We start from the raw sequence: 72,089 nt of genomic DNA on the forward strand, positions 1-72,089 counted from the left end.
AAGCTGAATTCATAAAAACAGAAAGTATCACGGTGGTTACCAAGGGATGGGGGTAGGGTGAGGGGGAGAACTGGGGAGATGCTGTTTAAGTGTACAAACTTGGAAATAGTAGATAAATAAGTCCTGGAGAGCTAATATAGCGTAGAATGATTATAGTTAACAATACTGTATTATAATCTTCAAAGTTGCTAAGAAACTAGATCTTAGTTGTCCCCACTGCAAAAATAGAAATGATATTTGTGTGACATGAAAGAGGTATTAGCTGAGGCTTTGGTGGTAATCAGACTGCAATATATACACATATCAAATCATCATTTTATATACCTTAAACTTGCACAAAGTTTTATGTCAATTATATTACAATTTAAAAACATTTAATAAAGATGATTATTTGAGGAAATAAAACTGTTTGGAATTCTTTTTCCCTCACTCTTTCTTTAAGCTCTTGGTGACAGGGTGACTTAAGGCTTTCTGTGTAACTGGAGAGGCAGAGTTCACACTTCCACCTACCCGGGCAGAATTACAGATCCTTTCTAGACCCAGCAGAGGCATAAAAAGGCAATATTCATACAATAACTGGACAGGTTATGGTTGCTTATTAATTCAGTAAATATCTCAGTAAATACCGTTCTCTTGGTAAACGTAACAGGGTGATCACAGAGACGCAAAAGAATCGACACACGCCAGCTCTTAAGAAGGAGCATGAAACGAATCTTTAGTCTGGGAGGTCGGTCACGTTCTACTCTTTCTCGCTTGCACTTTCCTAAAGAACTGTTTGTATCTGATCACATGTTTGTTTAATGAAGTGTCTGGCTTTAAATGAGTTAATGAACCTTTATTTGCGGAGCAAAATAGGCAGTGCTGGTTATTATGTGAATAGCAAGCTGATCATTGCTTCATTTCTCCTTAATTGTACTATCGTTGGAAAGCTTTATGCCACTAATATATTAGAAGTGATTTTGAGAGAATATTAAGATAATTAATATTAAGAAAATTTTGAAAGCAGATCAAATCAAAGCTGCTCTGTTTGAAAGGAGAGAAGAGGAGTCCAAAGTCTCTCTGCCCAGCCTCACATACACCCCTGGCTGCACTCTGCACCCACCACACCATGCCCCTCACTCTCAGAAGCCCCTGAGGCCTGCTCTTGGAACGTGAGGATTTCCCGAGACATAGTCAGAAATTCATTGATTTAGTCTATTACCTTCTCACATTCCTTTCCTCTCCTAACTGGTTATTTTATGACTCATAATCACCTTCTACTGTAGAGCAATCAAAGAACGTTACTGGAACCGAATTTTGTAAAAAACATACACAGCACTTGTAAAACAGAGAGAAAATTACTCGCCTTATCAATTTACTGTGATTAACTAAATTAAATTAAATATATTTAATTTCTCTCATAGCATCTGATACAAAGATGATAAGGGTATAAAAATTAACAAACAAAAACCTCAGTTAAATAGAGGGGCAGCTCTCATGCTCTTGCATGATAGCAGAGCCCAGCAGGAAAAAGAAAGACCCTCTTGCCTGGCAAGAAGCTCAGTCAGTGAGAGATAGTCACAAATCAGAGTATGAAAAGCCATGGACTCTTTGTTTACTGTAGCCCTCCCAACCTCCTTTTTCCTCTATAAAAGAGCAGTCCTTTCCATTCATGCTAGGGACTTACTTCCACATGGCTCACCATCGTTTCAGACCCCAAACTGCAATTCTTTGCTGATCCTGAATAAACTCTTTTTCTGCTGGAAAAATAACTGGCAGTCTATTTGTTTTAGGTTAACAAGACCATGTGAATTTCCTTCCTTCCCCTTACCTCCTTCAAGTATTCCCTTTTTAAAAAAAAAAAAAATATTTATTTATTTTTGGCTGCGTTGGGTCTTTGTTTCTATGCGAGGGCTTTCTCTAGTTGTGGTGAGCGGGGTCCTGGCTCACCATCGTTTCAGACCCCAAACTGCAATTCTTTGCTGATCCTGAATAAACTCTTTTTCTGCTGGAAAAATAACTGGCAGTCTATTTGTTTTAGGTTAACAAGACCATGTGAATTTCCTTCCTTCCCCTTACCTCCTTCGAGTATTCCCTTTTTTAAAAAAAAAAAAATTATTTATTTTTGGCTGCGTTGGGTCTTTGTTTCTATGCGAGGGTTTTCTCTAGTTGCGGTGAGCGGGGTCCACTCTTCATCGCGGTGCGCGGGCCTCTCACTATCGCGGCCACTCTTGTTGCAGAGCACAGGCTTCAGACGCGCAGGCTCAGTAGTTGTGGCTCACGGGCCCAGGTGCTCCGCGGCATGTGGGATCTTCCCGGACCAGGGCTCGAGCCCGTGTCCCCTGCATTGGCAGGTGGATTCCCAACCACTGCGCCACCAGGGAAGCCCCCCTTTTTAAATGAACCAAGGACTCTAATGATGCCCCAGATGTTTTAAAAGAAGAAATTTTATTTAAAGTCATGATTTCTGCAGTGAAAATCATTTTCTCTGTGTGTTTCTCCAAACAGGGTAATAAGTATTCTAAATAAGGGCTATAGAAAATGGAATTCAAAGGAATTCTCTGATGGTGGACCTGAAGCATCTTGATGGGGACAGCTCACACCTGTTGAATTCCATCAGTGTGTCCTTAGTGATGCAATGAAATTTAAATTCATAGTAGCTCCCTTTTAGGGGTTAGTGTTGCATTATTAACAAAAGATACCAATACTGGAGTCATTTTACTCAAACAGAAGGCAGCAACCCATGGCTTAGCAGGTGGTACAGTGCACAGTGTTGCCATATCTAACGAAGGCCATACATATTATAGATATGGCAGATTTGTATATTGATTACAACAATTTTTCTGACAGAGGAGAGTAAAATCCCAGTTCTAACAAAATCACAAAAGGGTCTCAAGGTAGGGGTTTCATGGCAGATATTTCCCTTTTGTCCCTAAAAATCCATTCTCTATCCATCTCCACCTATCCCTACCTTGCTCTCTACTCAGAAAAACTGATTTCCTTGTTCTACGAAATAGAACCCCCTGTCTTCTTGTTGGAGTTTAGCCAGAGACGAGCCAGGAGATGGGAAGGTCAAGGGAGGGAGAAGTCAGAGTAGCTATTTTCCTTTTACATACCTCTCAAGTCAGCCAACCCCACCCACCTCTGTCTTTCTGGGTTCTTGTTGTAAGTCACACACTTGTCCCTTTGGGGCTGACTAGTAGACTGAGGGGTATTCGTCCTAGGTCACCACACCTACAAATTTAGAAATAATGGCTTTGTAAATAAATAAATATTTCTGACCATGTTCTATTTTGAAGGTGCTTCTGTTTCCTCTTGGTACCCTGACCGCTGCAGGTCCCTTCCTCATTCATATACAAGCAGTGCATGTGTTGGCCCTTCTTTGTCCTCATGCTCCAAATTCAGGGCCTCGGGTCCACTGATACGTGCCTCTGTACTTTCTCCCTAAGAGAAAAAAGGAAATAAAGGGAAAATCTCAAAAGAAGAGAAATGTTTATGGGGAAAATGACCCTCCTAGAGAATCTAGGGCATGCGCTTATATTCAAATTCAATTTGGAGAGATAAAAAAATTCGTACACATTCCTTTTTACTGTGAAAAACACCATTCCAAAATTCAGAACAACAAAAATCTCGATTTGCTATTTATTTAAAATGCTTAGTGCTTAAAACATAAATGTCAAACCATATAAAAGTTTTAAAATATGAGTCTTATAAACTAAATTCCAACTCCTGGTTCCATTTTCTTTTTAACAATTTACATTTTTTTCAAGATGGATATCAGAAGAGATGCTTAAAATATTCTAGAAACATTCAAATATCTAAATATTAATATATGAAAATATTTATAAAATTATTCTAAAATATGCTTATGCTTTAGCTTCCTGATTTATACATTTAAATAGTACCTCTTGAGTCAACAATATTAGGTTAGCTATTTAATAAAATCACACTTGCTTTCACCAAACATTATATGGATAAATGGATCCAATTGCTTTTATGTTTTCAAGGTTTCTAAAATTTACCCTCTGTTATTTATCTATAACCATGTCCTCTGTGTTTTATCCATAGGTTGATTATACAAACTGACCAATAATAGCATTTATCATATGGCATACAATACTGCAGAATCAAGTTATATTGGGGAAAAACGGATACAAGTAACCTTAAGCTGCTAAATATGTGCCAAAGGGAAGATATTCTCAGAGTCAAGGTCAAATTAATTTTCTTTTCAGATACTCAATGTATTGCTCAAAACATTGTCACGTGACTGTGCTTGTTCCTCCATCTTGAACCATAAATTCAGTTACATATAATTTTAAATGAGAATTAAAAATAATCATACTCAAATCCATAAATTATGTACAAATACAGTATTATTTATGTTCAACTTTCAATAGATTTATTAATCCTAAGAAAAATTGTTAATGAGAGTGAAATCATAGCTTCAGGAAGGTTACCTTGGTAACAGTTTGGCTTGGTTTCCATGGTTACAAAGAGTACAGCTGAGAGGCTCAAAGAATCACAATTTCCTTTGATTGGTAGAGTCTCAAAAATGATGATTTGGAAAGTGACAGGGGATTAAAAAAAAAGAAAGAAAAAGGTTTCCCTCATGAGGAAAGAGACATTAAGTGTAATAATAGCACACTGATGCTCAGACACAAGACAGGCCTTTGAAATTTAATGAAATCTCCCTTTGCCTCTTCATAAAAAAATTGGACAGACTATCTCAATTTATAACAGCATGAATCTGCAAACCCAAATTCCTGCTCCTGATTAACTGGTCAAAATATGTTAGACGGTTTATGAAGAACTTTTGAAAAATTAGTTTAAAAATTTACTAATTGAGTTAAAAATGTAAATGATTCAAAAGACTGAAATAAATATTTTTGATTTCTCTTTATTGTTTTCTGGGTTTGAGTAGGAAAAAATAATATGGTATAATAGAAGTATAGTGAGTGATAAGGGCATTAAGAAATCAGAGTCAGGGATATCTCTGTAGCTAGTTGCATGTACTTAGGCATATCATTTTATTTGTAATTATCAGTACTTACTATAAAAAATAACACAGAAACTGAAAACTACCTAAGCTACTCATTGGAAAATACTATAATACATGATTTTAAGATCTCTTTCTGTGCCTTGAGTCCTTTGATTTTAAAATATTTCCTCCCAATTGAAAAGCACACTGAAGAGATGTGTGGGCAGGCTAGGAAAAATGTGGACAAAAGCTCTAGACACTTAGCCCCTCCCTACTGTGTCAGAGCCTCATAAGAAGAAGAAAAAATGTCTAAGACTCTTCATTTAGATTTTCCCAGCAGGAAGGATGTTTAAAGGAAAGACAGAATGAACAATCTTTCCCAGAGTTAATTGTCTCCAGCCGGAAGGCAAAGCAGTCAAAGACAAAGAACTTAAAAAGCAAGGCAGATCCACTGAGAGAGGAGTGAGGCCCATAGAAATGGATGCACTAAAGGCCATGGGTCTAGACACCTTGACTGCGGTCTCCTAGTCCCCTTTACCAGGCAATGCCCCAACCCCTCAAACTCTAACCCGCCAGTTTGTATACTAGCCATTCTGGAAATTCTGTGGGCAAAAGCAACAGTTTCCAATTGTGCTTCTGTTCCCCTTCTTGGTGAGAATGTAGAAATGGCAGCTGGAAGAAGTGACAAAAGAATCACCCAGCCAAACCTTTCCAGAAGCAGAGGAGGGCTCCAGGATCCCACTTGACTTTGGATACAAGGGTATCCACCACAAAACAGAAACAGGATGCACAGCCAATTTAGGACATTGAAATGGATACAAAATCTTTCACAAAAAAATGGAAAAAGGAGTACAGAGATCAAATCTTGCAAATAAGATAACACAGAGTCCAGGTTGAATTCTACTCTTGATTTTCATGGTCTTGGGCTACATAACAGTAATAGATTGTGAAAAAACAAGATGTTAAACTGGAGCTCTGTGAATTTTATATCAGGTCAGAAAAGAAAATCATGGAGGATTTATCCACACTACCTCAAATAGATTAGAAGATCTTGGCAGAGCTGGATGAAAGATAAAAGCATTTTAATACTGCAAAGATGCTATTGGAAGGAAAAAGGAAGGAAAGAATGAGAGAAGAGAGAGAATGAAAGAAAGGGAAGAGGGAAAAAAGAATTTGGCTGAAAGGGAAGTTGGATGAAATGATGGCATACAAAAGTGAAGTAAAAAATTAACTCCCGAAGGAAAAATTATCTAAGAAAAAAAATAAAAATTTCTTACTGTTCCTTGACAAAAAATAATATAAAGAAAACACAAACCCAAAATGTCAAAATCCTAAGTTTACAGTGATAAAATAGCTGAATAAAATGCAAATGCAGAACTAAGGACCAAATTGAAGGGGCAAAACCAGCATTACAGAACTAAGAAATAATCTGAAAATAACAGGTACTTCCAGTAACTAGATTATACTAGATAATATAGGTAAAATGCATAACATAAAAGATAATATAGGAAACTCTTGAGATAATAATGTGAATGCAGATGAACAAAGTTATGAAAGCAATTAGAAAAAAAAAGTAGACACAGAGCAGGTAATAACGATGGAACCTAGGATAACCCTTGAAGTAGAGAGCACAACTAATGGAAGAGAGAGAAATACTTTTAAAAGAAAAATTTTCTTATATAAAAGAATAAATGGATGCATGGATCAAAAGATTATGTGTTTCTTTTTCTTTCTTCTTTTTTTTTTTCTTTTGGCCACACCACGTGGCTTGCAGGATCTTAGTTGCCCCACCCGGGCCCTCAGCAGTGAAAGCGTGGAGTCCTAACCACTGGACTGACAGGGAATTCCCAAGATTATGTGTTTCTAAAAGAAGTGGTGGCGCAGTGGTTAAGAATCCACCTGCTAATGCAGGGGACACGGGTTCAATCCCTGGTCCAGGAAGATCCCACATACCACGGAGCAACTGAGCCCGCACGCCACAACTACTGAAGCCCGTGTGCCTAGAGCCCATGCTCCGCAACAAGAGAAGCCACCGAAATGAGAGAAGCCTGCACACTGCCACGAAGAGTAGCCCTTGCTTGCCGCAACTAGAAAAAAAAAAAGTACTAAAAAAAAAAGTGTTACAATACAATTAGCTTCTAACATGATAGTCAACTTCTTGAACTTCAAGGCTAAAGAAAGTATTCTTCATTCATCTAGGTAAGGAAAGCAAGTCACTTACAAAGTGGGAAATGTCATTGTCCTCAGACAACCACATAAATATTGAAAAAGCCATAGGAGCAGAGTCTACAAAGTTCCAAGAGGAAATCAAGTATAATCCAGGAATGTTATACACAACCAATCTGTAAAGCAAGTGTAAAGACAACAGAAAGACATTTTCAGATATGCATGGTTTCAGGAAACATGAGCCCACAAGCCCTTTTTGAAAACACAACATCATGACAAATGTAGCCCTAAATAATATACTGACCTGTGGTAAAGAGTTAATGGTAAACATTGAAAACTTTATGTATAGAACTAAGACCAAACATTAAGATATGGTATAGAAAATAACTTTAGACTTTATTACATACATGTGATCAATGTATAAGTTTAGCCTTTATAGAATAGAAAAAGAATCTATAAATTTCAAGCCAAGAAGGTGAAGAAAGGGGGGTTGTGTAGGAATATTAAAGGGGGTGATTAAGAGAGACTGCATATAAAAGGTGATATTTAGGCAAAAATGTAAATGATATGAAGGAGTTTATTTGCAAATATCTTGCAAAAGAACATTCCAGATAGATGTTACTCAGCAAGGGCTCTCTGCCGTATTTGCATAGAAGCCAGTACTATGGCACCAGCTTTTGAGAAAAGAAAGAATTTTATATAGAGGTTGACCAGCAAAGAGACAGGAGGAAAGCCTCTCAAATCTGTTTGCCGATCCAAGGTTAGGGGTAAAATTTAAGGGGCTGGGGCAATCTCAAACTTGGAAGCTGATTGGCTAATATTGAATTAGTACATACAAGTTACTCATGCTGCTGGAAGCTAGATTTTCCTTATGGAAGGACTTTTCGCTTTGTAAAGGGCTCCAGTGGCAACATTTCTATTCTTTGATTTCCATAGACTGAAGATTCTTGGCTCTGGGGTCATGCTGGAGACAGGGGTTCCTGTCCTGTACCTCCACAGTGCTGTCTCTGTAAAACAACTCAAGGTTTGATTTATCAACAACCTATTTGAGGAGGCAAAGTCAGTTTAAGGTGGTGCTGTTTCAATTTGATTTTTCAACAGCCTATTTTAGGAGGCAAAAACAGTTTAAACTGATGCTATTTCATAGAGAGAATAGTTAGAGCAAGTTGTAAAGTGGAAGAATCCCAGGCATGTTCTAGGAATAGCAAGAAGGCCAGTGTGACCAAAATAGACTAAGGGGAAGAGTATCAGAAGATGGGATAATAGAGACCAGATACTATAGGGTCTATCGAGCTCATTCCAAAGTTTGAGGAGCAGGATGATATGATCTAACTTACATTTTCAAAGAGTCATTCTTGCTGTTGCACTTGAGAATTAACTGTAGGGGGCAAGAGTAGAAACAGGGAGTCTATTTCCGAGACTACTGCAATAATCCAGGCATGGAATTATCATGGCTGGGCTAAGATGGAAGCAGTGAAAATAATAAGAACTGGTGGGATTATTGATGTATTTTGAAGAAAGAGCCGAAGAACTTCCTGTGTGAAATATAAGGTACGAGATAAAGAGGGGAATCAAGAATGACCCACAAGATTTGACCTGACTGGGAAGACAGGGTTACCAATGACTAGACGGGTAAAGCAGATGAGGAGTTCAGTTTGAACTTGCTGAGTTTGAGATGTTATTACATAAGTAGAGAGTTCAAAACAGCAGCCTGAGCTAGAGATATATTTTGGGGTAATCAACATTTTTTAAAGCCATGAGACTAGACAAGATCACCAAGGAAGTGAATGTATAGGAAAAAATGATTAAGGATTGAGCATTGGAGTATTCCAAAATAAACATTTGAAAGAAGAAGTGTCTCCAGCAAAACAGACTAAGAATGATCAGTAAAAACAAACAAACAAAAAAGGGATGTGCTAAAGCCTATTAAGAAAAGTATGTCAGCAAATGAACTTATCTACAAAACAGACTCACAACATAGAGAAGAGACATGTGGTTTCTAAGGGGGAGGTGGGTGAGGGAGGGATGGACTGGGAGTTTGGGATAAGCAGATGCAAACTATTTTATATAGGATGGGTAAACAATGAGGTCCTACTGTATAGCAAAGGGAACTATATTCAAATCCTAGGATAAACCATAATGGAAAAGAATATAAAAAAGAATGAATATATATGTATAACTGAGTCACTTTGCTGTACAGCAGAAATTAACACAACACTGTACATAAACCATACTTGAATAAAATTTTTTTAAAAAAAGAAAAATGTGTCAGGAGGAGCACATGATCAACAGTGTCAAGTGTTGTCAGTAGATCAAGCAAAAGGAAACAAAATTGACCACTGGATTTAAGAACATGGAAATTATCATTAACCTTAACAAAACTATAGTTTTTTTGTGGAATGGTTAAGGTAAAAGTCCATGTAGAGCAAGTGAAGAGAACACAGAAGGAGAGAAGTCAGAGGCTGCAAATACAGAAATCTCTTTTGAGGAGTCTTGTTACTAAAAGGAGCAAAAAAATGGTCTGTAGCTGATAGGAGAGGGGGTCAAAAGAAGTTCAGATGGAAGTTATAACAGCAGTTTTGTACACTGATGGACGTGATCCTGCAGAGAGTGAAACTTGATGTAGGAGAGAAAGGAGAGAATTGCTGGTACAATGTCCTTAAGTGTGCCTGAGAGGAGGAGATGCAGTGCGCACAAGAAGTGACCAGCATGGACAAACCATGTATGGATACACAGGGGAAAGCAGGCTATGTGCATATATAGTTGCTGACAAGTGGATGATATGGTGGTAGGAGTTTCTGAAAGTCATGTTCAGATTGCTTTATTTTCTCAGTGAAGTAGGATGCAAAGTCATAAGCTGAGAAGAAGGATAGGATAGGAGGTGTTGATGCTTGTTTAGAGAGAAGGCATGAAATTGTTGTCCAGATTAGTGGATGAAATGGTAATCTGGCAGCATTGAGGAACCACTTGATTGTGAGGTCATGAATATAAAACTGAGACTGATATGCATTGTTTTGTGTCCTTCGTTCATGGTAAGGTACAGACCTGTAGTAAAAGTGTTGCAATTAACCAGGATTTTTTTTTTTTTTTTTTTTGCTGGTTGGTTGGTTTTTGCTAAATAAGTACTACAACATAGGAAATATGTATATTTGGGGGTGAGATTATAACAACTCTCCATAGAATTTAGGCTGAATAAACAAGCAAATGAAGACATCAAGGGGGGGCAAATGATAGGCAGGATGGGAGGCCTTGGTGCATCAAAAGATTGTTTCATTGAAAGTCTCAGAGAGAGCAGGCCAGAAATAGAGGAAGGAAATAGAGGATAAGATACATGAATTTGATATTGTGGAAGGACTGCATTCACTAGTCACCAAAAATATCTAAGATACACCTATAAAGAGTATATCTTTGGGCTTCCCTGGTGGCGCAGTAGTTGAGAATCTGCTTGACGATGCAGGGGACACGGGTTCGTGCCCCGGTCCCGGAAAATCCCACATGCCGCGGAGCGGCTGGGCCCGTGAGCCATGGCCGCTGGGCCTGCGCGTCCGGAGCCTGTGCTCCGCAACGCGAGAGGCCACAACAGTGAGAGGCCCGCGTACCGCAAAAAAAAAAAAAAAAAAAAAAAGAGTATATCTTTTTAAAAAGTAGGCTGAGGTTGAATAGGAAACAAAATCATCAGAGGAAAGTAAAAGGGCAGGCATTGTTGAGATCATTTATGTGTATATTGTATTTTCCAAGTGTCAAGATAAAAGTAGTATTGGAACAGGTGACAGAGAGTCAGGGTCTAAAATCACTGAGAAGCAGAAAGCAATGTCAGCAGATACCAGCAAGAGAGTAAACTTTGTTCTGTTCCTCTTTAATAAACATTTTTACCACTGTCTCTTCAGGTTAATCTGTGTACATCTAGTTCATTATTCCTAATAGCTGGATGCTATTCCACAGTGAGTATCCACCACACTTTGTTTATTCATTGTCTCAGTTATGGACAATCTAAGTTGCTTACAAATCTTCACTACCACTAGCTATCATGAGTGTCCCTTATGGTCCCAACAGAAGAAGTTCACTGAGATACCTGCCCTCGGTATCTACCCCAATACTGCCAGATTACTCTCTAGAGTGGAAACACCTATCCACACATCACACCAGTTAAAAATTAGAATGTTGCCACGACTTAAGGATCTACTTGTAGGTCTCTCCCCTTCACATATCTTCCTTACCTCTCTAAAGGTAACTAACAATCTGATATTCACTTTATTTTTCTAAAAATGTATACTTTTAGTATTTATGTATGCATTTGGTTTATAGCCCATTTCAAACTTTACAGAAATGGAATCACTCTATACAAGCACTTTTGGATGACTCACTTCTTTCATTCAATATCATGATTGTAAGAAATAACCATATTGCATGCAAGTAGCTGTAGTTTATTCATCTTCATTTATGTGGAGCATTTCATTATATGAGTATGCAACTATTCGTTACATTTTTTGTGAATAGAAATTTTGGTTGTGTTGGAGAAGGTAATCAAGTAACCGAGAGGACGTGACCACCAATTCACCCTCGAGCTGGACCCAGGCAATCAGAGGCTCCTCAATCCCTCCCCTGTCCTTGGAATGTGTGTTCTTCTTGCCTTCCCTAAGCTAGAAGTTGCCCCATGGACACAGCCTTGAGATACAAGGTGTTGCTGAGAACATCTGGACCGTATACATGACTGAATCCAGTTCAAAGCCTTATATAAGTTTTAAGATTCTAGTGAGCAGTTGTGGAGATCTATTCATTTTGCAGCCTCCCAAGACAAGCTGCCTAAGTTCCCTTGCTTATTAAAACTACCACCTACCAATCTGAAGTGGTCTGCCTCTTTCTTTGGTCTCTCTTTGTCCTCCATGTACAAGGGCCAGTTTGCAAACCAACAGGTTATTTCCCATTTGGGGTTATAATGATCAATGCTTCTAATGAGCAGTCTTCCATATTTCTCATGTGGGAGATGTGCAAGGGTTTCTTTGTATATACTTTCAAACATACAGTTGACCCTTGACCAACACAGGTTTGAACTGCCTGGGGCCACTTATACATGGATTTTTTTTCAATAATATACAGTCACCCCTCTGTATTTGAGAATTTCACATCCAATGATTCAACCAATGACAGATTACAATTTCCATCTGCTGTTTGTTGAATCCATGAATGCAGAACCCATGGAAATGGAGGGCTAACTGTATTCACTATACTACACCATGTTAAAAAAGGGACTTGAGCATCTGTGGATTTTGGTTTACTTGGGGCCTCCTGGAACCAAGCCCCTCTGATACCAAAGGATGACTGTACTAAATAATGCCAAACTGTTTTCTACATCATTGTGGCAATACACACACTTACCAGCAGTGCATAAGAGCTAACATGCTCCATGTCCTGTCAACACTTAGTATTGTCAGTACTTTTAATTTCTGCCATTTTAGTAAGTGTGTCATGGTATCTTATTTCATTTTTCTCTGTTTACTACAGAAGCTGAGCAAAGTACAGGTCTGTTTGTATAAGATTTCATATGTTTAGAAATTCTTTATATTCCCATATTTTAAGTATAAGCATTTTTTTACCTAAAAATATACACATAAAAGTTAACAGCAATGATTTGGGGAGGAAAGGAACTGGTATCAGGGGAGAAGATAATCTTTTACTTTTCATTTATCATTTTCAGTATAATTTCAATTTGTTTGCCCTATCAATATGTTACTTTTATTTAAAAACTATAAATTAAAAATTGAAGTTCAAAATTATCTTAAAGCACATATATATTTAAACAAACACATAAGATTAACACACAACTTTTAATCTGTCACCAGCCAAGCTGTTTTCTGGATAAATATGCTAGAATTTCCATGTCCAATACAGTAGCCACTATCCACATGTAGTTACTGAGCACTTGAAAACTGACTAATGCCACATGTTGAAATTATATGTTTGAAATAGTTGGTGAAATAAATAATTTAATTTCACCTGTTTCTTGTAAGTTTTTTTATTGTTTTTAAAAAATATTTATTTATTTTTATTTATTTTTATTTTTTGGCTGTGTTGGGTCTTCGTTGCTGTGTGCAGGCTTTCTCTAGTTCCGGCGAGCGGGGGCTACTCTTTGTTGTGGTGCACGGGCTTCTCATTGCGGTGGCTTCTCTTGTTGCAGAGCACAGCCTCTAGGCGTGTGGGCTTCGTAGTTGTGGCATGTGGGCTCAGTAGCTGTGGCTTGTGGGCTCTAGAGTGCAGGCTCAGCAGTTGTGGTGCATGGGCTTAGTTGCCCCGTGGCATATGGGATCTTCCCAGACTGGGGATCTAACCCGTGACCCCTGCACTGTCAGGCGGATTCTTTTTTCTTTTAAGATGTTGGGGGTAGGAGTTTATTAATTAATTTATTTATTTTTTCTGTGTTGGGTCTTCGTTTCTGTGTGAGGGCTTTCTCTAGTTGTGGCAAGCGAGGGCCGCTCCTCATCGCGGTGAGCGGGCCTCTCACTATCGCGGCCTCTCTTGCTGCGGAGCACAGGCTCCAGACACGCAGGCCGGTGCGCGGGCCTCTCACTATCGCGGCCTCTCTTGTTGCGGAGCACAGGCTCCAGACACGCAGGCACAGTAGTTGTGGCTCACGGGCCTAGTTGCTCCGCGGCATGTGGGATCCTCCCAGACCAGGGCTCGAACCCGTGTCCCCTGCATTAGCAGGCAGATTCTCAACCACTGCGCCACCATGGAAGCCCTGTCAGGTGGATTCTTAACCACTGCACCACCAGGCAAGTCCCTCTTTTAAGTTTTCAATGTGGCTCCTAGAAAACTTTAAGTTACATACGTGGCTCAAAATATATCTCTATTGACAACATTGCACTCGAATCTATTTAGTAACTAGAGAAAAACATGACTAAGGAGATTGCCAAAGAAAAAATATAACTATGTAAAACATAAATATACTTTGCTTTAAGCCAGCCCAGAATTATTTCTAGTTATGCCAAAAACACAAAGCATACTTGTATACATCTTATTCAAATCACGACTGACTACAATTTGAGGTCAGGAGCAAGGTCATAATTCTCATCAGTTTTCACAGCTCATACATTTGCTTGTAGATAAAATAAGGAAAGAAGTCCCAAACCACAAACAATGCTTTTGGTAACATCTACTCCCTCATTCTTGGAGTTAACATTTCATGAATGCCTATAATGGGTCAGGACCTGCATTAGACAACAAGAAAAAGGATGTTCACTAATAAACACAGGCCTTCCTTTTCCAACCCCATTCAGCGAAGCAACATTCTCTGGGGCTTATAGGACACATCTCACACTTTTAGCCACCACTTCGCAAAGCATGCATTTAAATGCAGTAACATTTTCAGGATGATCTAGCCTATAAATAGCACCAGAAGAAAACACTAAATATGCACCGTTAAGCATAAATTAACTCTAATGTATGTTGTCTATGCATTTAATGTATATTTGTTATAATAATTATCTCAATTTCTTGGGAACTTTGCTCTTGGGGGGGATCCAAGCTTGGGGAAGCTTATTTTCGAGGCTGGAAATGTGAAGGGAATGTATTGCAGAAAAGAATTGGTGTCCTCTGGCTGGCACTGAGTTGCAGCTGCACTGGCTGTGCGTGATATGGCTACCGTCAATGAAGGCAATTGCATGCAGAGCACTGCTGGGCTGTCGGCTGCAGCCACGGAAGGGCTTGTTGCAGTATTTTGGTGATGTCTGAAGATGCAGGCAAATGTTGGGAGGACAAAGCAACCACACTGAGCAAGGCACAAGAACCCAGGCACAAGGTAAGTATATTTAAAATAATGGTAGAAATTAAGAGATTTTCAAAACGGTAAAGCAGTTCTTGATGGGGAGCACTGGGGTTTCTGAAGATTTTAAATGTCTTCTTAATTCTCCCTGTCAATCTACTTGGTAGTTCCAATTCCCTTTCATTCTCTCTTTCTCTCTCTCCTCCTCTCTCTCTCAGAGACACAAACATACACCCAGAAGGACATCTAAATAAATAATTATTGATATGTCTGTAAGTTTTCTGCTTGTAATGCTCTTCTAGTAATATAGCTTGCAATGAGCCAGAACCTCTCAGATTCCCACTACTTTTAGACTCTTTAAAGAAAAAATGCCATTATGAACTGTTAAAAGTTTACATTATGCATAAGAGGTCAGAAAAATGCCAGAAGACAAAGTACGGTAAAGACAGATTATTTCAAATAACTCCATTCAGCTTAACTTCATCTGACCTGAAGAAAACGTACAAGGCAGAAAATTTTAAAAAGAACTTCTATGGACAATCTAAACTATTGCTTCTGCCTTGGGCTTTACAATCTACTGATTATGGGATATCCTTTGTCCCAGGGAGTCTGTGAGCAGGACTCTAAATTAGGAGTCTTTTTTTATGTCATCTTGGCGAGTGGGGACCCCTCTAGATACGTTTGTTCCAGAACCAGTTTCTCTTAGTTTCAGACAGATTCTGCTCTGTATCTAGGATTCTTTTCCATTTTTTTTCCTAGTCCTTTAAATCAATATCTTTTTAAGTAGGCAGAAAGAGAGAATGCAAGAAATCTATCCCTTCATTAGCAACCAAGAAGCATGATCCAGTATGCTATTCTTTCATTATTTAAGAAATAATATCTTAATAGTTATTATTTTTCTGTTTTAAAGTAACAGAGGAAAGGAAAATTAGACATGTACATGTGAAACAAAGAATTGCTCATTTGAATGATACATTGCTTATTCTGATTAGCTTTGTTTTTCAGAGAGAGGATGAGTTGTATCATTTTATTTTCAGGAGGTGGTAACTGACTCTTACTTTTAAAAAACAAAAGGAGTATTGCATCTCTATGTTGTGATCCTCCACTAGAGTGGAAGCCATATCACGACAGTCAGTAGGCTCCAAGATGATATGTCCACAGTAAAAAGTTAATAAATAATTATTGAAAGAATGAATGAAGCATTGTATCAAAAGGGGAGGTCTGAATAAGATAGCAAAGAAATGCACTTTGATAGGTTTGCAACATGTGGACAGATGGTTGCTGAAATAGGAGTTGTACTTTCCCAGGGAAGAAACATCCAAGTTCGCAGTAAAAGACTGGATATCTTACATCCACTGTGTAGTTGCAAATCAAATAACTCTGGAAAAACATTTATACTAATGATATTTCTTCCCATGATTGCGTTAACTAATTAATTAATTAATACCCACCCTGAACTGTTTCACAATGAATTTTAGTATGGGAAATGACATATCCAGAGATAAGATTTATGCATAGAAATGCATGCCTTAAGTGCTGCAAGTTTGCTAAAAGTGGATTCACAGTTTAGCAGAGCATACCATGAGCCTCAGTGAATGAAAGGAGTTATTTTATCACGAAATTGCAGTCCATTACCATACCATTCCTCACCCTGTAGCAGTTACTTGTATGATGAGCTGTTCGTAAAATTTGCTATTAATTATTCTTGCACGATATAGTAAGATAGGGACAACTGAAAACATAAATACATGCAATCATGTTTACATATATCAGATTATAATGTAATTAAGACTTCTAGATGGTGCCTTCTCATAAATTAATACTTAGGAGCCCACTAGATATTCCCCGCTATGGTGACCAAGCCAGTGTTGAAAGGGATATGTGGAAATGGGAACTCTTATCCCTCACTGTTGGGAATGTAAATTGGTACAAGACCATTGAAGATCAATTCAGTGATACCTAGTAAAGATGAAGATATTCATATCCCATAAGCCAGCATTTTTATTTCTGGACATATAGCTTCAAAAGGACTGCTATACATGTGCATAAGAACCATTGCCTTACACAATGGAAACAACTAAACATCCGTTAAAATGGCAATGAGCAAAAATTGTATTCATTATACTCATAAAATGCAATAACATGCAGTGGCTGAAAACAATGTAACGCTATGCATTATCATAAATTTTTAAAAACATAATTTTAAGTGACTAAAATGTGTTTGAGTTATACCTAAAATAATATTTATATAAATCAAGAAAAACAAGTAATTCTCTCTCACTGCATGTATATGTGTAGTTATATATTTACATATATATGTTTATGTATGTATATAATTTCTAGGAACACATACTTTTATAGTAAAAGCAGAGGCAGAATAACCATTAAGCTGATGAAACAGGCTAAAAGTCCGTTCATCCTAGTCCTGGTCCTTGGTCCTGCCCCAGACCTGTAGGCTTACATCTTAATCCACTCCATACTCTTTCCTCAAAGGATGTCACCGGGAGCATATTGCTGATTTTGTTTCGTTTCGTTGTATAACAGGTAGCACTTACTTGTCACTATATAGGCTTAAATAAATAGGCAGTCTCTCCCTTTGTACTGAGAGAAACTATTCTGGTGAGCCTTTTCAATCATGAAAAGTTAAGTCAAACATCTAACAGCTAAATAATTAAATAATGGGGAAGTTCTGAACAGCGATGTAACATTGAATGGATGGACCTTCCAAAATAGCTTTCACAGGTCCTGGGAAAAGGCCACGGGCAGGCGTGATTGTGTCAAGATTATGATGGAATTTTTTTTCATTTCCTTTTGGCTGAAACTGAAGATGGAGGCTATAGAGTCTTTTCTTTCAGGGGGAGACAAGGACAGGCAAGGCAGGACATCCTGAGTAGATAAGCACGCCCAAACAACAGAGCAGCAGAGCTGAGGCTCACGAGAGAGGGACCGGTAGGGAGTTTCCTGGGAAGGGGCAGGCCCACTGACACTAGATTTCCTGATATTCATTTTCACGTCTCCTTTTGTGTACTGCAATCCCACTATGTTATCATCAAGCCCTGGGTTATGTCTGTTGGACATGCCCAACTTGTACTGTCTATATTTCATGGAATCAAGGGAGCAGACTAAAATACTGTAGCCTGCTGGCAAAATAAAACTTAAGCTGCTTGCAAAAGCCCAGGGCTTCATAGCACAGGGGCAGGAGGATTGTGTGACCATCTGGAGTACCGAGAGTGGTCCCGGTTCTTCCACGGAGGCGGCAGGTGTTAGCGGAGTTGGAATGAGAGCACTGTGAAGGTGAATGGCGTCAGGAAAGCAGTAGGATGGAGGTTGAGGCCAACTTGTGGGGCAACATCTCCTGTCTGCGGGAGCACTCAGTGACAGGACACTTGAACCTCAGGGAGGTCCCTTAAGGAGGGTTTGCAAGCCTCTCCTTGAGAAAGGCTGGGAAACCGAAAGGAATGGAGGGAAGGGGAGATCTCAGGTTGGTATCTGCTGGGCCTTTTTTAAAAAGAAAAAATGACGTTGGTGCTGTCTTTGGCAGGACAGAGGAAGAAAGTATAAAGGAAGAAATAGGCAGTACCTACACGTCATCAAGTTAGATGGCCTGGAAAGTCTTTGCTGCAGGTCAAATATTGAAAGATTCAGTGAGTCAAATGGCCATGTCCAAATGCACAGATGGTTGGCCTTATATACATATGTTTAATTCACTTAGGTTTTTATATTTTGTTTCAGAATTGGTGCTCTGTTGAAAGTCAAAATTAACTGGTCTGTTATGACCATAATTTAAAATACCATGTTTTTTAAATTAACTTTTATTGGAGTATGGTTGCTTTACCATGTTGTGTTAGCCTCCACTGCAAAACAAAGTGAATCAGCCATATACATACAGATATCCCCTCCCTTTTGGACTTCCCTCCCATTTAGGTTACCACAGTGCATTAGGTAGAGTTCCCTGTGCTCTACAGCATAAAATACCATGTTTGATAGCGCTAATAACAACTTAGTTCTTTTGGATCAAAGTTTTTCCAAATGCCCGTGGCAAACATTAAGAAATTTAGGAAACATATAATTTAATTTTAAAATACTAATCATATTTATACACATTTCCTGCAAAATGATAACTCAAATAATGGCAGCTCATTTTAACCTCGAACATTTCAAAACAACAACAAAAAGAAACATCTCTTTGCCAAATAAAAAGAACTCAAACTTTTGCCTGTCTACAGCCTGTGAGCTGACTTCATAATTTTTCATCACTATCCATGCCTTCTCAGGCCACTTAACTATTTTTAGAAGCAGACAGTGTTGCTGATAACGTAGCATATCCTACAAGTTCAACCTCTGCAAATCATGCCATCCAGGGCAACTGGCTTGGTGAGCAAAATCTCCATGGTTATTTAGAAATATGAACTGTCTAGTCAAGTTTACAGTGCTTTTTTGTTTCCCCTCAGTGTGCAATGCAGTTAAATATTACCTGTATGTTTCATTTAACTTTATGAGATTATTGAAGGTTTCTATTTTCAAATTCCTGATTAATCAAATTCAACTAAAAATAAAAATTCATTTATGTATGTAAAAAGTAGGAAATAATCCTTTTCTTGTTTGTTACGGGGAGAGAAAGTGGGGAGAAATCCAGAGTAAACATAAAAATATTGCTGTTCAAACATTTTCAAAATCTTTAAAAAATTATTTATAACTGTCAGAAACTTACATGTGATAGAATGTTTTATCACAGACTCTGGTACAGGAGATTTCTAGAAATTAGAAAAGTAGAATATTTCTAATGTAGTAGTGAGGGCAAAAAAGTATATTCCAAGAAGTAATTTTTAAACACTAAATGGAAATAAGGCCCATAAAAATGAGTGTTGTATGTTGTATATTTTCCTTCCTGGTTTTTATTATTTTGAAATTGGTCCTTCAGCCACCAAGTGGGATGATGGTTTCTGAAGTGTTTACTGTTGATGATAGCTTTGTCTCCCCCTGTTGTTCAAAATGATAAAATACAGCACTCTGGAAACAGCAAGGCTCTCCGTTCCTCCAGTATTTGTAAGCTGACAAGAAGTAGACAGATACCCTCTGAAGTTTTATGCCTGCTGTGTTTCTCTCTTTGCTGCAAAAGGAGCCTTTTCTTTTAACCTGCATGCCTTTGAAGAAGTGACTCAGCATATTCATGGCCTCCAAAGGTAAGAGTAAATATAGGCAGCTAATAAATTTTTCCTTATATTATGACTGAAAATACACAGTTCTAAGGGTGTTAAAATCGGTGAGATTGATACTTTAAAACCTGTCATTTAGTGCTTTTCAACGTTGGAATTTTTAACTTTGAACTCCAAGGAGCATGTTGCATTAAATTTTTAAAAAAACCCTCTATCTGATAGAATGTAAAAGTTAAGATGCAAACAGTGTTTTCGTTATCATAAATATAAACCTAGTGACTTGATGTGAAAAGCTGCAGAATAAAATTTAGAATGGGAATATTTAATGCCAAACACAAAGACAAGTTGATATTCCCAGTTTAAAGGGATTTGTAGAAAACTTTTCACACATAAGTTAAAAAGTGTTAAAGTACAGTTCAATATTTTAAAATTTCCCATTTGTTGTTTAAAATATGTGATACAGCCATTTATTATAGAGAATTAAACATGTGTTTTCAGGAAGTCCTAGTAAATTTAATGGACTAGAAGTAAACATGTCTGAACTATGAAGCAAAAACCTTTCAAAATTTCTTTGATGGTAAATTATATCTAAAAAGCAAACAGAAACTAAGCAAGCAGATTAAATAAAGACTTTGGGAGGGGGAACTGGTAAGTTTTCCTCAAATCCCTAAAACTGTAAATATCACTACTGTTGTCTCACTTAAAGAACTTCTCAGAAGACAAGGGATGTGCTTGTTTTAGGTAAAGGGTTGCAATCTCACAAAAAATACTTGTGAAATGATATAAAAATGAAATTATAATGTGTTTTCATTCCATTATCAGAAGAAACCATTAAACACTAGGCTATAATGAAAGTGAAGAATTATGATTAGTATAATTGGTGGAAACCTTTTAACCTAATTACAAATAGGATAATAGAGTCAACAATTTAAAATATCCTAAATTAAATTAATTATCCATTCAGAGAAATGTGTAGGCTTATTTGCTTCCTTTATCAAAATAGACTTTGGATGCTATTTAATTTGGAACAAAGGAAGTAATCTTTTCACTTTTTGTCAACATGTAGCATACACCAGTCCCTGAGTATCACCGGGAAAGCTCCAATTGTAAAATATAGACGTGAAACATCAAAATTATGAATTTTAATACATGTGTACTTCATTTTTATATTTGAAGAGAGACAAACAAAATCTTGGCAAGTTCTTTCTTTCATTTAAGACTGACACTAAGACTTAGTCCGAAACACTTCATCACTTTATCAAGTAAGAGTTACAGCAACAACTGCAGCCTGTAAGGTAAAGAGTTGCAGAGTATGTGAAATATTTATAAGCTAGTTATACATTTTTAAAAGAGTAGATAGAAATTCAAAGCCGGATAGAAATTCAAAGGAGTTCCTTCTTCATTTGGTGGTGAGTCTCTGAAGAAACTTGTGACTAGAAAGCAATATTATGATCAAAATATGATTAATCTACCAAAAAAAGCAGTGATGTTCAAGATAGGGGCTCAAGACTAAACTTAGAGGTAAAACTTATGGTAGAAAACTAACACTCTTGCTGCATCCCACCCAAAATATTTAACAGATGAAGTGGGTAAAACATCTGTGAGAGACCCTATACTACTTAAAAGAAGTGAAAAATGAAGTTTCCTTTTGAATTAGAAATCTGGTTTTAGGGGGCAAGTTGGTTTATCATCATTATTTATCTAAAATATTTTTGCGGAGTTTTATTCAAATATATTTAAAGACATTATTTATAATGTCATGATGTTTTCTGGCCCATGGAACTGTATTGGCAGTTAGCATTTTCCCAGGGAATACAGGCTAATTAGACATTTCACACATTTTGTAGGAAGTTCAATCAGCACCACTAAATCAAAGGACAGTCTGGATACTGGATGCCATTAGAACTGAGGAAATATTTATATGGTCTGGAGTCCCCTGGTTTAGTATAAATAAACACAATTTAAGAACAGGTTGGTCTCAGACCTTAAGTTTGAGAAAAACAGGAGTTTCCAGGATGATCTAAACTGAACAGAAGCTTCAGTTTAGGTCTTCAAAGGCTGTGCTGCACCAATGTGAGCTGAAATCCCAGAAGAGCAAGTAAGTGATCTCAGAATGGTGGTCCCAGCAGTCTCTGACTGAGCCTCTACTCCCCAGTAAAGACTTTGGACATGATCTGCTCTGGGCCCCAGTGCATTAACATCTCTTAATGCCATGAAATCTAAGGACCTACAGACCTGGGTCAGAAATGTAGAGCCACTTGCCAGACACTCAAGAATCTACCGCATTTTGTCACAGCAAAATAGTCTACAAGATAAAACTGGAGTAATTTGCTAATCTTGTCAACAATAAAATTGGCAATGAGAGAGAATCTAATAGTCTTCTATCAGTTATTGTTAGAAATTAATCCCTACACATTTTTTTTAATTGAAGGATAACATGTGTACAGTTAAGTGCATAAAGGCACCAAACTTAAACTCCATGATTTTTAAAAGCAGGATGCACTTGTGTAACCACCACCAAGATCAAGATACAGAACATTTCTGGCACCTCATAAAGTTCCCTTTCTGGTCAATAGCCATGCACCTCCACTCCCAAGATGAACCACTATTCTGAATTTTATCATTATGAACTAGTTTTCCCCAGATCACAATTTTGCCTCTGCTTCTCTGAAAGTCAATGACAACAGTGCTTTTGGCACTAATGCCAAAGAAAGGATGTTTGTTGCCTTTTATTATTTTCTAGTTGTTATTGCGGTAGTGGCCATTTGCTCCTCTCCCAGATTTGACATGGTGTTACCTAGTCTTCCTCTCAGTTTACTAAGTTAGTAGCTCTCGAGAAGGGCTAAGAGCAAGAGGAATTTTTATTTTCTTTCTTTCTTTTTTTTTTTTTTGCGGTACGCGGGCCTCTCACTGTTGAGGCCTCTCCCGCTGCGGAGCACAGGCTCCGGACGCGCAGGCTCGGCGGCCATGGCCCACGGGCCCAGCCGCTCCGCGGCACGTGGGATCCTCCCGGACCGGGGCACGAACCCGCCTCCCCTAATCGGCAGGCGGACTCTCAACCACTGCGCCACCAGGGAAGCCCTATCAAGAGGAATTCTAAAGTCTATATCCTTTGTGTCTGCCCCAAATCTGAGAGAAGTTCAGGATGGGGGCCTTTGGGGAAGCAAATTCAGTGTGAGCTCTCTTTTCATGGGGCCAAATGACAAGTTTGCTTCCATTCAGTCCTACCCCTAAAGCGTGTCCAAATTCTAAATGTCACAGACCAGTATAATCTTAGAAATCCATATTGGTCTCTTCCCACAACCTTATTGTTAAATGAATAAATGAATCATTTGGCAATTAATGTCCCTCATTAACACCCAATGTACACATGACTTTAATGAACCAATTGTTACTAGAAACAGTTTATGTCAGTGTCCAAAGGACCACTTAGGTGGTCTGTGTTCCTTCACCAGGTTTGTTTGGTTTTTTTTAATCCCTCTCAGATGCTCACCCAGGCTATGCTTGGGAAGCAATGAATGAAGAGGAATTTATAATCTCCAAAGGAAAATCAGTCCTTTCTTCAGATTTATTTTTTAGAGGTTTAAAAGATTCAGAAGAATACCTCCCCCACCTCACACACACATATTACATGGACCTGGGTGTCAGTGCTGAAGAGAGAACATTCTAATCTGTGAATTGTATAGCTGTCACTCCAATTTTAGTATATGTACAATGAGTGCTTATCCAAATCTTTGTGCATCTGTTATAAATTTCTTCCTCCTATTAATCCAGAACCAGTTTCCTTGTCCTTCCCATTCATAGGTTTTTAAAATAGTCTAAATTACTTTTCTTCATAATGGCCTCTCTGATATTTGAAAACACCCGTCATGAACCTTGTTTACTCCATGGACCTACACTCAATCTAAAACAGCAAAGTGTAAACGAAATGAATGCACATGTGAGAACTCTGACAATTTGGCTTAATAAAGATGAGAAGTAAAAACACTGATAGTCTTTGAAAAAAGTAATGGTATCTAATGAGGGAGATAGCCAAACGGCAGTCATGTGAGAAGAAAAGGGAAAAATAATAGTAGAAAGGTAATAAAGTATATTTTTAACAAAGAAGAAAAATTTTGCATGCACCACTTACAGGTCTTATGCATAATATTAGGCTCCAGACTAAGGCAGTATAAATAGCAAATCTCCGAATTTCAATCTAAGAGATAATTGAAATAGTAACAATTTTACCTGGCAATAATATAGAAAACAGGTGATAAAAAAATCAAAGCCAAACGTTTTAGAATTCTGTAACTCTTTTATCCTTTGTGATGTTGGGTGAGCTACAAAGGGATTCATACTGTCAAAATTTTTTCAGATGCTTTTATACCAAACACTGAGAAATCAAAGCTAAATTAAATATTACACTTTCCTTAAGAAGCTCATAAATTAGTTACAAATATTCCCATTAGTTCTCAAAGTATATATCGTCAGACCAGCAGCATTAGTTTACCTGGGAACTAGTTAGAAATGCAAAATTCTCAAGCTCCACACCCACTTCAACCACAGAATTAGAAAGTCTGGAGTGTGGCCCAGCAATGGGTGTTTTAATAAGCCCCCCAGCTGGTTCTGGTGCAGGCTAAAGTATAAGGACCCTGAATTAAATCTAGCCATAGCAGTATGATCGATAAAAAGAGACAAAATATCCTTGGAAATTATGAGGTGCCTTCATAATATTTGAGGAAGGGAGAATATGCTTGAAAGTCATAATTATGATTTAAAACCTATGTCTAAGGTTATCCTTTTATGAGTAGAGAACATCTAGTTTCTTTTGCCATTGATTTTCTTTTTGTAGTGTATAATCTTTTATATCTTTGAATAGAAGTTTCACTTGCCTTCAAAAAATATACTTTCTAAAATCATTGATTTTGCCCAAATTATCCAACTTTTCTCACAACTACCTCTGGTAGTCTTCCACAGTCCTTTATCTCTGGCTACGGGGTCAAGTGGTGCTAACAGTGAGTAGGAAAAATGAAGGAAAGGGCACTGTAGTGAGAGGCTACTGTGGAAGATACTCTACCCTCTGAATTAAGAGGAAGCAAATATTATAAAACAAACTAAATAAAATGGCCTACATTTAAATATGGACTGGGATGGTCATTCTCTTGCAGATGCACAGAACCAAAGAAGCAGAAGTCTACCTGGTTTTCTTCCGGGATCTTCAGACCCAGACCACGGCCATCACATCTCGTCTTCCAATCCAGGGAACCAAGTGTGGCAGCGGGGTCCCCCTCCACCAGGGAGTCTCCCTCCTGGTCTAGAATATTTAAGCCAGGTGCTTTTATCTCTCTATTTCTACTAAGTGTTTGCCCTTAAAATGAATATAAAGTTGATTTCTTGCCTTTCAATCAAGGCTGAAGAACTTCAACAAATAACTTACTGAAGTGAGAAAAGCATTATAAATCGTGAAATTATAAAATCTTTTATTTATTTCTATTATTTGGGAAGAAACTTTTTTCTTTTATGGTCACTTCTAATTTCCTTATTTATTTGTCAGAGGAAGAAGACTAAACATTTTCGAGTGAGCTGTTTAGCACATTTATCCTTTTACTGCTTATTGCCCAAGGTGTCAGCAAACCTAGCCTGGAGAAACTGTCTAATATGTCTAGTCACCTCCAGCTATTTAATTAAGGACATTGAGTACCTGTCTTAATCAAGGCACATAAATGGTATAAAACCTAGTCCCTCTCACCCAAACATTCTGCAACCTCACTGGCAAAGACAAAAAATGATGACAAAAAATGCAAGGCTGGGTACTAGAGCCAGATAAGCACACAATTTTAATTTGCGCAGGTGTACAGAGAAGAGAAACGTTACTAAAGATCAAAGTACTCAGGAGATACTTCTGCAATGAGCTGAGAGTTCAACATTTTCAACTGAATCTCAAAAAGGTGGACGGAAATCCAAGAGAAAATCAGCCTATCAAGTTAGCATTGTCTTCTGATACTCTTGCATCTCCAGGCCAATTTGCTTGAAAGATCATATTATCATTAGGTATAGCCACTGTTCTAGTCATTGGAGGGTAAGCAATGATTCAAGCCTTATAATAAAATCAATCAAGAAATATTATCACCTGAATTCTATGGCACATAAATAGCAATTGATATTTATGCATATTATTGTTGCTTTTGTATTTATCCTACAAAAGATTAGAAATACACTTGCACTAATATTGAGATGTCAGCACATCTGCTGCAATTTTCAGCTTGTTTGGCACTCTTTCAAACTATAAAGTCTATCTCCTTTATCAAAATCAAATCTCTGTGTTAATTCCCTTAAGGTGCAAGAGATTTCTGTTATGCCTGATAGGGTTTAAGCTGCATGCAGCATATGTTCCTGGGAAAATGTTTATAATTGCAGATGCCTTCTCCAGAAACCCACTGGCAGACAAATGTACTTTAGAGACTGGAGAGCTCAGGGAGATATGTAAAAGAGCTGGAAAGGCTAACCTACCATCTTCCATCTGCAGGAAGGATCAGCTGTAATAGCTGACTAGAGTTGATTAACTGCTGCAAGCTGTTTGGGAATGTTGTCAGACAAGGTTTCGCAGAGTAAAAAAGTGATATACCAGTGCCAGAGGGCTGAGGTTTGATGATCACATATGGTCATCACATATTCTTCTTCCATCCATGAATGATGACACACCCGGAGCCAGATGCTTGACATGAATACACTTTTTTCATATTTGATAGAGATATGAACCCGTTGGCTGCAGTTCTAAAATGAAGTCAATTTTCCAAACGTATACCTTTGGTAATCTTTTTCAGAAAACAAAAATATGCCACAAATTGGTGGATATTTTACTTCAAAGGGAAAGAAAATTTATAATCTTTATACTAAAAGAACACTAATTTGCTTTAAAGTGGTGCATATAGAAAAGGATGAATGCACATTTTGAAAGTTTAATACTACTAGTTTGTAAGAAATATATATATATAAAGAATTTTGTGAGTTAACTTTTATCTAAAACCATAAGATTAAATAAAACTATGAACATTTGAAAATAGTACATGCTTCAATAAACAAACAGGAAAATATTCAATAAAAATCCTTCTAAGTTAAAAAACTCAAAGTAAAATTTTTTAAAAAATCATCTATTCTCCTTTAATCTAGTCTCCTTTAAAGACTATCCAATGACTACTACTGAAAATCATGTTTCCATTAATAATTTGAAAATAAATTCCCAAGCGGTGTGTGTGTGTGTGTACATACATATGTACATGCACATACTTATATGTCTAGACGTGTATATATATACATATATGTTGTTCATGTAGGTTAAACTTAAGAATAAAACCAATACATTCTCTTTCCAGATGGATTAACATGTTCATAATAGTCAATAACATTTTATCCTATAAGCGTCAAAGGATAACTGTTATAATTTAGTCACCTATAGCTAAGAGTAGTGAGTCAAAGTCTACAAGGACACATGTAAAGATCCCATTTATTTTGCTACATGTATTAAATGGAATCAATGATACCTGTAAACCTGATAAATTATACATAAGAATTGATTCTTAGTTACATCTCCAAGGCTGTAATTAGGTTTCCATTCTATACCTTTCATACTTCAGGAGTCCTTTACTTGCCCTGACGCCCGAATACATGACACAATCTCTTTAGATGTTCCAACAATTCCTAGTTTATCAATTAATAGCAAAAGATGAAAAGAGCTCTTTTGGACCATCGTTTATAAGTGGCCTGGGGCGATTTAAAGGAAACTATAAGAACAACCAAAACCAAGACCCTCAAAGCCAAGAGGTTTGCCCAGAGAGGTAGATTAAGTCAAATGTTATTACAGAGGATGGGTGAGTATAAGAGTAAATAGGGAGGAAAGGTACTCAGAAGTCCCATAGCATCACTTAAGAATTGTTTCTCCCAGTTCCTAAGATTAGTTTAGTGATGTGGTACAGCAAAGAGCACGTCAAAATCAGCGGCATTACTGCCTGGGTTCAAATCCCAGTCTAACCACTTATTGATACATGCTCTGTGACCTTGAGCAAACTTTCTCTCTCTGGGATTGTCTCCTCACATGTAAAATGTAATGATATCTAGCTCTCTGATGTGTGTGAGGACTAAATCAGACACTATGTCAAAATATCTGGCACAGTGACTACCTCATGGTAGTCATTAAATAAACAACTGCTATTATTAGGTATTAGAGAGGTACAACTTCCCTTTTCAATTAATAGTCTTTAAATTTCAAGGCTGAAAACTTGATCCATGACACAAATAGTCAGAGCTCCTAAACTCAAACTTAACTTCTGCCCCCATACTCCTTCTCTATCTCTAAGTTACTCCTACATAGATCCACTGCTAAATAATCGTGCATGTCCTTTTGAAGCTTACCCCTTCTCTTTCCTCAACACTCCATTTTCCTCAAAAGAGGAGAACAGAACTAACAATACTACACAACAAAGACCGATTCAAATTTTTTTTAAAAGCTTTGTCATAGTTGTTAAAATATGTTTTAGAATATCTTAAATCATAAATTTTGGAAAAAATATTTTTGTGAATCTTAGAAAGGAGGTCACATGCATTTTTATCAATAATAAGACTTAAATAGAAGAAATGATATTCGTTTTTACCTCCACCTCAGGATATACAAGGAGAGTGAAGGAAATAAGGTAACGTCATATTTTCTGCGTTTGTGATGCCCAATCATTTCCAACTGTTAGTATTGATTACTTTCATTTAAAAGTTATCAGTGAGTTTATTAAGGTGAAGGGAGAATAAAGTGAAGAAAATTTTAAGGCAAGATAGAAAATGAAGCATTTAAAAAAGTAATAATCAGCATTGCTTTCAGTGTTCATGATTTTACCTTAGTGAATCTTCAAGTATTGAATATCAAAATGAAAACATACACAAATAAAATTCACTCTAAGAACATATTTTAAATATTTCCTTTAAAAAGCAGTTTGTACTGTATTCTGTTTAATAAGTCACTTCTCAACTGTGGCTACTTTATCCCTGTAAATTAACTTCATTTCTAATTACACAGGCAAGTTTTAATGTGTCATGCATTTAGTGGCTTAACTCTCTTCTGCTTAAATTGGTACTTTGTTGGCACCAGCAGGATTTCTGGCTTTTTTCCCCTAGTTCAGAGGAAGATGTGTGAATGAGAAAATTTTAAAGAATAGCTTTTTTCAGCTTTAACAAAGACGTTTCATCACTGTGAGGAATGAGTTACTGCATGACAGAGTGAAAGTAGAGTTATAGGGCTGAGAGGAGAGGCCATGCATGCAGCTCATTCCTGTTTTGTTTCCTTTTGGTTCATTTCTTTTAAGAAGAGAGAGAAAGAGAGAGAGAGGTTTAAAACCTTATGGGCATTCTTATTCAGATTGTTTAAAAATATTCTCAAAGGTATTGTTTCCAAGCGCTACACTTTTATCTGATTACCACAGAAAAAAAACACAGAGCTAATCACAGTTGCTAATGTTATTCTGGGCAATTCTGCCTTGAAATTTTCAGGGTTCTTGTAATTTTTCAATTTTACTTGAATAAAAACCACGTTACCTTCTTTTTCATTATAAAATGTGAGCTATATTCAACCATTTCCCTCACAGAGAACATGAAAATCACCTAATTTCAGGTAGTCTAGTAAACAGGTTAATAGTAATAGGTGCAAAGGTTTTCAGAGACCTGTGATGTAATACTTTTTATTTCCTTTATGTCTTTTAACAGTTAGACCTGATAATTATACACCAGCAGGTGGAGCTTCTTGGAAGTAAGTATATTATATTCTGTAATTATTAAAACTGTTGAAATGTTTTAAGTTTCAGAAGTTTCTTTGCATCTAAATAGTTTATAAATGATAAAGTTAAATGTTTAAGATAGATTAAAAAGAGCACTAGGCCTATTTTTTAAAATAAATATTGAAAGTAAAATTATTAGTCTGATATAGATAAACATAAAAGCATAAAACTCCCCAAGTCTTTGATGATACTGTCATTAGGAATCTAATATTATTTTTAATCTTAAAGTAATAAAAACTATTTGGTCATTTCCATGGCTGCTAATAGTTTAAATTTTCTTAATGCTGTAATTTCAGACATGGAAATCAAGGTTGAGACTAAATAACAAAAAATCATCAAAACAAAATGTTTTATCATAGTGTCAGTGATTCATCAAATAGGCAAATCATTTAACAATACACAAATTTACAATGGTGACTAACTGAATTCAAATTGTTTTTGTCCTTAACTAAGATATGTCAAAATTGTAATAGATAGCATGCAGCTGTAGATATAATACCAGATAGAGATTTTAGACAAAATCATTACTATCGGTGTGAGTTGTCCCAGTAAATTCCATAACAGTGATAGAATTATTATCTGAGTATTTGATTCTTCTTTACAGCATTGCTTCCCTAGTTGAAAAGTGGTACTATATGTGTCCAAGTAGGTCATATATCTGTAATCAAAATTTAGTAATTGCACAGCTTTGTTCTCAGAGTTTACTTTGATTTCTATGGCTAAATCCTCAAAATTTCGAGCACAGAAGTAGATTTGTCTGAATAAGATACCATATACTTAATAACTGATCACACACTGTTTTCTTTTAATAACACAACCATTTTTACTCATATAAAGTTTTGATAGTAAGCAATAAGCATGATTTTGATAATTTTTTTTTTCTCCATTAGTGATACTTGGCACTGAGACCGCCAACAAATATGAGATTAAAAACAGCTTGGGACAAAGAATTTACTTTGCAGCGGAGGAAAGCATCTGCTTCAATCGTACTTTCTGTTCCACACTGAGATCTTGCACTCTCAAGATCACCGATAACTCGGGTCGGGAGGTGATAACAGTCAACAGGCCCTTGAGGTGTAACAGCTGCTGGTGCCCTTGCTACCTACAAGAGGTTAGTCTTTGGCTCTGGGTGTGCTTGTATTTTTCCATGTTTGGAAAGATCAGCAATTATTTCTTAAATAAATGGAATTCATCTGGAGATATGGGGCAATTAACCTTTCAAGTGGTTGAATTAGAATGTTGCTCCTTTAGGATCAGAACAGCTTGAGGATTTGGTGATTCACTAAATTTTTTTTCCTTTCCAACCAAAAACTATAGCGGCTTCTGTGATGTTAATCGGTAAAGACAGCTCATGCATCATGTAAATGAGACACATCCTCCTGAATCTCTGCATTAGCCACGTAATTGTAATAGCTATAAGTTCCACCATTAGGCAAATCTACCCTTTTTCTTCTCTTATTGGTGCAAAATTCAGGGAGTGCTGAGTGATACTAAACTCTTCTAAAGTATTCTCTCGGGTAGGTATTATTTTTAGTACAGAATCTCAGGTTGCATTCACCCATTTGTGACAAACTTCAAGGTTTAGCAAAGACTATGTTATTGTTCAAGAGGGAATCATCCGATTCTTTTTTTTTTTTTTTTTTTTTTGCGGTACGCGGGCCTCTCACTGCTGTGGCCTCTCCCGTTGCGGAGCACAGGCTCCGGACGAGCAGGCTCAGCGGCCATGACTCACGGGCCCAGCCGCTCCGCGGCATGTGGGATCCTCCCGGACCGGGGCACGAACCCGCGTCCCCTGCATCGGCAGGCGGACTCTCAACCACTGCGCCACTAGGGAAGCCCGGATTCTTATATTTTTAATATATATTAGATTTTCATCACTATTTAATAGATCTATAGTAATAACTTTCATTGACATGATGCAGCTAAGTTGATATGGAAAATATACTTACTTTGATGTTTTTGGTATCATAACACCTCTATAAGTTAGAAGGAATAGATTTTACTCTCTACATTTTGCAATTGAGGAAACTGGGGCTTAGAGAGTGGAGGTGCCTTACCTATGATCACACATCTAGAAGACACAATAAATGGGACTTGATCCAGGTGTCTTTATTCAAGCCTAAGCTTCTCTGTTGAGGACCTATGTATAAATAGTCTACTTAGCACAAAGGGAAATAAATAGTAATATGGAACTCTCCTTAATTAGAGAAGTTTCTCACAATATATATTGAAGCTAATTCTCCATTTATAGGCAATTACCTGGCTAAGTGATAGGATTGCTAAGGTACTCATATCCGGAGCCCAGGAATTTTTATACTTCTACTGGGGATATTCAAGATCTAATATGCCCCAAGATGCTAAATTTAGTATAATCCAGAATATATGCCCATTTGAAAATTTCTGATAATTGATGTTTTATTTTAAAGTAGCCCCATGTCATATAACTTAACCATAAGATGCATCCTAATACTGATTAATATGTTTTTTAATTTGGTTAAAATCACATCAGTTACTTTAAAAGTTATCCTAGAACAAATCTATATAATTCAAAGAAGACTTGTTGAAACCACCTTTGTCCATCTGAAAACACTACAGACATGCACATAAGACCATGAACTTAACAAGTAAGGAAGGACAAAAGGAGATCAGATGATGAGCACTGGTTTGATCTAAAAGCAAACAATGTCCATCATTTTCACCCACATCCAGCTTATTTTACAAAGTATTTGATTTGGCTACATAAATATGTTGAAATACAATATTATGGACAATAAAGAAATTAGGGGAATAAAGGATGATGGAGTAAAATACTAATGTCAGCCCTGAAAATGCAAGGGCTAGTCTTTAACACTTTGTACAAAATGAAACAGAAATCAAATTGGTGTGTACCAACTGTAACTCTGCAAGAAGCATTTGTTTTTAACTGAGCACAGAGAAGCTAGAAGTTGACAATCCAAAGGGAAAAAGTTCATAATAATCAGTAAGTGAGACTTAAAAATAGATGTGTGTTGTAGTCACAACTGAGAGGGGATAAATATGAAATACCTCATAGGAAACATGAGGAAACATCTTCATGGAAAGTTTTCTCATAGGAAACATCTTCAATGCTTGACCAGTTATTGTACTTGGAACAAAATGGCAAAAAGCCAGTGTCCCAGGGTCAGAAAACAGCTTTGGGATAGGTTCTCCTTAGGGAAAGGAAGATCAAAGGCATGGACGTTTAGCGCATAATGCAGAACACATATCTATACAGTGAATTTCTTTGTTTCTATAAATTATAAAAAAAACAAAAACAGTATAACATAGAAGCAGATATTTAGAATCTTTTATATACTGTTTAGAAGTAAGCTGACATTATAGTAAAATTAAAATACAACAACCTTAGGAAATCTTATTTTATTATCTCTCCTTACAGTTAGAAATCCAAGCCCCTCCTGGTACTATAGTTGGTTATGTTGCACAGAAGTGGGACCCCTTTCTGCCTAAATTCACAATCCAAAACGCAAACAAAGAAGATATTTTGAAAATTGTTGGTCCTTGTGCAACATGTGGCTGTTTTGGCGATGTGGATTTTGAGGTATGATTGACAAAATGAAGGACCGTTTCACTTAGGTCCTGATTTTTTGCAACATAATTCAATTTTTAAAATGTTCAAATCATGAAATATCTCTGAAATAAATTTAGAAAATTATATATTTGTGAAATAATGTAACAAGTAATACTGTACATGCCAATAACAACTTATAATTCCAGAGACAGTAAGTTCAAGAATTTTTTTAAAACATACTACAAAAATTTGATTTACGTGGAATATAGCACCTACGGTATAAAGCAAATATATTTAGTTCAGAACACCAAAATTACATCTTCTTTCCTACGTCCCTGGTGGTAACACATCCAGTCCTGATCTCAAGAGCATACTCCATTAAAAATACCATTAATTTAAAAGCTATGTTCATAAGACTTGCTAACTTCATTTTGTAAAACAATCTATTCTCATATAAACATATTTGTGTAAATTGAATGTTAAAAAACAGTAATTACTTGCAAATTCAATGTGTAAGAATATGAACTATCTTAACAGATTTTCCTAGAGGATTTAGTCTAATTTAAAGTATGTATTTCTTTTTCATTTATTCACTCCATTCATTCATGTATATCCCACATGGGACATTAAGGTTGCAGGATTTCAGGGAACACTATTCACTAATGTACAATATACAATGTACATTTTGCAAAATGAGCTGTCATAACTCCAGCCCACGCCAAAAAGACTTGGTATAACTTTCCTAAGAGTAAAGGATAAAAATATGCCCTATGATTGTGGAGAGCTTAAGAGTTTTATTATTCATGGCATAGACATGGCCTAAGTAAGTTTCTCTATTTTCTATCCTCTACTCCCATACAGAAAGTGAAAGCTTATACTGAATCACTTTCAGCCTTTGAATGAGAAACAGGGCAAGCAAATGAATAGTGGATAAAGTTTAACTGTAGATTCCTTCTAGCTGAAAAGAACTATAGACTTTTGATGTCAAATTAGTCTGAATTTCCTGTGTGGTACATTAGCCCAGAGAATTTTTCAAATGAAAAATAGGACTTAGGGTTAGTTGTAAAGGAATGACCTAGCAAATATCTGAGTATAATATAAAAATGAAATTGAGCAATGACTGATAATATTTAAACATATTAGTAATTATAAAATCTTAGTAATACAAATTAAAAGGTTATAAATTGTACTTAGAAATTATTTTTTTCTAAAAAATTTCTTCTAAAATATTTCACGAACATATTTTTTTCTTTTTTGATGAAGAATTCAGATTTAAAATCTGGACTTCAGGTAAAGGAATCATGGTTAGACCATATAATTGAGACTATGTAGCTGCTGCCATCTTGTGGTAGCCTGGCCTCAATTACTTGAGGTTATTAAATTCCCAATCTGCATACAAAAAAAAAAGAAAAAGAAATAAATACAGGAATTACAATGGATTAAAGAATGTCAGAAAAGCAAAATTCCTGAAGAGTAAACTGGAAAGTTAAATCTACAAACCTATGCTTATATAAAGGAATGAGTACCATCGAATTGTCATTTAAAGATGATGAATAAAATAATTCCTATCTCTCATGAAGTAAATATATGAAGAAATGTAAAACCATCTGTATCACCTTCAAATTTACAACTTCTTATTTTCTTTTCAAAGGTGAAGACCATTAACGAAAAGCTTACAATTGGGAAGATTTCAAAGTACTGGTCAGGATTCGTAAACGATGTCTTCACCAATGCTGACAACTTTGGAATTCACGTTCCTGCAGATCTAGATGTGACAGTCAAAGCAACCATGATTGGTGCTTGTTTTCTCTTTGTAAGTGCAGTCTTAAAGAGTAAAGGTGATTTATTTCTTTCCTTTTCCCTTGTTGATTATTATAGAGCCAATCCCGTTTTACACAGCATTTACCCCAAAGAGTAAGTTTAAACATAGAAGGTTAGTTTGGGGCCAACATTCTTCAGAAGTCAGAATATGCAGGCCTGCATTTCTATTAGGCAGGCCTCCTCCAGTGGCCCTCATACCCCCTCTTCCTAGAGGATTGATACCCCGTCCACATCCTACTCATCATTTCTCGAGACCTGAGTTATCCTTCTCTTTCAACTTTAATTTAGACTTTTGGCTTATTTTCACTTTCACTGAAAAATATTTAAACTTAAATATCATATTATTTATCCTGCATAAAGTTCAGGACTGCTTAATAGCTTACCAAGGAGTCAGGTGATATTCAGAATGTGAGAAGTACTGTTTTCTTGCCCTTCCAATGTGTACATAGATACATGAGTAGACAGAGATGAGTTAAGATGTATCAGTTTCTATTATTACAAAGATATGATGTCTTTGTCCTTTCTTCTCAACTTCCAATTTCGTTAAAAAACATTTTCTTCTAGATTGGTGATAGGAGAACAGAAGTCAAGAAATACCAGTGCCAAAGGTATTGGCCTTTGGGCTGGTTTTCCTGACTTTCCTTCTAATATCTCCCTCATTGCTTACCATCTTCAGTGCATTCACAAAAGCTCATGGAATTATAAAATAAACCTACATTCTTCCTTTCACATTTTGTTATTCTTCAGGGTTTTAGGATCCTAATCTTATGGTGATATTAACGTGTGCTGCTGTGGGGAAAAAAAGTGGTCCTATTTACTTAGTCTCTTCTACAGACACTTGGGAATTATATTAACTAAAAATAATTCCCTGATGGATACTTAGAGTTTAATTAAAAATATATATTAGGGGACTTCTCTCGTGGCACAGTGGTTAAGAATCCGCCTGCCAATGCAGGGGACACGGGTTGGATCTCTGGTTCGGGAAGATCCCACATGCCGTGAAGCGAGTAAGCCGATGCACCACAGCTACTGAGCCTGCACTCTACAGCCCACGAGCCACAACTACTGAGCCCCCGGGTGAGCCACAAATGTTGAAGCCCGGGCACCTAGAGCCCGTGCTCCGCAACGAAGAGTAGACCCCGCTTGCTGCAACTAGAGAAAAGCCCGCGCACAGCAATGAAGACCCAACGCAGCCAAAAAAAAAAAATCAAACCAAAAAAAACATATATATTAGGATTTTTTTCTCCAGCAGCTTTAGAGAAACTATTTTAAGTTATTCATTCCCTATCATTGGTAGAGGTAGAATTAATACGTAGAGAGCTAGGTTTCTATACTTACTAAGTCATCACTTACCCTCAATTCCCATTTTCATCTACAGATCTAACCAAGTCCAGTCAATCTTGCCTGTCACCTAACACTTTTTCAATTTCCCACTCTCCTTACCTGTTTGGTAAGGCTTTTAATTTGCCACTTCCTGCTCACCCCTTCTATTTTTTTGACAATTTCTGCATTTTGACACCAAACATGCCAGCGATCGTGTGCGTGCACGCACATAAAGGCGCGCGCACGTGCACACACACACATGCCCTTTTCCCAAAACCTTAATTTGGCCTTTCTGTTTAAGCCCCTTACTTAATATTTACATTAAAAATAGATTATCTTTAATCTGCCCTACTGACCTATTTTATGTAACAAGCTGATGGCAAAAATGCACTGTCAACAATTCCCTATGCCTATAAACTGAAGAAGTACTGATCTAGATAACATCTGAATAATCTGAAAGGATAACTTTTTAACTCCAGTGTCTGAGGGAGAAACACACTCACTGAGACTATCAGACAGCTCCTATCCATTGCTTTTCCTTTCCTTTTTACCATAATATCATAAAATATTTGCACTTTTTTGGACAATATAGCTTTTAAGATAATTTGTCACCAAGAATTGTCTTTATTGCCGTCTCCATTTTATTACCTTGTGGTGAGAGATCTTTAAAAAGCTGTTGGTGTGAGGATATTCCCCGATCCAAACAGCAAAATTCACAAGTGTAATCTTATTATTGGTCTCTTCTTGTTTGAGGCTACCACTACACAACACACAGCTCTGACCCCTCCCCGCCAAAGTTCCCTCTGGTATATTTCCTCAGATGACTGCCGAGTACTGACCACAAAGTCCATAATGATATGTCTACCTCTTGTTTAAAGGTCAGAGTCTATTATAACTTCCCATGCTGACCCAGACTGCCCTACAATCTAATTCTAAAAAGTCTTGATCACCCCAAATTTGACTGGTGATACCATGCTGATTCAGATAAGGTTTCCAAGTTACTTGTACTCTGCAAATTAGACATCTAAGCGTCATGAAGTGAAAAACTTTGACTTCTCTCCTACTGATAAATCACATGTTCCTGGAGCACCACTGGGAAACATAATTGCTTTATGTAATCAAAGCTTACATGTGAGACTCTTGTTGCCTTTTTGTAAATTCACTCATATTCCATGTATTTATTTGTAGGATTTTATGTTCTTTGAACATTCGCTTGCTGGATTATAACAAGCAAGATGACAAAAACAATAAAATATGCAGAACAGATTTCAGTAAGTAAAAGGCAAGTTTAAATGATCTCTTTCCCTTTGAAGAGGTCTATATTTGATGCTAATTCTTTTTCATTTTCTTCTAGAAATCCCCTGGGCTCTGGATTTCATTTCTGAATGGCTTGAGTATTGGCTTTTTTTTGGTAACAAAATGTTAATTATTATATTTATTAAAGCATAATGTAATGAAGCAATTATCTGGTTGTGAATGCATGATAGCTAAAGACAAGATGACTGGCCCTAGCAAGTGTCGCTTGGAGAGATTACCATTCTTTCTTTTTATCCTTTTGAAGTTATTGCATGGTAAGCATGAAAGATGAGAGCTAAGGCTTGCAGCATCACTGATGAAAATTCAGTGTTTAGAGAGCACTTTGAAGTTTTTCTGGTACTAGGGCTGGTTACTAATCAAAAGGACTGGATTTCTAAAGTATTTTTTCATAAATAGTCTTTTTTGCTTTGTTTATTAATCTTCTTATTGTAGTGAGACATTTTTACATTATGTTGGAAAAGCTAAAAGTTGGGTAAATAATACGTTTAAAGATGAGACGGAAGATAGATGAAATCAATTTGTTCTAGTGGCAAAAGGCACAGTTACATTCCATAAAAAAGATAATATTTACAAATCAAAGCATGTTTTAAATACATACCCGTGCTAGGGATTTAAATAAGCATATTAATAGACTTCTAAGTTAGTACCAATAAAGCAGTGGTATAGAGCAGGAATTTTATCTATTTTCAGTAAAAGTTCAGTCAAAAAAGGGATCTGAGGCTCTGAAAAATAGACAACTCCAGGCCTTAGAAACAAGCAAACAAAAACAAACAAAGAAGCAAAGCCTTAATACATGGGGCAAATACAGATGTCAGGAAACACAGCCAATTCAATCAATTAATGCCTTCCATTTTAATGTTTTCATAGTCCTCCAGATTACTATGTCTAGTTGTCCACACATTTCCAAAGTCCATTCAAAAGGAAAATCTTTTTTTTATGAATGACAATAGTCCTCTCCCCTTTTCAAAATGAGGAAACAAATTTGTTTTAAGCAAAGCACCATGTAGGCGCTACTTTAGAATTACACAAATACTACCCAAATTTCTATCCACATATAAAGAGGTTTAGAGAAACTCTAGAAATACCCCACTTAGTAAAGGGAATGTGTTCCAAGCATCTGTTACTAAGTTAGTTGTTTGGAATTAGGAATCTATCATCTAGAAATAACACTGTATGTGGTAGATAAGTTCCCTAAATAGTCCGCAAATATCAATTTAGTTCTAGGTTCTGGGTTAAGGGCTTTAGATTGTGTAAGATGGAAAGGAAAAGAGTCTCTCCTCCATTTTCTGGTTCAGTTTCCTTTAGCAGGAAATTTCTAAGTGTAAACTTTTCTGAGAGCCCCCTGGGGCCTGCAGGAACTATATATCGCCTCAAGCAACCATCAGTGACCTTCTGGTGGGTAGAAGAATTTAAGCACTAACCACCAAAAAATAACCATGCTTCAAATCACACACAACCTTTCCCCGAGTGCTCCCATCCACTTTTTCAGCAGAACTGGTGTCACCTTCATGTTGGGAGCAGTGCAGTCATGGAAGGGAACAGAAGTCCTGCGTGCTATGGTAGACGACACCCTGAATCTAGCTCCGCTGTGTGCTTGCCATGCATCCATGAACCTGACGTGTAGTCTTTCTGAACCTCCACGGGTTTCCCTTTTGTTACCTTGCAGAGCTGTGGTGATGGTTTAGGGGAGTGCAGAGTTTCCTCCAATTCTCCTTTTATCTATTTTAACTAATATGTGTGCGATTTATGGTCATTTACAACCAGCTAAAGGAAATGGCCAGTTTTAAGTTGATGCTTATTAACCAATAAAATGGAGAAGATAGCTAAGGTTTTCTGAGGGCTTACTACATGCCAGACACTATGCTTGCTGTGACTTTCTGGTGGGGTAACAAAACGAAGTAAAACAAAGAAAAATCAGGCAGTATGTGGAAGGCTGCCTGGCAACCTCTCTTTCCCCACGCTACCCTGCCATGTCCCAGATGTTCTCCCTAAAGATGATCCTGCTTTCATAGCTTTTTCTTGTCCTTTACTTTGATTTCCAAAATGAAAGATTTTTGTAACTGATGTTACAACAGCAGCACAGCAGTTGTTGAGACTTTCACAGGGAGGCAAGAATTGGAGAAAGAAAACACCATTTGTAAATACTGCCTTTTAATATGACAATGTTTTGGATTTTTAAAATATTTAAATGAACCCTAAAACGAATGAAAAGAGCTACTTAATACCTACATCTAATGGAGACTCCCCAAGAATCAAAATCCTTCTTAGAATATAACACTCATTTTAAAGTTGGCCGTATTAAATGAAAACCTGCTACAGTATTTGCTCACTCCAACATATTAGGACCCATCCTTTCTCTCCTTCTTTGTTAAAGATGAAATTGATCTTTGAATGTCTTCTATGCACGACTTTTGTCTTTACCACGAAACATGAGCCCACAAAAGACTAGGGAGACCCTTGCTTTTCAGTGAAAATTTTAATGAAAAGAAAGCAGCTCTAGAATGACATTGTTCCTCACTGCCTTTCCTTGGCCCACCAGGCTCTCAGAACACAGGTTCCAACCCTGTTTACTCTGAAATATGCTGGGAAAGTCTTGACCATATTCAAATTCTTCCCTTTCATTCATTCTTTCATTAATTTAATAAATACTTCCTGACTCCCTCCTATATGCCAAAAATAGAGTGCCCCCGCCCCATGAAGCTTACAGTTTAGTTAAAGAGATGGCTATTAATCCAATAATGACACAAACAGAACTCAGATTTTCAACATGAGAAGTGTTTACAGGAGATAGGCAAAGTTCTCAGTAAGGTAGGGGTATGTGACTTGGTCAGGGAGTGAGGGAATGACGGTGGATTTAATATGTGTAGAATAAGTCAGAGCAGGAGGAAGAAGGTTTTAGCCTGAGGTACTAACATTTGCAAAGCTTTCTGATGGAGGAAAAGGAGGACATGATAATCTCAAGTGACTTAAAGAAAGCCAGTGACGGAAGTTCAGACAATGAAGAGGAATGTGGTACGAGATGAGAATGAATGGAGTCTGGAGGCCATGTTGAAGATTGTAAACTCTGTTCTATTAGCAAACCATCTGATAAAAGTTTATAAGGAGAGAGTTGACTGATGAAAGGTTAGATTGGTGAGAGGCCTCGAGAAGGTGCTCATGGACCAATTAGTGTTACTAAAGTAGGTTAGATGATAGCTAATGGTAGCTCGGATTAACGTGATGCTCATGTAAAGGGAGAGAAGTCAGCAGATTCAAGATATATTTGGGAGGTAAAATCACCCTCACTTGATGCTGGGTTGAAAATGGATGTCCAAGGGAGAAAGGGGATTTCTGGCCTATAACATTTAGTGACAGAGAGAACATTAGAAGAGGATCTGGTTTGGTGGTAAAGAAAGAGTGTAGGTTCAGTTTTAAACACATTAAACCAGTAATGCCTCTAAGTCTTCCAAAAGGAGATGTCAAATAGGCAGGTGGGCATCTTTTCATCTAGTGTATTTCTGGAGAGAGAGATGAGTTTATGAGAACTATATGGACCCACAGAGATCTGAGTAACCTCTGGTTTACTTCAAAGATATCCCTAACAAATATTTTGAAACCTGCATGGTGTCCTGACTGATCCAACCGACAGGCTGTTCTCCCATCTCTCTCCTTCTCCTCAGGCTTCCCTTTTCCCTGAGACATAATAATATTGAAATTAAGCCAATTAATAACCCTATAATGGCCTCTAAGTGTTCAAGTGAAAGGACGAGTTGTAGATCTCTCACTTCAAATCAAAAGCTAGAAATGGTTAAGCTTAGCAAGGAAGGCATGTGGAAAGTTGAGGTAGGTTGAAAGCTAGGCGCTTATACCAGTTAGTGAAGTTGTGAATGCAAAGGAAAAAGTTCTTCAAGGAAACTAAAAGTGCTACTCCAGTGAACACATGAATGAGAAGAAAGCAAAACAGCCTTACTGCTGATATGGGGAAAGTTTTAGTGGTCTGGATAGAGTATCAAACCACCCAAAACACTCCCTTAGGCCAAAGCCTAATCCAGAGCAAGGCCTTAACTCTTTTTCATTTTATGAAGGCTGAGAGAGGTGAGGGAGATGCAGAAGAAAAGTCTGAAGTTAGCAGAGGTTGGTTCATGAAGTTTAAAGGAAGAAACTGTCTCCAAAACATAGACGTACAAGGTGAAGCAGCAAGTGCTGTTGTAGAAGCTGCAGCAAGTTATCCAGAAGACCTAGCTAAGATCATTAATGAAGGTGGCTACACTAAACAACAGATTTTCAATGTAGGCAAAACAGCCTTACACTGGAAGAAGATGTCATCTAGAACTTTCACAGCTAGAGAGGAGGAGTCGATGCCTGGCTCAAAACTCCAAAAGACGGGCTGACTCTCTTGTTAGGGGCTAAGGCATCTGGTGACTTTAAGTTGAATCCAGTGCTCAGTTACCATTCTGAAAATTCTACAGCCTTTAAGATTTATGCTAAATCGACTCACCCTGTGCTCTATGAATGGAACAACAAAGCCTGAATGACAGCGCATCTCTTTACAACGTGGTTTACTGAATATTTTAAGCCCAGTGTTGAGACATACTGCTCAGAAACAAAGATTACTGCTCATTGACAATGCACCTGGTCACCCAAGAGCTCTGATGGAAATGAACAATGAGATAAATGTTGTTTTCAGGTCTGCTAACACAACATCCATTCTGCAGCCCGTGGATCAGAAAAAGTTTAAATTTTATTGGAGTAATTTTTTAAAAAACTTTGTCAAACATAATCGATTTAGAAAATATTTCCTGGTATCAATAAATCATCAAGGCTATTTTAGTCTATCACTTAATTGTTTTTTAAATTAATTTTAGTATAATCAAATAATCAATAAAAATAATCTCAGGATTCATTTTGGTACCTATACTATATTCACAAGTACATTGTGATGTAAAATGTAAAATATATTACATTTTTAAGTAATATTGAAAGCTAGCAGTTGAAAGTACATCGAAAGACTAAGAGAGAAATTAAACAATTCTTCCTTAAGTAAGCAAGTTGTTCAAAACCTATTTACATACGTACAGATAACATACACTTTTAATGTTTTTCATGCTGCAGATGGCAGCAACACTTCACATTATCAGCTCTGCTTAGCTACACCAGCAAACTCATGGAAATACAAATGACTATTGAATATTCACTTTGTTCTTTCTGTAATTTGGAAAACAAAATGTGCTGATTTTGTATGCAGGAGGGTGAAATTTGATGTTATTTTTCCTATCAAACAAGAAACAAACCATTATGGTTGCATTATGCCCAACAAAAAAGTTCAGTAATTACTATTTTTGATGACAAAATATAACTTCACAATTTCAATCAACTTAGTGAATATACGTATTCCTATTTTTCCAAGGAAACTGAGTAACACTGTGTTATCAAATAGTTAATTATAGTCAACCATAAAGATTAAGCATATAATTAAAAATAGATTCCCACCTCTGATTTGCTATTTCTGACTTAAGAGATCTAAAATTATTTAGAATCATGCAGGAAATCTCTTCACTTTGGTCATTTGTATGTTGCATCTTGATCATCTTCACAGGTAATGTATAGGCAAAGCTGAGGCACATACATGGGGTCAAACCTCTTCCAGAATTGGTGATTCAAGGTCATCAAGCAAGAGTGAGTAGGTCTGATCATGGATGGGAACATTCCACCATTTCAAAATAGGCTTTTAAGATGCTAAAGTCATAGGAACTCAAAAAACGTAATTAATATTTTATCCAGAATGGTGAGAGGAGGAAGAGCAATAGCAGGAGAAATGCAGTGTAAAATATAGACAAATCAGCTTTATCCTGTATGGGTCATTTTCAATCCAGGCTGAATGTTCAATGTGGACAGATTTTTAAAAATATCAATTCCCAGGGTTTCCCTGGTGGCGCAGTGGTTGAGAATCCACCTGCCGATGCAGAGGACACTGGTTCGTGCCCCGGTCCGGGAGGATCCCACTGCAGGGGAACTGGGTTCGGGCCCCGATCCGGGAGGATCCCACATGCCGCGGGGCGGCTGGGCCCGTGAGCCATGGCCACTGAGCCTGCGCGTTCGGAGCCTGTGCTCCGCAACAGGAGAGGCCACAACAGTGAGAGGCCCGCGTACCAAAAAAAAAAAAAAAAAATCAATTCCCAGGTCTCATTCCAGATCAATTAAATCAAAATCCCTTGGAGTGTCCTTGGGCCACTGCATTCTTTGTTAAAAATATTCCCAGTAATACAAATGCTCAACTAGTGTTGCAAACAATTTCCTATTCAGTGCTGACAAAATAATATATGATTTCTTTTTAAGTCCAGTTCCCAAATTAGGCATTCAAAAACTTCAGTAATTTGGCTCTGATTAATTTACATAAACTTCCCAGTAGCCTATAAGCCCTTTATAGTACACTCATGTCCCCCTGGTATCCTTGTGCAGATCCCTAGCCTATTGCCCATGTTTCCAAAGTACTGAGTGACTGCAAAATCACAACAGTGGTGTCATCTATATACTGGTAGAATTCTTTACAGTAGTTTAAAGCACTTCCACACGTATGAATGACCTGAGCAGAACCTCACAAGAAAACAGAGAGTTTCAATTGTGCACAGTTTGTAGATGACCAGGTACAACCTCCATACGTTGAAGTTATAGAAAATGAGACATAGAAAAATGACTTTTTTCTATTTCATGTCTACAGGTCAATTTTGTAATAGCAGAGTTCACATAAAAGACTATTAATAAATATGTAAAATATTCAATGATGGTGAAGAGATGAATAAATTATGGTTCACACATCACATGGTATTCTCTTTTCTTAAAATTAGATTGTAATTTAGACAATAGAGAGAATACAGAGATATATGGACAGACAGACTAGAAAACATCTATATTATAGTAGGTAAAGGAAAAGCAAGTTACTTTGCAGAAGCATGGAGAATTATGATCACCTTTTGTAAAATCAAAAATAATTACATGTGGGTTGTGGGTAAAAAGAGAAGTACAGAAGGTTAAATTGTCTATTTGCTCTAGCAGAAGAAGCATGCGATTATAAAATCCATATAAAATGTTTTTAGATATATGTTGAAAAGCATGACAGGCAGAATATAAGTCTATTCTATAGACTTATGTCTGTTCTAAAACTAATTTGTTTTCTCAACTTCTTTGTATCTAGGGGTCCCCATGTAACTCAGATTTGTCAGTGAAGCATAACTAGAAGTCTCTTAGGGCTTCCAGTAAATTATCTGCTGTTCTGTTAACAAGGGCAAATATGGCTTGTTACTTTTCTGCCCATTTCTTCCTTTTTGGAACATTATATGATGCCTAGAAATAGAGCAGCAGTGTTAATGAGGCAGCAAGCCAATAGTCTAAGGATGGCAACTCTAATAGAAAGAATATAGGTCTTTAATGATATGATGTAGATCTTGTACTATCTATCTCCAAAATTCTTAAGTGAGATTATTATTGTGCTTAGGAGATCATTTATTGCTTAAGCCACTAGTATTTAGGTAGATTGTAACATGAAATTGAGAATATTGCTATATGATATATCCATTTAGAAAAAATAAAATATGATTTAAAGTCACACACAAACAGAACTTTAGATATAAAATTAAAACCATGAAATTTCAGAAGACTAAGATTTTCTGTTTTGCAAAACACAACCTAAATTAAGACAAAGGAAAAAGAAGTTGTGACACAAAAGAAGACACAGATGGTGCTTATTTATAATGAGGAAAGAGCTTCTACCAATGTATGGAGACAAATATTTTAAAAGAAAACAGGTCTAACAATGAATATAAAATTCATTAAAAAGGAAATATTAGTGGCCAGTAAAAATACAGTCATATTCAAATAGTCTATTAAAGAAAGGAATCAGATTAGAAAAGATTCAAAAGTTAAATTATCCATTGTTATCAAATGCTCAAAAAAGCAGCGCTTTTTATACACTCTTGGTGAAAGAGTAAATTGATATTAATAAGGAGGAAAATTTGGTATCAAGTGTAAAAAATTTTTAATGTAGATATTAGTTGAGCAAGCAATTTTGTTTTCTTGGAATTTATTCTATAGATATGCTAAATAACTGCAAAAGCTTTCAAAGATATATGTACCATGGTGCTAGCTGCAAAACTGTTTTAATAGTCACAATAGAATGAGTGGAGACATTCTAAAGGTTCGCCAATGGTAGATTGGTTAATAAATAATTGTTCACAAAGAGAAGGGAATTTTTCTTTCTTAAAATTACAAAGATTGATCGCCTTTTAGATGGGGGACAGGAGACGGGGGCAGGAGATAGGGAAGGAGGATGGAAAATATCTACACTATAGAAAGTAAAGGAAAAGTTACTTTGCAGAAGTTTGCAGAACTATAATTCATTCCTTGGTAAAAAATATATTCTAAATACATATACACTATATAGGATATTCTTTTTTTTTAACTAAGACTTTTATTTATACAAGAAGTATTTTTTGATTATCTGAGACAATTAAAAACAACCAAACTAACTCACACAGTACACCGACAGTCAATTATACAATGATCACAAATTCTGTAGAGCTGCGCTGTCTGCTGTGGTAGCCACTAGCTACATGGGCCTATTGAAATATTTTAATTAATGAAAATATTAAGTAAAATTAAAAATGCAGATCCTCAGCTGCACTATTCACATTTCAAGTGCTCAATAGCCACATGTAGCTAGTGCTGCTATATTAGTGCAGATAGAGAACATTTCTACCATGGCAGAGAAAATATATTACAACTCTGTTCCACAGTCATCCAGTCTCTGAAATTGCTGAAACGCTTATCCAGGTGTGACTGATGAAAACAGTTCTGTCCAGTCCTGTCCATATGTTCCTCATCATTAATTCTGAAGCTTTCTTACCTGTGACCCTCATCCCATGCTGTCTGACCCACAAGGAGTAACGCTTGATATCTTTGCTGATCTGCTCATTACAAAGAATTCTGTCTTTCCATCTGCGATTGCTTGGAGTTTACATTTTAAGTGCAGAATCCTCTTCAACTAGCTCTACACCAACGGCTTTAGAGAGTGAATCCTAGGAGCTTGCATGAAAACCTCTCCTTTCTGGAACTTGGCTGAGTTGTCCTGGGAACATGTGTCCTGCATTTACACAAGTCTGAGGCAGTAAGGTGCCAGACACAGAGCCTAGGGCAAGAACCAAGGTCTTCAGAGTCTGCTTGTCCTTTGGTTCAAACGCCCTTGGGCTGCTGTAATCATTACCTCTTGCAGGAGGCTCAGAGCGTCCGCTTCCGATCAACTAGAGGCAGCTTCTACTGACGTCCTCACCCCACTCAGGCTGTGACACCCTTTGCAAGCCAGCTGTTCCCCATGCGGCATCTTCCTTAGGCTCCAGCCTCACAGGATGGGTCACTCTTTGTCTTAGTTCAGGCTACTATAACAAAGTGCCTTAGACTAAGTGGCGTATAAACAAGACATGTATTTCTCACAGTTCCGGAGACTGGACATCTGAGATCAGGGTACCAGCAGGGTTGGTTCTGGTGAGGACCCTCTTCCAGCTTGCAGACTGCTGACTTCTTGCTGTGTCCTCACATGTGGAAAGAGAGTGAGGGATCTCTCCGGGGTCCCTTTTATTTACAAGGTCATTAATCCCATTCATGAAGCCTTCGCCCTCATGACCTAATCACCTCCCAAAGGCCCCACCTCCTAATACCATCACATTGGGCATTGGAATTTCAACATGTCAGTTTTGGGGGACACGTTCAGTCCACTGCAGTCTTCTACCCAGATGTCCCCTTACTCTGCTGAGGCTCCAACACCACTGCTTTCCTCTCCTCCCTCCATGCATGCCTGTTTCGCTTGGTGCCACCAAATGTCTTTGGGACTGAATTGACTAGAAGGGAAAGGGAAAAGAAAGAGGAAGAGAAAGAGGAAGGGGGATTGTGTCTTTATTTTTAACATCTAATATGTCTCGGCACATACTGAACACTCTGTCTACTTCCCCTGGTGCACAGTGTGTCAAGTTGCCTTTTATTTCAGTAACATTCTTGCATGATTTGTCCAGAATAGGATATTCTTAAATTTAAAAATCTGGAAGAATACATTCCAAAATTTTAATAGTGATTACTTCAGAGTTGGGACAGGCATAAGGAGGGAATAAATTACTATTTTATTTATTTCTGAAATGTTTGAACAATAAACCCATTCCATACCTACATATACACGCACACACATCACCCCCACATACAATGGTTAAAGTGCAAATATCTTTAAAAACAATTATCCAGGGCTTCCCTGGTGGTGCAGTGGTTGAGAGTCTGCCTGCCGATGCAGGGGACATGGGTTCGTGCCCCGGTCCGGGAAGATCCCACATGCCGTGGAGCGGCTGGGCCCGTGGGCCGTGGCCGCTGGGCCTGCGCGTCCGGAGCCTGTGCTCCACAACAGGAGAGGCCACGGCAGAGGAAGGCCCACATACCACACACACACACACACACACACACACACACACACACACACACACAAAATATATATATATATATATATATATATGGCATGAAAAGAGAAAAATGCCAAAAGTGGAGGGAAGCCTTCGGACACTATACTTTAAAACTGTGAAGAGGAAGAATTGTCCACAAAGGACAGAGTAGAACTGCCTAGACACTAGCAGGACAGACAACAAAGTATGATGATATAGAAATTAAGAAAGAAGACATTTCTATGAGGTGTGTAGTAATTAACCACATTCAATGCTACAGTGAGTTAAAATGCTACAGCGGGTTTAGTTATTTTCTTTGGATTTAGGCTTTCAAATATTATTAGGCCTTAAAGAAATAGCATTAAATGAATTTTGTTAAGGGTCCTAATTTAGTGCATTTGGGCATGATGAAAGGAAAGATTAGAGAAAGTGAGTGAAGAATTTTTTTTTTTTTTTTTTTTTTTTTTTTTGCGGTACGCGGGCCTCTCACTGTTGTGGCCTCTCCCATTGCGGGGCCCAGGCTCCGGACGCGCAGGCTCGGCGGCCGTGGCTCACGGGCCCAGCCGCTCCGCGGCATGTGGGATCCTCCCGGACCGGGCCACGAACCCGTGTCCCCTGCATCGGCAGGCGGACTCTCAACCACTGCGCCACCAGGGAAGCCCAAGAATTTTTTTAATGTAACAAAAATAACTTGCAATTAATATTAAGAACAAATATCAGCAGTCACAAGGATCTGGAAGAGGATGGCCATGTCAGGTCTTAATTGGGCAGGGAGTATTTTATTATGCTGCAAAATCATTGTAGGAAATTACATAAGAGAAGCTTAGGGAATAATACACTAAAACCAGGTGGATAAATCTGTTATTCTGCTAAGAGTGAGGTAGTTCTTCCAGAATCAAGAACATAAACATTTGATTAGTCTGAGTTAAAAGGCTGAGCCTCAAATATTATTTTATGGAGTGATAGTAAAAGACAAGGAACAATGAAGAATTATGGCTTCCAATTTTTCAGTGAATTGCTCCATACTGTTTACATATAAATCAAGACATCATGGCTCCATGAGAGATTTCAGAAAATGTATCAGTTAAAGTCAGTAGATCAAATTTTAATTACTTAGAACCTAATTACACAGTTAGAAAGCAGTTCTGAAGAGACATGTGTCCTGGAGTTTTATATATTGTTTTTATATTAAAAGTATGTTAATTGGCCCTGCAAAAGGAAAAAAATTATTTCTTCCTGTGTATTCACAACTGCCAATGACAAACTAATTAGTCACCAAATGTTATAAAGTCTATCTTCTTTTTACCTTACTTCTCTCTCTTCATCTCCCTTTCTACTATCACTATCTTATTTCTGAACCTGTTTACCTACATCCCTGGCACAAACCTCTCCTTCCTATAATCCATTCTCCATATAACTGATAGATTGACTTCTTAAAGCAAGTGTCTCAAAACATCTCTTCCAGTTCAAACAACCAAAAGTGAGAACTTATCTCCCCTTTCACCTAAATCTCTAATAAAATTATAGTAAATGAAGATATTAATGAATAAGACAGAACCAGCAAAAGGCAGTCCAGTACACATGAATGGTCTACAAAGGAGAAAAGCCTTTATCCCAGGGAGGCAACTGGCTCACAGACCACAGTGTCATGCAAGGTGGGATTAGGAAGAAGGTTTAAAAACAGAGTTAATTGAAAGTCTGTCTACTGAAATGCTATACTAGTCAAGTGCCCCACACTGACCTCACCCTAACCTCTCCCTTTTCTCCACACACACTGAGCATAATAGCCCAACATTATACTCCCAGGCATCCAAAATAGTACTCTTAAATAATTTAACTAACTGCATGAGCATAACGTTTCTAATGTTGCTGGAATAGTCTCCAGTGCCACAGAGTAAAGATCTCAAGATCTCCCCATTTTAGCATCCAAAGAGTGGTTTCCCCATCTACTCACCCTAAAGATAACAAGCATTGTTCATACCTGAGCTTCCAATCCTAGTCCTACAGCTGGGAGAAAGCTAGCAGAGAAACAGGCATACAAGAGCAGAGGGAAATGATAAGTCACCAGCCTTCTATTCTTAAATATGAATGAACTAATGACCACCAAATATATGGAGAAACAAAAAACCAAATAAATAAAAAACGACTGATCAAAAAGAAACAAATATAAGCCGAGGAACAGAAGAGAACTCTTATAAACAAAACTCCAATGTATGCTGAGGAATTTGAAAAATCAATACATCCACTGAAGAAGAACAGCAGGCTATAAAAAACAAATAAAAGAACTCTTGGAAAATAATATATTACTACATTCCTGGGACCCCTGTGACTTAGTATCATGTTCTGAAAAAAAATTTGAATTTTCTATTTAAGAGTTTTTGCTCCCTTTCCAGGAAATATTTATTAGAACTGCTAATAAGTAGCATAATTAGCAAATTTTAAATAGTAACCCTTTTCAGTCTCATATGAAAGAAAATAACAGCAATAAAGATATCATTAACCAAAAAGAGAAAAAGTATGCAAAGACATATAGATTATACATAAAGTATATAATCACTTGCTGAAAATTTTGTTTACATTTCCTTAATGAATGTACCATTCATGTGCACTTTGGCACAAAAATTAGGAGCCATATTGCAAAAAAAAAAAAAGGTTTAATTTTTTTATGTATTATTTCATAGAACATAAAAGAATAAAATTACAAATGCATAATCCATATAAATAATCCACATAAATAACTGCTAGTTCTTCTCTTAGATTTTAATGTTACTGTTTCTGAAACAAACGCCAAATTCAAACAAATAAGTATATTATAAAAAATTTTTCAGCCTACAGGAAATTAATATGTTCTCTCCTTACCCTACAGTTTTTAATAACCATTATGAATAAACTATGCAACTATTACATGAGTCAAATGTATAAAAGCATTATTGTACTTCTTTATATTATAGTTAACATACATTTTCAAAAATTAATACCAAGAATAAAGTATAATAGATAAAAAGTCATGTATTAAATAATTATAAGAAGAAATATGGTGAGTAACTCAAATAAATACTATACTACAATGTCTTATGACTATTGTGGGAAGTAAAACAATTTTATCCTTGATATGTACATTGGAGTAGATTAGAGATGCATGTTAGAGTACCTGTTTATTCCAATAAAATTGGGTTCACTATGTACATTTATGAACGCAAAATTTTTTACACGGGTTTATCACTCAATGTTTTTTGCCAGTTGTAGCTTCCAGAGAATGCCAAAATGTAAATCTTTTGGCAGGATGGAATACTTCAATGACTCAAACAGCAAATGGGACAGTGGAGAGGGCTGAGGAGGCATCAAGGACCACCACATTGGTGGTGATTTTAGTTCCTGCCCTTCATAAATTTGTGGACATTACAAAAACACAAAAACAAAACCAAACAAGCCTGCACATCTATTAGCCTCACAAGGGCAGGAAGCAGTGAAATCTCACTGTTAAAAAGTTAAAACATCATAATGAAGCTTTTCAAGATGAATTTTGAAGTAAAAAGCATGAAAATATCTAGATTTTACATAATCTTAGGTGATATGCTACATTCAAATTCAGCTATGCTCTAAGCACTTCTATTTCCCTACATTTATTTATACTTGTCCCCCCTCAAGCACATTTTCATATTTTTCTGCCTATCCAAACAGGCCTGTCATCTTTTTAATGCCAAAATTGCTTCTGCCTCAAAATTCTTTTTTGATTTTTGTTCAGTTTATATTACTTTCTTCATTCTCTTTGTGTCAAAATATAACATTATTATGGAAGTTAGCATGTTCTATTGTACATTACAGCTATTTATCTTCGTTTATGAGTCATCTTTTTTATTTTTAATTTTTTTCACTTTTTAATTTCTCTTTTTTTATTGAAGTATAGTTGACATACAAGATTACATTAGTTCTGGGAGTGTTACATAGTGATTTGACATTTATATACATTACCAATTTATCACCGTGATAAGTCTAGTAACCATCTGTCACCATGCAAAGTTATTGCAGTATTATTGACTATATTCCCTATCCTCTGTATTATATCCCTGTGACTTATTTGTTTTATAACTGTAAGTTTGTACCTATTAATCCCCTTAACCTGTTTTTCCAACCCCCAACCCGCTCCTCTCTGGCAACTACCCGTTATGCTCTGTATCTATGTGTTTGTTTCTGTTTTTGTTTGTGAGTTTGTTTTTAGATTCTACATATAAGTGAAACCATAGGGTATGTATATTTATAGTCTTATTTCACTTAGTATAATAGCTTCTAGGTCCATCAGTGTTGTCACAAATGGCAAGATTTCTTTTTTTTTATGGCTAATATTCCATTGTATAAATATGCCCTATCTTCTTTATCAATTCATCCATCAATGGACATTTAAGTTGCTTTCATGTCTTGGCTATTGTAAATAGTGCTACAATGAACATAGAGGTGCATATATTTTTTGAAATAGTGTTTTCATTTTATTCAGATAAACATCCAGAAGTAGAATTGCTAGATTGTACAGAAGTTCTATCTTTCATTGTTTGAAGAATCTCCATACACTTTCCATAGGGGCTACACCAATTTACAATCCCACCAACAGTGCATGAGGGATTCCTTTTCTCCACGTCCTCGCCAGCATGTTTTTTCCTGTACTCTTCATAATAACCATTCTAACAGGTGAGGTGATATCTCATTGTGGTTTTAACTCGCATTTCCCCAATGATTAGTGACATTGAGCATCTTTTCATGTGTCTGTTGGTCATCTGTATGTATTCCTTGGAAATTCAAGTCCTCTGCTTGTTTTTTAATCAAGATTGTTTGGGGGATTTTTTGATATTGAAATGTGTGAGTTCTTTATATATCTTGGATATTAACCCCTGATCAGATACATCATTTGCAAGTATCTTTTCCCATTTAGTAGGTTGCTTTTCATTTTGTTGGTTCCTCCTCTCTGCAAAGGCTTTCTAGTTTGATTTAGTCCCACTTAATTTTGCTCTTGTTGCCCTTGTCTGAGGAGACAGATCAAAAAAATATTACTAAGACTGACGTCAGAGAACATACTGCCTATTTTTTCTTCTAGGAGTTTTATGGTTTCAGGGCTTACATTTGACTCTTTAATATACATTTTGAGTTAATTTTTGTATATGGTACAAGAAAGTAGTCAACTTTCATTCTTTTGCATGTAGCTATCCGGTTTTCCCAAAATTATTTATTGAAGAGACTGTCTTTTCCCCACTGTACATTCTTCAATCCTTTGTTGTAAATTAATTGACCATAAAAATATGGGTTTATTTCTGGTCTCTCTATTCTGTTCCATTGATCCACGTGTCTGTTTACTGTGCCAGTACCAAACAGTTTTTGATTACTATAGCTTTGTAGTATATTTTGAAATCAGGGGCCATGATAACTCTAGCTTTGTTCTTTCTTAAGAGTGCTTTGGCTGTTTGGGGTCTTTTGTGGTTTCATACAAATTTTGGTATTATTTGATCCAGTTCCTTGAAAAATACCATTGGTATTTTGATAGAGATCATGTTGAATCTGTAGAATGCTTTGGGTAGTATGGACATTTTAACAATATCAATTCTTCCAATCCATAAGCATGGTATATCATTGCATTTTTTGTATCATCTTCAGTTTTGTTCATCAGTTTCTTACAGTTTTCAGAGTATAGGTCTTTCATCTCCTTGGTTAAATTTATTTCCAGTATTTTATTCTTTTGGATGAAATCGTGAATGGGACTGTTTTCTTAATTTCTCTGTCTCATAGTTTGTTATTAGTGTATAGAAACACAGCAGATTTCTGTATAATGATTTTGTATCCTGAAATTTCACTAATTCATTTATTAGTTCTAACAGATTTTTGGTAGCATCTTTAGGATTTTCTATATATAGTATCATGTCATTTGCAAACAGTGACAGTTTTACCTGTTTTCAATTTGTATTCCTTTTATTTCTTTTTCTTGTCTGATTGCTCTGGCTAGGACTTCCAGTACTATGTTGAATAAAAGTGGCAAGAGTAAACATTCTTGTTTTGTTCCTGATTTTAGGGAAACTGCTTTCAGCTCTTCACCATATTATTGGCTGTGGTTTTCTCATATATATGGCCTTTATTTGTTGAGATATGTTCCCTCTATACCCACTTTATTGAGAGCTTTTATCATAAATGATGTTGAATTTTGTCAAATACTTTTTCTGCATCTGTTGAAATAATCATATGATTTTTAGTCTTCATTAATGTGGTATATCACACTGTCTGATTTGCAGATGTTGAACCATCTTTGCATCCCTGTAATAAATCCCACTTGATCATGGTGTATTATCCTTTTAATGTATTGTTGAATTCTGTTTGCTAATATTTTGTTGAGGATTTTCGCATCTATATTCATCAGGGATATTGGCCCGTAAATTTCTTTTTTTGTAGTGTCTTTATCTGGTTTGGGCATCAGGGTAAAGCTTGCCTCACATAAGTTTGGAAGTGTACCTACCTCTTTCTTATTTTGGAATAGTTTGAGAAGATAGTTGTTAACTCTTCTTCAAATGTTTGGTAGAATTTTCCTGTGAAGCCATCTGGTCTTGGATTTTTGTTTGTGGGAAGTTTTTTTTTTATTACTGATTCTATTTCATTGCTAATGATCAGTCTGTTTAGATTTTCTATTTCTTCTTGATTTGGTCTTGGAAGATTATATATTTCTAAGAATTTATTCATTTCTTCTAGATTGTCTAATCTGTTGGAATATAATTGTTCATAGTAATCTCTTATGATTCTTTGAATTTCTGTGGTGTTGGTTGTAACCCCTCCTGTTTTATTTCTGATTTTATTTATTTGGCCCTCTTTCCTTTTTTTCTTGATGAACCTGGCTAAAGGTTTATCAATTTTGTTTATCTATTCAAGGAACCAGCTTTTGGTTTCATTGATCTATTCTGTTGTTATTTTAGTCTCTAGTTCATTTACTTCCTCTCGGATCTTTATTATTTCCATACTTCTACTAACTTTGGACTTTGTTAGTTCTTCTTTTACCAGTTCCCTTAGGTGTAAGATAAAATTGTTTGTTTGAGATTTTTCTTGTTTCCTGAGATAGGACTATATTGCTACCAACTTCCCCCTTATAAGTGCTTTTGTTGCATCCCATTAATTTTGGAACATTATTTTTTTTTAATTTTCATTTACCTCAAGGTATTTTTTTATTTCCTCTTGGATTTCTTTGTTGACTCATTGGTTGTTTAGTAGCAAATCATTTAGACTACACACATTTGTCATTTTTTCCAGTTTTCTTCTTGTAATTGATTTCTGGTTTTACAAGATTGTGGTCAGAAAAGATTCTTGATGTGATTTCAATTTTCTTAAATTTATTGAGAATTGTTTTGTGGCCTAACATGTGATCTGTCCTGGAGGATGTGCCATGTCCACTTGAAAAGAACGTGTGCTCTGCTGTTTTTTGTTTGTTTGTTTGCTTATTCTCTGCTTTTTTGAGTGGAATGTTTTGTATATATCTACTAAGTCAATATGGTCTAATATGTCCTTTAAGGACAATGTTTCCTTACTGATTTTCTCTCTGTATGATCCATAATTTGATGTAAGTAGGGAGTCAGAGTCCCCTAACATTATTGTATTACTGTCAATTTCTCTCTTTCGGTCTGTTAATATTTGCTCTATATATTTAGGAGCTTCTATGTTGGCTGCATATATATTTACAAGTGTTATATTATTCTCTTGTGATTTAATACCTTTCTTTAGTGCTATGTTTGTATTTCTTTCTCTTTCTTTTTTTGTGTATCTGTCATAGATTTGGTTTGTGGTTATCATGAGGTTTATATATAGCAACCTATATATATAGCATACATATATCTACTTTAAGTTGATGGTTGCTTACATTTAAGCACATTCTAAAAGTGTTACATTTTTACTGCTCCCCCCATGTTTTATGTTTATGATGTCATATTTTACATCTTTTTATTTTGTGTATTCCTTAACTATTTTAAATATAGACGATTTTTACTACTTTTGTCTTTTAATCTTCCTAGAAGCTTCATAGGTAGTAGATTGACTACCTTTACTATATGTTTGCCTTTACCAGTGAGTTTTTTCCTTTCAGTTTTTTCCTTTCTAGTTATGGTCTTTTCTTTTCCATCTAAAGAAATCTCTTTAACATTTCTTTTAAGGCCAGTTTAGGGATGATGAACTCCTTTAGCCTTTGCTTGCCTGGGAAACACTTTATCTCTCCTTTGATTCTAAATAATAACCTTGCTGGGTAGCGTATTATTGGCTGTAAATTTTTCCTTTCAGTACTTTGAATATATCATCTCACTCCCTTCTGACCTGAGAAGTTTCTGCTAAAAAATCAGCTGATAGTCTTATGAGGGTTCCTCTGTATATAACTAATTGTTTTTCTCTTGCTGCTTTTAAGATTCTCTTTTTAACTTTTGACATTTTAATCATAATGTGTTTTGGTGTGGGTCTCTTTGGGTTCATCTTGTTTGAGATGTTCCGTGCTTCCTGGACTTCGATGTCTGCTTCCTTCAACCGATTAGGGAAGTTTTCAACAATAATTTCTTCAAATAGTTTTTCTGTCATTTTCTCTCTTGCTTCTCCTTCTGGGAGCTCTATAATGCAAATGTTTAGTACTCTTAATGTTGTTCCACAGGTCCCTTAAACTATCCTTGTTTAAAATTTTTATTTTATTTTTTGCTATTTTGATAAGTGATTTCCTACCTTGTCATCCAGATTACTGATCCATTTTTCTGCATTCTCTAATGTGCTTTTGATTGCCTCCAGTGTATTTTTCTTTTCAGTTATTGTATTCTCCCATTCTAATTGGTTACTTTTTATATTTTATACCTCTGTTGAAGTTTTCACTGAGTTTATCCATTTTTCCCCTGAGTTTGGTGGTATTTTTATGACTATTTGAACACTTTATCTGGTAAATTTGCCTCCATTTCATTTAGTTCTTTTTCTGAGGTTTTATTATTTTGTTTAGAAGGTATTCCTTTGTCTCATTTTGCCTCTCTGTCTTTGTTTCTATATATTAGGTATATCAGCTACATCTTGGAAGAGTGGCCTTATGTAGGGACCCAATGATACACTTGACACACTTCCCCCTGCTCACCAGATCCAGGTGCCCCAGGGGTACCCCCCATGTAGGCTGTATGGGCCTCTTGTGGTTGGGTTACAATTGCTGCAGGCACACTGTTAGGCAGGGCTGACCCCTGGCCCTTTTGGATGTGTGGCTCAGCCATGACTACTGTTAATGTTCTAGTGGGCAGGTCTGATCCCCAGCCCAGCTGTCTGTGAGTCCTAGCTGTGTGTTGTGGGCATGCTGGTGTGTAGGGCTGGCTCCCCAGAGCAAAAACCTCTTTAGTGGGGTGCCAGTGCAGGCCAAGCTCAGCCACTGAGTTGGTGAGGCTACTTCCTCAGAATGGGAGCCACTCTGGAGGGATCCTGCTCCTTGCTGGGTGGGGCAGGAAGTGAGCCATTTCAGAAGGGCCAGTCAGGGCAGTCAGGTTGCACAGGGCTGATCCTCAGGGGAATGTCAGGGTGGGGTGCATGGTATTATCTATGTTCATAGAGAATGACAGAAATGACTCCTGTCAGTACCAGGACAGCTAGGTGAAAGGAGAGTTTAAAAAAAAAAAAAAAGGAAGAAGGAAACTGCCAGTGTCCTGGAGAAAATTCCCATTAGATCTCTCCCATACACACCCTAAAATTAGTCAGTGAGTCTCCTTCTTGCATGACCCAGCAGTTTTCAAGCTGCTGCCTCTGCATGAGGACTCAGAGTGAGTTTGTGTGTGAGTTTTCCTAGAGTGGAGCCTCACTTTCCCACAGCCCTCTGGCTTTCCTGAATATAAGCACCACTGGTTTTCAAAGTGAGATGTTTTAGGGGCTCATCTTCCGGTGCAGGTCCCCTGGACTGGGGAGCCCAACATGGGGCTTGGACCCCTTGCTCCACAGGGGGTACCTCCACAGTTGTGATATCACTCCCACTTACAGGTCACCACACTGCTGGTGTGGATTCTGAGTAGACTGTGTTTCTGCCTCTCTTATCCTTCTTGATGTGGCCTTTTAAAAATATCCTTAGTTGTGGAAAATCTGTTCTACTAATCTTCAGAATGTTCTCAGAGATAGTTTCTCTCTATGTGGTTGGAGTTTTGGTGTGTCCATGGGAGGAGGTTAACTCAGGATCTTCCTACTCCACCATCTTGGTCTGGATCCTCTGTGATTCATCTTCTTTCCTAGACTATGAGCTCCTTCTTGGAAGGGTCTGTCTCTGAACCATTTTTGTACCTATCCTCAATGATACCAAGAACACTGCCTTGCATATAGTTAATTTCAATAAGTATTTCTTTTCTTGTGGTGGAATAAATGAAAAATTTAAACAGATAAATCTACATTCTCAGACCTGACTACAAATTATCTTCAAATTTTCAGAATGGAGAGTATGCCAACATTTCATGTAAATGAAGAACAAGAGTTTTATTTAACTACATGCTCAAGTAACTACTAAAAAGTCAGAATCTTACTAAGATGATTTGACAGAAGTATAATGTCTATAACAAAGGTGGTAGCTATGGCACTGTATGTATCAATAATCCTCTCTCTTGGGTTTTATAAACACTACAGTAATGTATTTCAAACTTCAAGAACACTAGAAGACATTTGAAATAGAATGATTTAAAAGATGAAGATGAGGGGTTCCAGTTCAAGGTAACGATGTAGGAGACCCTTGAACTCATGTTCTCCTACACACACACTAAATCTACAGTTATAAATGTGAAAATTCCCTCTGAAAGAAATATAGAAACTAGATGAGTGACACCTACATATCAGGCAAACAAGAGAATACCCAAATCAAAACAGGCAGGAGACACTGAGACACAATCTGTCCATAAACCCGACCCGCATCCTGGCTACACACAACTGGGAGGGAACTCACAACTCCCTGTATCTTCTTGAGTAGCAAAGTGTTTGACCCTACATCTGATACCCCACCTTTTAATACTTTCACCAGAGAGATGGGCCCCCAAAACATCCAGCTTTGAAAGCCAATGTGGCTTGCATGCACGATACCCACAAGGCTATAGCAAACACAGAGAAAGATCTTAAAATGTTAGTGTGGACTCACTGTGGTTATAACCCTAGGGCCCAGAGCAGAGACAGCAGACTAAAACACAACCACTCTTTTCATAAAAGAGGCCTATTTTCTTATCTTAATAGCTGTAGCCTGAGGAGCAGACTTCTATTTTAGCACATATAAACAGGCTAACTGCAATACTCTCCAGAGACAAGGAGGAAAGCAGCTCCTTCTTCATGCTCTCTCTCCACCTTGCTCCAGGTTTCTGACATGTCTCAGAGAAGCTCGTGTATGTGTCTGAAGCCCTGGTTTTTGTCTGTGCTTACATCAGGAGAAACAGACTTTAAGCCAAGGACTGTAATAAGAGACAAAGAAGGTCATTATATAATGATAAAAGGGTCAACTCAACAAGAGGATATAACATTTGCAAAAATTTGTGCACCTAACATAGTAGCAGCTAAATATATAACGCAAATATTAGCAGATCTAAAGGGAAAAGTAGACAGGAATACAATAATAGTAGGAGACTTCAATACCCCGCTTTCATCAATGGATAGATCATCCAGATAGAAAACCAATGAGGAAACACTGGACTTAAATGACATGCTAGACCAGCAGGACTTAACATTTACAGAATATCCCATCCAAAAGCAGCTGAATATACATTCTCCTCAAATGCACAAGGAGCACTCTCCACTATAGATCATGTCAGGCCATGAAACAAGTCTAAATAAATTTAAGATGAATGAAATCATATCAAGCAACTTTTCCAACTACAAGGGTATGAAACTAGAAATGAATTAAAAGAAGAAAACTGGAAAATTCACAAATATGTGAAGATTAAACAACATGTTACTAAATAACCAATGTATCAAAGAAGAAATCAAAAAAGAAATCAAAAAATATCTTGAGACAAATTAAAAAGGAAATACAGCATTCCAAAGCTTACTGGATGCAGCAAAAGCAGTTCTAAAGGAAAGTTTAGCCTACATTAAGAAATGAGAAAGATCTGAAATAAATAAGACAACTTTACACCTCAAGGAACTAGGAAAAGCAGCACAAACTAAGTACAAAATTAGTATAAGGAAGGAAATAAGAAAGATCAGAGTGGAAATAAATGAAATAGAGACTAAAAAATCAAAATGATTAATGGAATTAACAGCCGGTTTTTGAAAAGATACAAAATAGACAAACTTTTAGCTAGACTCACCAAAAAACAAGAGAGGACTCAAATAAGTAAAATCAGAAATCATAAGAGGATACTATGAACATTTATATACCCCAAAATTGTATAACCTAGAAGAAATGGAAAAATCCTAGAAACATAAAGCCTACCAAGAGAGAATCATGAAGAAACAGAAAATCTGAACAGATCAATAACAGGAAAGTAGATTGAATCAGTGATCAAAACTTGCTAACAAACAAAAGCCCAGAACCAGATGGCTTCACTGAGGAAATCCACCAAACATTTAAAGAATAACAATACTTCTCACACTCTTCACCCCCAAAAAAGAATAGAAGGAAATACTTCCAAACTCATTTTGTGAGGCCAGCATCATCCTCATACCAAAGCCAGATGATGACACCACAAGAAGAAAAAAGTACAGGCCAATATACCTGATGTACATGGATGCAAAAATATTCAACAAAATATTAGCTGAACCAAATTCAACAGCACATTGAAAGGATCATACACTGTGACCAAGTGGAATCCATCCCTGAGATGCAGGGATGTTTCAACATATGCAAACCAATCAAGGTGACAGAACACCCTAACAGGATAAAGGATGAAAATCAGGATCATCTCAGTTGATGCAGAAAAATCATTTGATAAAAATCAACATCCTTCGATGGTAAAAGCTTTTGACAAATTAGGTAAAGAAAGAACTTACTCCAACTCAATAAAGCCTATTTATGACAAGCCTACAGGTAACATCATACGTAAAGGTGAAAAACTGAAAGCTTTTCCTCTAAGATCTAGAAAAATAGAAGGATGCCCACTCTCACCACTTTTCTTCAACACAGCATTGGAAGTTAGCCAGAATAAGTAGGCAAGCAAAAGAAATAAAAGGCATCCAAACTGGAAAGGAAGAATAAAACTGTCTCTACTTGCAGGTGATATGATATACATAGAAAAAAACCCTAGAGACTTCACCAAAAAAATTTTTTAAACAAATAAACCAATGCATTAGAGTTGCAGGTTACAAAATCAGTATACAAAAATCAGTTGTTTCTATACACTAACAATAAACTATCAGGAGGAGAAATTAAAAAGGCAGTCCCATTCACAATTGTGTCAAAAATAATACATTTAGAAAAGAATAAATTTAACCAAGGAGGTGAAAGATCTGTACATTGAAACTATAAGACAGTGATAAAAGAAATTGAAGAAGACACAAATAAATGGAAAAATGATCCATGCTCATGGATTGGACAAATTAATATTATTAGAAAGTTTATACTACCCAAAGTAATCTACAGATTCAAAATTCCAATGGCATTTTTCACAGAAATAAAACAAACAATCCTATAATTTGTATGGAACCAAAAGGACCCCGAATAGCCAAAGTAATTTTGAGAAAGATAAATAAAGCTTTCTCAAGGCTTTATGAGAGGCATTATGCTTCATACTGTATTATAAATATATAATAATCAAGCTAAGGTGGTATTGGCATAAAAATAGACACAATTGATCAGTGGAGCAGAATAAAGAGCCCAGAAATAAACTTACGGATGATCTATTCATTCACAACAAAGGAGCCAACAATACACAATGGGAAAAGGATAGTCTTTTCAATAAATGATGTTGAAAAAACTGGACAGCCACCTGCAAAAGAATGAAATTGGACCCCTATGTTACACCGTTCACAAAAATCAACTCACGATAAATTAAATGCTTGAATGTAAGACCTGAAACCATAAAACTTCTGTAAGAAAACAGACAGGAAGCTCCTTGACATTAGTCTTGGTGGTGATATTTTTAGATTTGACACCAAAAGCAAAGGCAACGAGAGCACGATTCAGCAAGTGGGACTACATTAAACTAAAAAAGTTTCTGTACAGGAAAAGAAACTATTGATAAAATGAAAAGGAAACCTACAGAATGGGAGAAAATATTTGCAAATCATATATCTGGTAAGGGGTTAATATCCAATATATATAAAGAACTCTTACAACTCAATAGCTAAATAAATAAATAAACCAATTAAAACATGTGCAGAGGATTGGAACAGACATTGTTCCAAAGAAGAATTTCAAATGGTCAACAAGTAAATGAAAAGGTGTTGAACATCATTAATCATCAGGAAATGTAAATCAAAACTAAAATGAGCTATCCCTTAACATCTGTTATCAAACAGAGAAGAGATAACACATGTTGGCAAGGATTTGGAGGAAAGGAAACCCTTGTGCACTCTTGGTGAAAGTGTAAAATGGTGCAGCTACTACAGAAAAGAGTATGCAGATTTTCAAAAAAATGAAAAATAGAACTGCCATATGATCCAGCAATTCCACTTCTGTTCATTTATCCTAAAGAAAATTACTGCCTCAAAAAGATAACTGCTCTCCCACGTTCACTGCAGTATTATTTACAACAGCCAAGACATGGAAGCAACCTAAGTGTCCATAGATGGATGGATAAAGAAAATGTGGTATTTATATACAATGGAATATTATTCAGCCATAAAAGGAAGGAATTCCTCTCATTTGCAACAACATGGATGGACCTTGAGGGCATTATTCTAAGTGAAATAAGTCAGACTAGAAAGACAAACACTATGATCTCACTTATATGTGGAATCTAAAACAAAACAAAACCTCTAAACTCACAGATACAGAGAAAAGAGTGGTGGTTGCCAGTAGGGGATGAAGGTGTCAAAATAGGTCAAAGTGGTGAAAAGGTACAAACTTCCAGTTATAAGATAAATAAGCCCTTGGGATGTAATGTACAGCATGGTGACTATAGCTAATAATAATGTATGGTATATTTTAAAATTGTTTAAAAGGTACAAACTTCCAGTTATAAGATAAATAAGCCCTTGGGATGTAATGTACAGCATGGTGACTATAGCTAACAATACTGTATTGTATATTTGAAAGTTACCAAGAGAGTAAATGTTCAAAGTTCTCATCACAAGAAAAAAAAGTTTGTAACTATGTGTAGTGATGGATGTTACTAAACTTACTGTGGTAACCATTTTGCACTATATACGTATATCAAATGAACATGTTGTACACCTAAACTAATACAATGTTAAACACTTAGAATAGTTCCTGGAAAATAGTAAGCACTAAAAAAATGTTAGTTACTACTATTGTTATTATTCCCCCAAGAGTTGAACAAGGACCAATGATACAAATAGACAAATTTTTCTCTGTATAAGAAAGAGCATCATGATCATTAGAATTTTCCAACCTCTCAAAATAGTAAAATAGTTCAACATTCAACTTAAATGCCTTTAAGTCAGAAACTTACAGTATTTCAGTCTTGGGAAGAAATCAGACTGCATAACCTCCCAGACTCTATGTAGGGACTACTGATGAGCTGAACAAGGCTTTAGCCATAAATGACAAGTGTTTGGGAAAGCCACTCTGCACATGTTTGCAAGACGTTAAGGAACATTCTGCATTCTCTTCCCATGGCATTTGGATGGAATTATTTATTCATTCACAGTCAGTAAAGTCTCACATCAGCCAGTATATGTGCATGGTGAGATTTATGACCATACATACAGAACTCTAAAATTAGGATTCTTTAGACATAAAGAACACTGAGGGTATGGGTTTAGGAGAAAGCCAGAGGAAAGAAGTCAGGCATTGACAAAGTGCCCACTTCACAACTGTGCCCAAAATACACTTTTTTTTTAATAGAGGCTAAGCAAGGATGCTAGTTGGTGAATATGTCATTGAAAGCCTAATGTCCCTAACCTGACTAATAGTGTTATCATCTATAGGAGAAAGCCAAGAGCAAACAACAATGTTTTATTTCCACCTAGAAAATCCATAAAGGCTTATATAGGACTGGCTATGTGCTGTTGTCCTTCATTTCGTGTGTGTATATATTTGGGTAAGTATGAAGAACTATGCAGAGAATATGTCAATTTTCATATAAAAATAATTATCTTATATTAAAAGAAATGACATCAGAGACACCAGGATTCTACACAGCAGTAAGAAGTTGAGCCCAAATAATTCTTCATAAAGGAAAAGTCCATGTCATAGGCTCAGCAGTTACACTAAAGCTATTATTTGAACTTAAGTTTTCATAAATTATACTGTCTCAAACTAATAAATCACTTGCACATGGAAAGATGTCAAACAAGTTCTCCCTCATCCTACATTTGGCAAACACCACAACTTCTTAACCCAATTGTTGGTCTCAACCTGTAACACCTGTAAATTTTCACCTAATTAAACATCTACTATATGTTGAATGATGGGGCAGCATTCTTGATTTCAAAAAAACAAAACCTACTCTGGATAGTTGAAACATAAAATAAATGTATTAAAGGATATTAGTTTGCAAGTTCTTGGGGGAGGGCCAGAGAGTCTGGCATGCAGTAAGAAACAATGCCCTCTGTGCTTTGTGACCACCTAGAAGGGTGGGATAGGGAGGGTAGGAGGGAGGGAGACGCAAGAGGGAAGAGATATGGGAACATATGTATATGTATAACTGATTCACTTTGTTGTAAAGCAGAAACTAACACACCATTGTAAAACAGTTATACTCCAATAAAGATGTTAAAAAAAAAAAAAGAAACAATGCCCAAACCCTTCGAGGAATTCTCCAGAACACGGGACTCGTGTGGAATTGCAGAAGGAGAAAAGTAGGAATGAAGAAATTAGGAATTCATGAAAAAGATGAAAAGGTGTAGCAGATTTGTTAGAGAGGACACTGAAGTATCAACATATGGAAAATGCAAGCTCTTACAATATATTCTTCTTCCACATTTTTCATTCATAAACTCAACTGATACGATTGGTGCCTTTGGGAATAATTAAGTTGGGAAAAAAATGTGGACACACAACAGTGAAAGCAAGATGTAAAGAGAAGCCACAGCTCCAAGAATGCAGATACAGCTACACTATGAGAGTACCTGAAGACTTCAAGTTTTAATTCAATCAAGTTAATTAGAAATGGCTGTGAACACAAGGTCCATAAAACAAATTATGGTTTTTACTGGAGTTCAAATGATCCCAGCTATATAGACTGGAGAATTGCTGTCATTCGACTGAGAAACTGGCAAAGCCTACTGTGAACAAGTACTCAGAGTGTGGGGCTTGAGACGTTTAGGACTAGGCTGAGTAAATGCCCTAGTAATATGGATGATAAGTAATATGGATGTTGTCATGTAACAACAAAGATGAGGGAAGTCTTGTCATGATTACCTTCCATTATTAGTTTCCTAGTTTTCTACAGAAGCTACTTAACACAAAAGATAAATCAATTTTAGGATAAAATTAAAATACTAGGTTTCTGTTTTGTTCCACCAGAAACTGTGAGTCTTATTTGTCATGTGATATTTGCTGAAAAAAGGGATAAATTCATTTTTGTATAGAGAAAACAACATTCTTTCAAAAAATAGCATTGGCTCTTAACTTTGAGGAGACTAGGCAGGGACTGAGACGGAGGAGGAATGAAACAGAACATGATTTGTACTTTAATTTGCAAGAAAGCTGGAAATGCTGAAAAGCTCTTTCTAATGTCCTAAAATAGGTCCCTGTCCTTATTCCTAACCAACACCCTCCAAACTACTAAATTAATGACTCTGAAGTTTAACCCTAACCTCAAAGGATCCAAAATAGGACAATATTTATAACCACCACACTCTGGATCTCTTTTGAAGCAGGCAGACTACAGAAAATCATATTCTTACCTTTTTTTTCTGCAAAAAGCTTTACTGTTTCCATTTGGTCCACAGCTTGGGGGAGGGCTCCTGGGTGTTAGAAAAGCTGCCTAGTGTCTGCAGTGAGAGGCTCAGGCAGAAGCCCTGACACAAAGGGGATGCAGAGGAGCCCCTCAAAGGCCGCTGGGCTCTGGAGGCTCTAGTCGTGCTTGAGGGTGAGCCTTTGGAAGAAGAGATACTCACCCACCCCTGCCTGGGGCCGCCAGCCTGCAGAGGGTGGTCAAGTGATTGCCATCTTCTTGATGAGTTTCACCTGCTCATCCAGAAAGTGGTTCTGCGGGAAGCCACAGAGATATAGGGGTCTATGCAGGCAGAATGCAGGGCATGCAGAATCCAAACAGCCTGGTTCAGGTTCTTTTCCAAGGCCACTGTGGCTTCCATGGTGTCCAGGGCTTTACCTCACTTATTGTGAACGGCTTCTGCATGTCCCAGAAGTGAGTGTGGCCTCCACGCTGGTTTTGCAGCTTCAAGAGATGCTTGGTGCCCTCAAGCTTCTCCTTGGCCAACTCGAGGAAAAGGTGAGTGGCCCAAGCCCTGTGGAGCCACAATGTCTCCATCGAAATAGAAGCCCTGGGAGAATTTTTGTTGATGAGGAATGGGATCCAAAGCTACTGCTATTGTCCTGCAGGAAAACAAAGGCACAGCTCCACTCATCCATTTTTAGCTGCCGAGCTTATTTCTTCATGAAGAAGCAGAAAGACATGTCTATCACCCTTTCTTGGCCAAGCACAAGCCTCAACTTCCAGGATTGTATATCCCTCAAAGAGAGTAGCAGCACCGAAGGACAGCTTGTTGGGAGGTGTAGGCAGCACCCTCATCTCCATTAACTCTGTCTGAACTGCAGTGAAGGAAAGCAGTGTGTGTCTGGCAATGCAGCTTTGAAACAAGTCACAGCCTAGTTCCTCCCTCCACGCTCCTACCATGGAGACATTCTGCAACGTCTGCCTACCACCCCCACCCCAACTTCTCGCCTATGAACTCTACTGTACAAAGTCTACAGCATGCGGTTTTGTCCTTATTAAATGCTGCCTGCTGTTGTTTGATGTCTTCTCCCCTAAATGGCTGCACGTGGAGGGCAGAGGACTTGCTCTCAACACTTTTGTATCGGACCCAGAGCCCAGTGCAGTAGGTAAGTCACCATGCTTGCTGGTGGAATGGACTTCCTACCAGTGCCCATCTTCTCCATTTCTGCCTTCCACCACTTGCTTCTGGTCTACAACAGCAGCTTGCTGGCAAAATGCTCACTTCTAGCAAGGCTGTTTCAACCCAAGTTGGAGAGGTTTGATCTGAGGAACATAAAGACCTACCTGAGGGGAAAACATGATCAAGAAAATGTTAATGACCAGCTGAGTCACATCACACAGCATTGCATTGTGGCAGCATGAGGGATCCTATTGGGGGACCTGCAGAAATAATCTTTATATTTGAAGGCACTGTGGGAAGGAGGGTAAGTGAGCTGAGGAGGTACCCTGAGTTTGGGACAAGCTGGCCCTTTAAAGGCCATGAAAGGCCAATCAGAAAGGCTCAGAATCACCAGAGGTGGAAATCAAACCCTCCCCTCCAAACTGGAGCTCCCTGAGGGCATCTCAGAAGAAAGGTTGCCTTAGGAGGTTTGGAGAGGGAGCAAAGATGCTAATGAAGCATAAACTGGCTGCTTTCTGCAGAGCCTTCTGGGTAGCAGGCCACCCTCTCCCCCTTTCCTACCCATTTATTTATTTTCTTAATTAATGGAAATTTCAAACCCCATTAGTTCAGGAGTCAGTAATAAACAGTTGGAGCGTTAGGCAGGCAGCGCTAGTGGGGAAGGGCAGAGGCTCTTCTTCCTGTTCCTAGATTCTGGTCACATGGCTAGCTTGGGCTGGGGAGAGAAGATCCATTTGCTGGTTAAATGCAGGAGGGCCGGAGCCTGTGTTGATGGGCCACTGACCTCCACAGTGTCTGTGTTTCTTTTCTTTTTTTTTTCTTACTGAAGTATAGTTGATTTTCAATATTATATTAGTTTCAGGTGTACAACATAGTGATTCAATATTCTTATAGATTATACTCCATTTAACATTATTACAAAACAGTGGCTATATTTCCCTATGCTGTACAATATATCCTTGTTGCATATCTATTTTTAAAAAATAGCATTGGTGGTAACTGATGACTTTGTATGTTTTTGTTAAAGTATTTTTTAATAAAAGTAGTTATATGGACGGAGAAAGTATTTATTAGAAAAGGAAAACAGTTTATCTTATAGGCTGAGTGCCAAGAAGTCTATGGGAAAAAGGAAAGTCCTATTGTTCACCACCCAGTTTCCTTAGTACACAATAGTGTCTGCTGAAGCCAAACTTTATTACATGAGAAAAAAATAGGAGTCCTATATTTGGAAATAATTTGAATTTTCCATTAATAAAATAAATAATCAAGTAACATGTTACCATTTAAGAGAATTATCACTTAGATCCTCTCACCTGGTAAAGTTTCCCAGGAAGAAATTTTAGAAAATTACAAAAATCTATAGAAAAGTATCATACATGACTGTAAAACACCAGAAACATGCATGTCTTTTAAAGTTAAGAATAGGCTTCCCTGGTGGCGCAGTGGTTGCGCGTCCGCCTGCCGATGCAGGGGAACCGGGTTCGCGCCCTGGTCTGGGAGGATCCCACGTGCCGCGGAGCGGCTGGGCCCGTGAGCCATGGCCGCTGGGCCTGCGCGTCCGGAGCCTGTGCTCCGCAACGCTAGGGAGAGGCCGCGGCAGAGGGAGGCCCGCATACCACAAAAAAAAAAAAAGAAAAAAAAAAAAAAGTTAAGAATAAAATATGGATGCACCTTCAATTACTGATGCTATCCAACAATGTCTTTGAAGTTCTAACCAATGAATAAGGCATGAAAAAAGTAAACTTATGAATAGTAGAGAGAAAAAAATTGCCAGAACTTTAAGAGTATATTATTTTATTTTTAGAAAATACTAAATAATCAACTGAAAAACAATAAGGCATTTAATAAAGTATTAATTATTTTCCTGTAAACCAACAATAACAAATTTGGAAGGTTAATGGCAAAATGTCCCATTTAAAATTAATCACAAATACTGTAAAATGTCTGAGAATATATACAAAAATAAATGTGCAAGAGCTAAACTTCAAAACAATTATAAAACTTTACTGAGGGTCATAAAAGAAGATGTGGGTAACTGGAGTGATGTTTTAGTGTATTGTCTACTTGATAAGCTGATTCTAAAGCTTATCTGTAGGAATGTATAAGAAAAAATATTCAATATATAACATTAAGAAAGAATAGGGCTTCCCTGGTGGCGCAGTGGTTGCGCGTCCGCCTGCCGATGCAGGGGAACCGGGTTCGCGCCCCGGTCTGGGAGGATCCCACGTGCCGCGGAGCGGCTGGGCCCGTGAGCCATGGCCGCTGGGCCTGCGCGTCCGGAGCCTGTGCCCCGCAACGGGAGAGGCCACAACAGGGGGAGGCCCGCATACCACAAAAAAAAAAAAAAAAAAAAAAAAGAAAGAACAGTGAGGGAGAACTATTCTAGATATCAAAATATATTATAAAGCTAAATCATTAAATCAGAGTAGTACTGTACACAGTACTTGAGGAAAAAGGTAAATAAAAATCAGTGGATTAAACTAGAGAAGCCATGTACACATAGAATTACACATATGATAAAAGTGGCACCTTTAAAGCAGTGGAGAAGAATTAACTATTTTTAAAATGGCATTAGGGTAATTTGACAATATTTAGAAAAAGGAAGAAAAAGTTAGGACCCTTTTATATGTCATATACAAAAGTAATTATCAGATGAAATGAAAAACAAAATGCAAAAAACAAAACTATAAAAAGATTAGAAAAACCAGAAGAGATTATGTTCATAATCATTGTTTGAGGAAGGTGTCCCAGTGAAAAACTCAGGAAAATATTTTCAAACCTCACCCATTTAAAAATTTAGAATCTTTATATTTTGGGGGTAAAAATCTTAAAATAAAAATTAGAAGTCTCTAAAAATATTAACATCAGTGAACAATTTAATGTTTCTATAAATCTATAAAAAGTAAATTCAATAAGTCAAAGTAAATGAACAGGAAATGTAATATAAATACTCACAAGTATCCAATGTATCTACAAATAGACATTCGATCTCAGTAGCAATCAAAATCATAAAGATTATGAATTTTGCCTCTTTGAAGTCAACACTCATGCATATTCGTTATTTCAAACAATAGTGTTAAAAGAGGTTGTTTCTTTTAGATGTTTCAGCAATGAAAGTTTTATATACTTATTCAAGTGCCTTAACTGTCTACTTTTGCAAAAATGTAATCATCTTTGAAAACTTGTGTTTTAAACAACATTAAAAACTCAATTAAATCACAATACATTTACACAATTTTAAATCTCTAAAGATACAGGCATTTTAGAATGCTAAATTTCTCATATTTAAAAACACAAAAGAAACAAAAAGAATAATGTATACACAGATTTAAAAGTTACTAAGAGTTTAAAATGGTAATACACATATTGTCCGCATAGCTATGCAACCTGTGTGTCCCTGCCGCTAGAGTCTGCATACTTTCAAGCAGAGTCTTCTTCAATTTTTATTTTCTAGTGCACAGCACAGTTCTTTATATCATAGAAGCAGCCTAATAAATATTTTCTGAATGAAATTCAATCTTTATCCTCCTTCCCAGAATATATGTATGCCAAGTTTTTCTTTGTTTACCCCCATGAATATAAATGAAATATGTCCCACACATAGATTTACTTGAATTATCTAATAGTGAATATATATATGTATATATCCTCTAATCTTCATCTGCTTCTGAATACTTGTAAATAAATTATGATATCATGATTTAACAGAGCTGCACCTATTAGGCGTTGTGGATATATTATCTCAAGTTAATTCTTCAGGACTTCATTGAATAGAAAGACGCAATTTGGAAGATTCTAGGCTGTTAGACTAGCTTCATTAAAGTTAGTACCTTTCCTAGCAGTTGATTTCTACAGCACAGTAACAACATGAATGAACGAATGAATGAATGAATGAATGGAATGTGTTCATGTTTGTCTTCTACATTGGCCAGATTTAATACATCCAGTAAATCAACAAAGAAAACCCAGAGGAATAGGCAGAAACTAAACAGAGACAGATAACCACCAAGAGCAAGCCAACCTCATACATGTTTCTCAATCTTTTACGTTTCTAGCCGGTAGGAATGAATAAGCATTTTGCAATTATAAATATGAACTTTCAACCATAAATAAAGATTGCAGGGAGTATAATTCAAGTTATATGTAAGGAATATGGCTGGTTAGTGCATTGTGTTCATTGTTCCAAGGTAGTAAATCCACCTCCAATTTGTCTAGTTAGCTGTACTTTCTCCCACTAATACACACTGCTCATTTAATGTGGAAATCCTTATTCCAAAATAGGGCTAAAAGAAAATGAGAAAGAGTTAGAAACAAAGAATACGTTAGCAATAAAATACAGGACATTTCCTACCACTAGTGGGTAATAATGATGATGATAGCTAACATGTACTGGGTTAGTTCGATATCTAGTTGTCACTGTATATTAGGCAATATACCAAGTACTATATATTAACTGATTTGACTCTAATATCTTTAAAATATTATTATCTCCACTTAAGAGAAGAGACAAAAGAAGAGGAAACTGAGGCAGAGAGGTGTGCTGGTATACAGTATCTTTTTTGAAGAGTTTACACTTGAGTCCGCACTGAGTCTGTAATGCTCGTGTCTCATATTTAGATGTACATGAACAACTAGTAGTGAATGTTAAGGGGTTTGAAATTTTGTCATGGCCCATTGGC

General features: G+C 36.9%; 1 protein-coding gene across 1 annotated transcript; it reads left to right on the forward strand.

Moving 5' to 3' along the window:
* The first annotated feature begins 20,052 nt into the window (after nucleotides 1-20,052).
* Nucleotides 20,053-37,753, forward strand: PLSCR5 (phospholipid scramblase family member 5). Its single transcript, XM_007118712.1, has 7 exons — nucleotides 20,053-20,065; nucleotides 25,189-25,352; nucleotides 29,765-29,807; nucleotides 30,726-30,946; nucleotides 33,251-33,412; nucleotides 35,034-35,195; nucleotides 37,715-37,753. The coding sequence occupies exons 1-7, from the start codon at nucleotides 20,053-20,055 to the stop codon at nucleotides 37,751-37,753; spliced, it is 804 nt and encodes a 267-aa protein (XP_007118774.1).
* Nucleotides 37,754-72,089: the final 34,336 nt, after the last annotated feature.

The sequence above is a fragment of the Physeter macrocephalus genome, chromosome 1 (assembly GCF_002837175.3).
Source record: "Physeter macrocephalus isolate SW-GA chromosome 1, ASM283717v5, whole genome shotgun sequence".
Taxonomy (NCBI): Eukaryota; Metazoa; Chordata; class Mammalia; order Artiodactyla; family Physeteridae; genus Physeter; species Physeter macrocephalus.

Coding starts and splice junctions, on each gene's coding strand:
- PLSCR5 (XM_007118712.1), top strand. Junction 33,413..35,033: donor TTGGCGATGTGGATTTTGAG/GTATGATTGACA, acceptor TTCTTTTCAAAG/GTGAAGACCATTAACGAAAA. Junction 35,196..37,714: donor TTGGTGCTTGTTTTCTCTTT/GTAAGTGCAGTC, acceptor ATTTATTTGTAG/GATTTTATGTTCTTTGAACA.